The sequence below is a fragment of the Photinus pyralis genome, unplaced genomic scaffold (genome assembly GCF_008802855.1).
Source record: "Photinus pyralis isolate 1611_PpyrPB1 unplaced genomic scaffold, Ppyr1.3 Ppyr1.4_LG7, whole genome shotgun sequence".
In the NCBI taxonomy this organism is placed as follows: Eukaryota; Metazoa; Arthropoda; class Insecta; order Coleoptera; family Lampyridae; genus Photinus; species Photinus pyralis.
In genome coordinates this window covers 31,030,379-31,101,724 of record NW_022170738.1, presented here as the reverse complement: position 1 = coordinate 31,101,724, position 71,346 = coordinate 31,030,379, and the positions used below count along the sequence as shown (strand labels likewise).

The following is a 71,346-nucleotide window of genomic DNA, read 5'->3' as shown; positions in this document are numbered from 1 at the left end:
ACCTGCATGTGATTAATTTTTTCATCGAGCGACCAAGACAACTTGCAAACTTAATTTGATATCAATTTGCGTTCAAGAACGGAATATGCAATGAATCTAAATTTATATTGAAAAAGTTTCCAGCTGCAATTTGTCTTTGGATCAAAGTATACTTGTGATAAATGTTTTGTTCTTAGGGAACTTTGCATCTATTTGCTATTCCATTATCTAATCGCGAGTATTTTACATCTCGCATGACACGTACCTTCCCGCTACGTGAAACTTTTTAATAATGACACGTGATTTTTCAAATTTTTTTGTTCCGACACCACTGTTCCAAGTTTACTTGAATTGTATAATCTTCGAGAGCAACAGAATACAGGTTTTCTAAGTTTACTTATAAATTTTGTTGCTGGCACAATAAAACGATTTCGAAGTCCTAAGTTGAGAAAACTTTTAAAGTGTGTTATCGCCACAAGGATAAGAATCAGATCTGAATTTTCCCATCTAGCAAAATCTGCTAATTCCCTTGCGCTAGTTTTAAGTGAATCTTGTAGCTGATGGCCCTTTATGCTCCAATTTCTGGGACGGCTTAAAGTTTTACGACTCAAGATTGGATTAATATTACAGTTCGATTATCTATAAAACGTTTTATTATTCTACAATAATGAAGTTCGGTGAATCAATTTTATATCCGCGGAATTCTCCGGGGGATCGAAAATCAGATGTTTGGAAGCTGAGTGATTTTCTTTTGTCCGAGTACTTTTCTCGTGCGCCTGGGAAAATCGCTAATCCCGTAACTCTTGTCCAAGATACGGCTAAAAGAAGAATTTATTATTAACGTACGTTCCGAATTACATGGCAGCTTGAAAACGACAATTTTTTGGCAATATATTAATTGACAACAGAAAGCTTTACTGTGCACCTCCATTAACGTTATCGATCCAAATATAAATAAAGATTGGCATCCGATGTAGGAGTAAAAAACAAGCAGGCATCAGATCGTTCCTAATGGTAATTTCATAGGATTGTTAATGCATATAAAGCTAAGGCGCTCAATGAAATATGGGGTAGTTCGTCGTTCAAGATAGAGTATAGGTAATAAAAAAAGTCCCGATCAATTGATGAGATTTTTCCCCAGTAAATGGAAAATTCATTTACTGTGTTTCAGATATCGTATGAAACGGGGAATTTTTATTTAAACGTGGCATAGTTGTAAAATATTGATTTACAAACGAATGGGCAGATATTTTTTTAAAATTTGAAGTAAACTTGTACAACTCGTTCGAACCCCACTTGAACACTTTTTTCTTATTAATTTTGGTGCGTAGAATCCAAAACGATTCGCACTTTTTCGATTAGACTTCGCAATCAGAAGTTATGGACTAAAAACTAATTTCGAAAAACTATTCAAAGGGCTGTAACTTTTGAATCTGCCATATTCTAAAAGAAAATGTTTTTTTCCGGTCGATCTGAGACAATTTTTTTTTGGGGGCCTCAAAAAAAGGCAGTGTATAACCTCCTACCCTTTTTACCAAAAATCGACTACACCAAAATTTCTCGGGAAAACACTTTTTCTTATTAATTTTGGTGCGTAGAATTCAAAACGATCCGTACTTTTTCGATTAGACTTCGCAATCAAAAGTTATGGACTAAAAACCAATTTCGAAAAAAAATTCAAAGAGCTGTAACCCTGCCAAAACCTGAAGAACAGTTTAACCAACCTCATCAAATTTTCCTCGGAAACACATTGTTTCAGTTGTCACATGACATTACAAGCTTTTTAATAAAGCGGAATCAAAAAAAGGGAAATAAAATTCAAGCCATAATGGCACAAAACTTTTCTACAGTTTCCACAACAAGGCAAATGTGCCCGCGAGTGCAACTTGATGCTTTCAAAAAATCTGAATTGAACATTCCGAAACATTTGGATCAAACTGTACCCATAATTCTTTGTCAACATATTTTTCTAAATTTGTGAATAAATTCCACTTTTAATTGGCGATCACAGATAAGAGTATCCGCGCGAAACTGGCCTTTAACAAAGAAATGCGATAAGGAAATAATGCCCCACCTTACCTGTTATTCGTTTACCTAAACAGTCCCATTTGGCAGTAACGCGCATAATATCGAACAGTGTAGTGCTCTTCTTTCAATGGCAACTTTGGTTTTTGGATTTTCCCTTGGTGAAGGTGAAATAATGAGGCTTAGGGGTAAGTTTTTCCTTTGTTTAATTAGGGTGCAACGTAAAATGTAACTAGAAGTACCTAACAGATCTAAATTTGGTTTTTTTAATCCAAGGCATAAAGTAAAAAATTTTCGTTATGTGTTACAAAACTTAGTTTTAGTCACACAAAAATCCAAAAAAGTAATTGTTAATTAAATTAAAAACTATAGGTATCCATCGTAAATATTATACTTTCTTCCAATTGTGATAGTAATACGAAATTAGACACGTGTACAAAAATGACGCGTCACATCATTAACAGATGTGGCTGATCAGGTGATTTATAATATTTGAAAATGCGACTATTGTATATTCCAACTTAAGAATGAATTATCCCAAGTAATTTCTGAGTTGCCCCTTCATACTTTACACGAACGGTTCATAAGCTTCAAAAACGGCGTCGAATAAGCAAGAAAATATTGCAATTTTATTATCTCGTAACTCGGCTATGCGTCCGTCCATTAAAGCGTCCGGGAACGAATTTTCTTTCGGAATCAACTTTTCAGGGCCCAAATTTTTGCGTCGCGGATTTTCCGGGTAGTATTCTGTTACGGTGGAATTTTTGAAAGCAAATTTACTGGAACAGAGAAGGTGATAGAAATCAAAGTAAGTATTTGGTCACATATATTACGGGGGGCGCGAATTTTTCTTAAAAACGAAAATTAGAGAAGCAGGGGTGCTACGGGGATCATTCCGGAAGGTTAATTTTTTCCTGGTGTGCATTTCTGCGAATTCACCTGGAGACCTTGGTGGGGAAATGTCGTAGAGGTTGTCACATAGAAACTTTAAAATCGTATATAATTCTAAGAGCGAGATTTTTTTTATCCAGAACGAATTTAAAGGGAGTGAGTACCTCATGGACGAATACAGGGTGTTATATGTAAGTATGCAAAATAATTGGGTAGTAGAGAGGATCAAAACAAGCACTTTTTCCAAATAAACTGAGGGTCAAACGTGTTCCGTTTGGGAGCCACCCTCAAAAAAGTGGTGAAATTTGCATTTCCTTTTTAATTTTTTTCACATCAACCATTAGAGCTACAAATTTCAGCACTTTTTTTAGGGTGGCTCCCAAACGAAACACGTTGAACCCTCGATTTATTTTGAAAAAGAGATTATTTTGTTCCCCTCTACAATCTAAAATTTTTTTACATACTTATATGTAACACCCTGTATACCCGAGACGAATTAAGAAGGGAATTTAAACTTAGTTTTAGTCACACAAAAATCCAAAAAAGTAATTGTTAATTAAATGAAAAACTATAGGTATCCATCGTAAATATTATACTTTCTTCCAATTGTGATAGGAATACGAACGTGTCTAACGTGTACAAAAATGACGCGTCACATCATTAACAGATGTGGCTGATCAGGTGATTTATAATATTTGAAAATGCGACTATTGCATATTCCAACTTAAGAATGAATTATCCCAAGTAATTTCTGAGTTGCCCCTTCATACTTTACACGAACGGTTCATAAGCTTCAAAAACGGCGTCGAATAAGCAAGAAAATATTGCAATTGTCTCGTAACTCGGCTATGCGTCCGTCCATTAAAGCGTCCGGGAACGAATTTTCTTTCGGAATCAACTTTCCAGGGCCCAAATTTTTGCGTCGCGGGTTTTCCGGGAAGTATTCTGTTGGGGTGGAATTTTGAAAGCGAATTTACTGGACCAAAGAAGGTGATAGAAATCAAAGTAAGTATTTGGTCACATATATATTACGGGGGAGGCGCGAATTTTTCTTAAAAACGAAAATTAAGGAGGCAGGGGTACTACGGGGATCATTCCGGAATGTTAATTTCTTTCCTGGCGCGCATTTCAGACCTAGAGATCTTGGCTGGATATTATCGTAGAGGTTGTCACGTAGAAACTTTAAAATCGTAGGTATATAATTCTAAGAGCGAGATTTTTTTATCGAGAACGAATTTAAAGGGAGCGAGTACTTCATGGACGAATACAGGATGTTATATATCGGGTGATCGAAAAGAACTGCAGACAGTTTAAATTGGGCGCTTTAAGTTTTTAATGTTTTTTACTTAAGGAATTGGCAAACATGTTTAGAAGGTAGTTTATTTATGCATTAGTGATTAAATTGATCCACCACTGCTGTTACATAAATGACATATGGTATATTATCAACCTCATAAATGTTTAGTTTTGCGGGAAATTCAAACTGTCTGCACTACTTTTCGATCACCCGGTATAAGTATGCAAAATAAAATTGGATACTAGAGGGGATAAAAAAACAAGTACTTTTTCCAAATAAACCGAGGGTCTAAAGTGTTTCGTTTGGGAGCCACCCTCAAAGAAGTGGTGAAATTTGCATTTCCTTTTTAATTTTTTTCACATTAACCATAAGAGCTACGTATTTCAGCACTTTTTTGAAGGTGGCTCCCAAACGTAACACGTTGGACCCTCGGTTTATTTGAAAAAAGTGATTATTTCGTTCCCCTCTTCCACCCAATTTTTTTACATACTGATATGTAACACCTATGCGGTAGTTACATTGTTCTAGTTATCGAAATTACTAGCTTTTTAAGCAGAATCAGAAAAAAATTTACGCCATAATGGCACAAAACTTATGTTTTGGTTAAATGAGAATCACAGATTTTCCACGACAACGTAAATGTGCCTGCGAGTGCATCTTTATGCCCTCAAAAAATCAGAATTGGACAGTTCGAAACATTTGGATCAAACTGTACCTACCCAAAATTCTTAGTCAACATATTTTTATAAATTTGTGAATAAATTTCACTTGTAATTGACGATCACAGATAAGAGTATCCGCGCGAACAAAGAAATGCGATAAGGCAGTAATGCTCCACCTCACCTGTTATTCGTTTACCTAAACGGTCCCATTTGGCGGTAACGCGCGTAATATCGAACAGTGTAGTGCTCTTCTTTCAATGGCACCTTTGAATGGTTTTTCCCTTGGTGAAAATGAAATAATGAGGCAATGAAATAATGAGGCTTAGGGGTAAGTTTTTCCTTTGATTAATTACGGTGCAACGTTAAAACGTAACTAAAAGTACCTAACAGATCTTTTTTTAGTAAATTTGGTTTTTTTAATCCAAGGTTTTAGTCCATAACAGTAAAAATAGGCATTTCGTTACGTGACAAATTTAGTTTTAGTCACACATAGGGTGTCGTAAAAATCCAAAAAAAGTAATTGTTAATTAAATGAACTAACTATTAGGTACCCATCGCAAATTTTATACCTTCTTCCTATTGTTATGCGAATATCAAATTAGACACGTGTACAAAGATGACGCGCCACGTCATTAACAGATGTGTCCGATGAAGCCAGTCCAAAGAAGTTATTTGAAAATTACTGTTGTATCTTCCTACCTATAGAATGAATTATCTCATTTAGTAATTTCTGATTTCATACTCTTCGCGCACCATAAGGCTCAAAAACGTCGTCGAATAAGTAAAAAGTATCAATGAAACTTCTGTTTTCAGTTATATTGTAACTCTGCTGTTCGTACGCCCATTAAAGTTTCCAGGAACGAATTTTCGTTTCTAACCAACCTCGTAGCCAACTTTCCTAGCGCAAACTTTCAGGTTTTCATATTTTCTGGCAGGTTCAATTTTACTGGCGTGGAATTAGACGGTCAGCATATATAAGACGAAAATTCGGGAGGCAGGGGTGCTCCGGCGAAAAATCTATATAGGTCTTTCTTTGGTAAAAAATAAAAAAACCTTTTGTGCAAATGTCAACTATAAATGGTTGCGCATCTACAGAAATTATTTTTGAATGTACATTGTGTCCCATTTTTACGGTGTCAATACACAGCGGATTTTTTTAGATGAAACATCGATCGTCGATCATTTTTTAACCTCTGCATGGAAACCTATTCACCTTTTTTTTGCCAATGTTGCCATATTATTAATTTCTTTCCGAATAATTCTCTCACTTTGATAAATCGTAGCGACCTTGATTTTAAGAAATACATTTGCTCAATACACTTGGTAATGGGAAAGTTGAATTTAGTGATACAAGGTGTTCACAACAAAAATTTCCATGTTTCAAAGTGCCATAAATTTATGATTTACTGCAATATCGTACTCCTTATTTCGTAATAAAATTCTTTAAAAAGACGAGTTTATCTTTTTCGCGATTCGCCTTTTTAATTAATTTAATTTTACTACCAAATAGGGAGTACACTTGCAGCAGATAATTTATTAGTGACAGTTGTTTACTTTCTGGCACTTTTTCTTTTTTATTATCACGGTCTACATCAGTTTATAAACATGTAATTGTAATTATAACTATTTTTTGTGAATAATATTGAATAACCTAAAAACTACGGGGTTTAGGTACAGGACACTACATATAAAAATTGAAGAGCACACAAAGTACTATCGAATAGAGAAATAAAATAGTGGTAGGTCCATTTGAAGAAGATAGTTATGACACTTTGAAATTTGGAAACTTTACTATTTTTTTGTGAACACCCTGTCTCACTAAATCCAACTTTCTTATTACCAAAGTGTTTCCTTTTATTTAGATTAACATTATTGATCAAATATATTTCTTAACTTTAAAATGAAGAAAAAATTAATAATTTGGTGACATTAACAAAAAACCAAAGAGTGAGTAGGTTTCCATCCAGGTTAAAAAAATGACATCGAAAGAACTAAAATGGTGTTCCATTAAAAAAAATCAGTTGTCTATTAACACCGTAAAAATGGGACATCCTGTACATTCAAAAATAATTTCTGTAGATGCGCAACCATCTATGGTGGACATTTGCCCAAAAGGTTTTTAATATTTTTCACTAGGTGTGAGCTAAGAGAGACCAACCCCTGTATAAGAGCGAGATATTTTTGAGTCCAGGGCGAATTATCGGGAATTTTCCGAAGAGATTTTCCTTCAAATTTATACGATTCCTCAAATTCCTCCATGTCGTCGAAATCTTTTCGATTCCTCCATACATCATTTCACTAGAGGGTGCTATTAATTCAAAATGTTGTGAAGAGGTCCCTTTTTACGGCATTTCCTTAAAAAGAAAAAATGCGCCATGTGACCATTTTATATTTCCGTCTGTCCGTCCATCTGTCCGTCCGCCCGGTCGCTATTAGATTTTTATCTTAAGAGCTATTGTTCTACTTTTTCGCTACTTGGTTCGTTATGGTGTCGATCCTCGAGATAGCCCGAGGGCTGGTAAACATTTTTGCGTAGGTATTTGAGGCACGCTAACCAATACTTCTCCAATAATACCCAAACACAGAATTGGCAGAGGAGTAGCGGGGCTAAATCAACCCTTATATTCTTAATGCTTCTACCATCATGGCTAAAATTTAAAGAAATATGGGTTTCTGAAGAATCTTTAACAGACTCTGAAGAAAGCGAAAAAAGTCCTTAAAGCCTTATTCGGTAAAGATCTTCTGAAGAATTTTTAAATAATCTATCTACAACTTTTGTAGAATGTGTCTAGATTCTCTGATGGATTTAGCGTCATTATCTACTAGTGTTAATAAAACTTGAAACTTGAATCAAAATTTCATATATTCAAGAATATTTTTTCCAGTTCCGAAAGCACCAGATTTAAAAATTAGTCTAAATCGAATTCTCAACACTGTCCCCCTTTTTAATCTAAAATTTTAAAATTTTCGTGGGGTGGGTGTGCTTACAATTCAGAGGAGTGCTAGATAGTGGCAATTTTTTCTTGCTATAAATTGTCAAATTATTAATAAAAATCGATTTGATTAAGGGTTTTCCCAAATAGTACACAATATTATTCTATACATGTAGATCGCTCGGTATTGTACATGCTAATTACATGATTATCCATCAGTCTGCACTTCTCTGTCTAGTCCATTAGCTATTTGGCCACTCCACCTAAAGGGATGAGATGAAAGACTTAAAAGTGGGGTAAAATTTCGTCCTTTTTTAAAACAAGTTTATGTAAATTTTCCACAAATTGAGTTAGTAAGGAGTGCAAGTAGTTGAAAAAGTTTAATAATTCATGGGAACTTCGTTCTTGTTTTATAGAATTTTACACTTTTCATTCGTCGGGTCTTTGGTTTTTAGGTGGTGATTTTTCCGAGAGGAGTGTGTGAAGAGGGCGAGGGGCAAAAGCGGTAAATTACACTCTCAAATTAAACTAAAGGAATTTGTATTGCTTTATAAAAGTCATAGCTGAAATTTTAGCCTCGCAGCTGCTCAAAAATGTAATCTATTGAATTAAAATTTGTTCGGGAAATGTAAAAACGTATTGTTGCATTATATGTACCGGGTGGTTCAACTTCAAATTTGGGGCTCACCATTGTGATCTCCGTAACCGTGAGAGATGCAGTGTAGGTTAAATGGGGACAAAGTTGTCCCTTTTTGTGACTAAAAAACGTGAAATTTTTGAAAAATCTGAGAATCTGAGATATCACAGAAAATTTTTCCTAGCTTAAAGGTTGGATCTGTTATCAGAATTTTCATAGCATGTTAAATCTATCCAGTTTCCTCACTTGAATATTATTTGGAATTCCTCTAATCTAGCAGTTTCGCTTAAGCATTAATTAATAATTAGCTGATAGTGCCTTGTTTTAGAACTTCTTAACGGTTTGTCTTTTGTTTCAGATTCCAGAAGGGCAGCCTCATAAAGGTAGGATTTTTCCATTTTATGCATGCGTTATTGAATTTTTTTGTGTATTTAGGTGGGGGGGAGTGAATAGTGTTTAGAGTGACTAAAGAAAAATCATACAGGTATGTAATAATTTTAAGTGACCTTCGTGATACTAAATGAGTTGTGTCTATTCTGACAGCCATTATCATCAGTTTACTTTACACCAATCAGTATGACTACGCATTCATAGCCATGCCAGTTTGTTTAAAGTAAAAGGATTCTTCCATGAAGAACTTTCCAGCCCATTTAGTATTACACGAAGATCAGCTTAAAGCAAGGTAAGTAATTGAATCATAAGTTCGCTTATTAACCTTTTAGTTCATGAAAAAATGTCTCTCATAGGACAAAAAATGAGTGTAGATTTGTATGGTTAATAAACGAACAGATCTGATCATTGGTTTTTAAAAGCTTGATTGGCCAAATAGGCCTACTTACTTATCTTTTCGATTGTTCGCAGGACTGGTGATCACCTTACTGCAGGACATGGCACGCGACTTGGGTCCAACTTCAGTGATGGATCAAATCTGGTTCAAGACTATCCTCGATTTCATTAAACTTGGCTCAGGTGAATGCGGTAAATACGGCCACTGTCTTTCATATAATCCGAGTTTTGGTATTTAATTACCAACTGTCGACAACATGACCTTATACTTTTTCATTTGTTTCAGTATCTCCAACTTGCATCTTTCCCAGTAGTTCGCGGGTTGTCCTATCTGTAGTACGGGCCCTTCCTAGGCGAGACGGAATTAATAAGGCTAAAGGGTATGTATTTTCCTAGGTATTTTCAATTTCAAATGTAACCCAAAAGGACTACAGCCAATGAGCAGATCCTTTTGCGTTAGACCTGATTTGATCTGTTATGGTCTTTTCATCTTGTGAATTACTAACCATAAAATGATCTCTTTAACGTATTTATTTTGTTACAGATTCCAGAAGGACAGCCTTATAAAGGTAGGATTTTACTTTATATGCATGTTTTATTCCATTTTCTTTGTGTATTTAGCAGTGGGGGAAAAGTGAACCATAGTGCAAATAGTGACTAAAGTTAAAATCAACGATTAATTTTCGCGGATTGTCGTCATTGTGTAATTGTTGAGTTGTGGCCATCTTCCCAGACTATCACCTTGGCTAAGTAAAATTGGCTACAATGATTCTTTGAATGGTCTTTATCGCGACAAAAATCCGTTTGCTTCATTGAATCAGTATGACCATGGATTCATAGCCATACAACTTTCGTGAAGGAAATCAATTTGCTTTGCGGTACAAACTATAAAGAAATATTGCAGCCAATGACGAATTGCTACTGTGAATGTCTTCGGGGATAGGTGCAACCCACTATTACACGAATATCTGTTTTTTGGTGAGTATGGTGAGTGAGCGAGCTCTTTTTTTTAAGAACATACTAATCTCGTCTGTTGTTCTCAGGTCAGGCCACTAGATACACCGGTGATGACAGATCGGATTACTTCGACCCTTGTGAAGAATCAAGCTTTAAGACAACGAGGTGAGTAATCTTCGATAATTTTCCTTTTAAAAAGCTCTTTCTGCTGATCTATAAATTGGTATTTTTGCTCGGATTCAATTTTTCATTTGATCTACATTAACGATTGTCTAAAAGGTAGTTACTCATTTGGAAATTGATTTTTAGTGTCATATCGGACACAAATTACAATGTCGCCAATCCGACCTTATAAGTCTTGGGTGATTTATAACATTTCACGTTTCAGTTATTGGAAATGGAAATGGGTCGCCGTTGCTGTATTCCTGCAAAGTAACCAAATGGCTAGTGCTAAAGGGTAAGTTTTCACTGTAATGCAAGCATAAGCGTAAAGTCTAATCAAAATAGCACTAGATATAGTCTTCCTCAGTAAATGAAAATGGCAATCCTTTTTAAAACTTAAAATGTCATTATCTGCTCTCTCTCTTGGTAGCTTTTTTGTTGCAGTGCTTCTAGTCCTTATTACATTTAGAAAAAAAGATTTTTAAAATTTTAATTGTAACTCTTCTCTTTGTTCTAGATTCCAGACCGGCAGCCTTATAAAGGTAGGATTCCTTTTTCTTTTAAAGCTATATATTGCATTTTTCCTGATTTGTATTTTATGAGTTGAATCAAATTGAAGACTAAAAGGAAAATAAGCGCCTTAACTATATGTGATATACTATATTATTATAACCACCCTCAAATTGCTTCTTTTGACGTGTATATTCGCTTTATATTATTAAGTAAGGCTGCGAATTCACAGCCTAACCAATTTAAGTAAAGTTTTTTGTTCAAACAGGCTAAGCCCAAAGTAGAACAAATACACAAAATAATTAAACATAATTAAACACGCGTGCGTCAACGATTAAGGAAAAAAATATAACAATTATTGACTTTGACTGAGTGTCAATAGGATTCGTTTCGTGGTTACTCTGTTCTATGCCAGTTTCGATTTGTTTCTAATTTACTATCTGGCTTGTACAGGGTGGTCCAAATTGGACACTTTCTTATGGAAACACACTTTATTGTAAGAGATAAAATATATATAAAATAAACTCAGTGGCGCAAACATAATTCGGCTCTCTAATCGTTTGGTCACTAGGGGGCGTTTCTATAATTTAGTCGTTTACTTTGAAGCCCCATAACTGTCTTATTATTAAAGAATTGATTTTAACAAACTGTTTCTTCAATTTTTTATGTAGAATCCATCGCGATATGTGCAGGGTGTTTATTTTTATACGGCCCTAAACTACATTTTTTTATACGGACCACCCTATATATTTTGGAGTTTTGGAAACAGTTCCTAAATTTTGATCTATCATATGTTACATTCTATATATATACAGCGTGTCCCCGGATTCACTATACGTGTAATTGATCTGAATCTCGCTTTGATGTTTTGGGGTCCCGGCCTGCTTTGTCTGAAAAGAATTTCAAACACATTTTTACTTTTTAAATTTCAAGATGGCCGTGACAATTGACAAAAAACGATATTATGTTGAGGGAAAGTGCCGTTTCGGTCAATCATACGGAAAACTGTAATTAACAAAAGTTGTTTAGAATATGAAATGATGTCCAAATGCAAAATTTGACAAATATCGAATCACTTTGATCTGTGGCAGCCAAAGAAACAAGTATTCTGTGTAAATAAAACAAATGAATTATTAAGATTAAAATGTCTAACAAACTGCTTTCCTGACCAAACAAGTTTTTATTTATGAATTTTTTGTAGCTATAGACGTTATTGAGTTTTAATTTCTTTTCCGACATTAAAACGTCTACTAATTAATTCTGTTTGGAATTTTTTGGAGCGAAGTAACGTGTTGTTTAGGATTCACTTTGTTGATTTCTAACGGAAATTTGTTCCGCGATTTCCGAAAACACGTAACGTTTGATTTTAGGACTCGTTCGACATTTGTATGTTTAAAGAATCAGAAAAATCTTCACAAATAGCTTTCTTCACTTTTTACTAAGACTGTTATGATTGACAACCCGAACGCAAAATAATAACGCTAGAATTCAACTGCCCCGAACTTAATTCATTCATTTTTTAAATCGGACTAATCCCCCCCCCTCCCCCTCTTAGCTTCTTCGTAAAATGTTGAACTCCCATAATTTCTAATTTTTCATTGGTAAGTGTCTCTTTTCCTACCAATCCTAGATGATTTTAAAGGTCGTTAATGAATCCCAGAACAAGTTGACTCAAAAGTGAGTTTATCTTCATTATCATGATGAATTAAGGAAGATAATACTATATCGCTACTAAAAAGGATGTAATTTGACCAAACACGCAATCTTTGAGGCGCTTCAAGTCATTAAAAACCAACTGCATAATATATTTTTGCGAAGTACTCGAAAAACTTAAATTCAAAATGTTCATTTGTTACAATTATGGCACGATATGAAATATGGCACGTATATTATGAATAGTTTTTGTTCTTGTTGCATATTTAGCAATAATTTAGCAACTATTCATTTTCAATGTATGTAGCAACATTGGTTATCTTAAAATGTGACTGAAATTTGCAATCCGTACTTATTTAGAAAAAATCTGTCACTTAACAGTTCTTAAATGTATTAGTTTTATTTATTATTTTACAATCTAAAATAGATGGTGGTAGCTAAGATGGATGTCCTTTCATGACAAAACTGTAGAGTGTGTATTATATCAGCTTCATGAAAAACTTAATTCAACCGGAAATTTCCAAATTTCGTAATTTATTTAGGTATTGACTTCAAATTTCAGTCTAGTTTGAACGTTTGCAGTATCTACATGCAAATTCAGAAATCAATAAGTTAACTCGTTCTATATCAAGGTGGGGCTTCCGCGTACTCAAACATCAACGAAGTACTAAGACATTCAATTGGACGTCGCTCCTCAAGCGTCTTAGCATGCTCGCATTACTATCAAAGAAGACGTGGGAGAAGTTCAGATTGGAATTAACAAAACAATTGAGCACTATGAAGTAAATACTGTATCGACAAAATCCGCGACCTTTCTTCCAGGGGCGTGACCGGGGCCCCCGCAGGATGAAGCTTGCGGGGGGACCGCTGGCCAATGAGGGGCACCGCCTTGGTCACTCTATAGTGAGAAACAGCGGATTAATTATAATTTAAATTATTAGATAGTTAGATTTAGCACCCCAATGCAACATTGGATTTCTTTAAGTTACCACAAAAAAAAGAACAATACGAAATATGGTAGAAAGCGCCTACATCATCTTAAACTAATCTCCGAATGCTCACCGGTGCCCGGTGTCACCAACGGTAAGTGAGAAACGAAATAGGTACGAAGAATCGCATGCGATTTTCAGTAGGGGAATTTTGGCCACTCAGCTCGTATTCGGAAACCAGACTTTTAATACGGCTCATATTCAATAGCACTGATCCTTGAACTCGTAGAAATCGGTGGACAAAGGTTTGACATCGCGAAGTAGACGAGGAGCAGACGGACAGACAGACGTGCAAAACCACACATAAGAGAAATCTATTTCTTTCAAAGAGTTCCCCTAAAAAGGGGCGCCGTTGGGAGATTCAGTGGAACCACTTGAGCCATTTGCGAATGGCCAACGCTCTACTCCACATTTTACCCTCACCAATAAAAAATCGGGAGATTTATTGAAACCGTATACTCTTTCCATCGACTTAAAATTACTTTCTCTTCTTTCAGGACTTTTCCATTCCTATCATCAACCACATTGCTACAAACAGCTCTTGATGATCTATCCCAGGTACCCTCTTTAATCCTTTGCTAAATAATATCGCTCCTTCCTATCTTATAAAGCTTTTCAATAGCATTACATTCATTTTTCCACCACCTTCCTTCCTTCGTCGACTTGTGGCGGCTTTAGATTCATTATTTGTTGGTCCAACAATTTCCCCACTTCATCCTTGTCCATAATTTATAATTTGTCTATGTTCCGTTTTCTTTCTTTCCGTGTTCTTTTCACGATTTTAAGTCTAATTCTGATGTCTGCCATAAGCAGAATACGGTCACTATAAATATCGGCCTTTTTCCTTCTCCTTATTGGTTTTCTTGAATGTCCTCTTCGTATACTGTCCACTCCGGAGATCCGAGTTGGAGACTATTTTAACTCCGCAAAATTTAATATTTCACCTTTCTCTGGCACTTATCGGGAGATATCGTATAAAGGTCTCTAATGTAGTGGTTTCCCCTGACCTTCTCCATCCCGACGCCGTTGATCTCAAGAATTCTTCCGTCTTTGGAGTGGTTTCTCACTTCCTGTGCACCGTACCTAGATCCACTCATACTCTACACTTTTTTTTTACGGAAATACATGTTTTAAAGCACCAGAAATCCGAATCAAACAAAATGTCAATAGTGTCGGTCTGTCGGTCCGCCTGTACTCTAATTTCCGGCTAAACGGATGAACCGATTGAAACCAAATTTAGTACACGTATTTATAAGCATAAAAGGGAAGAATCGCGCATGCGCAGGTGTGAGGGTAGTTTCTGTGCTAGCCACAGCAAATTTTTTACGTTACGTTCACGTTTACTTCTCAATTTCTTTTTCATGTTCATCTCAAGCTCCTCAGATTTCTTCTCAAGCCTCCCTAAAGTTCTTCTGAAATTCCATTCATATTACACTTATGCTGCCCTCAAGTTCCTCATAAGTGACTACATCCTAAGTTCCTTTCTAGCCCGTCGCCTTAAATTCCGACAATATCTTTCCAACTCCCCATCAAATTCCCGTAAATTGTGAACAGTATTCAGATTGTCATTCCAGCCTATGTCTAAGTGTAGTAAACAGTAAGGACCTTTGCACGCCCATTTAACAAAATCCACCATTAATTTAATTATTATTGCTAAACTTATAGAGGCTTCTTGACCTAACGAACGCACGCTGTTTAATTTAAGTTTGCATGACAGTAAGTAAGGAAGTTTGTAAAATACTTTTAGGTTTCTCCTTCGTTTCCCTACAGTTACTATTCTAGGCGGCGCCGTCGTACCAGCTTTTGTCATTAGCCATAGAGTTTCGTGCAGTAAAAAAGGCCGCGCAGTCATCTACTCTAATGTAATGTAGAGGAAGTTATTCCTTTTGCTTTGTTGTAAATTAGTTTTACCTTTGTATACCTTTCGGTGCCTTCTTCATTGACGTTAGTAGTTTCCAATTTAACAGAAGAGACATATTATTGGGATTAGAGGGACAGAATTACCTTAGCTTTCCGCACACTCTACATTTCTCCATTCATTGAAATGACTTCCGTTAGTAAAACCTTCCCAACTCGTTTAACGGCAATAAAAGACAATGGCATCTCTATTTAGTAAAAGTAACCATTAACCTACCTTCTTAAGGGCGGCACTCGTGCTTTCCAAAATCTAATAACTTCACCATAGCCCAGAAAATTGCAGAATCTACGCGACTCTCTTATTTTGTAAACTAAACTTGGACACATTCATCGGTTGACAAGTAAGCTTTTAGTTTTCACATTTGTCACAGCCTTTACAAAGTTCACATCTAATCCAGACCAATGGCAATACTTTTAATTAATGTTATTCGTCAGATTTTTCATCAAACTCATCATCGGTATGTGCCGTAATTGACTGTGTTGATGGAATTGCGTTAATGGGTATTGACACTTCGAAAAATTAGGCCGTCCCCGGTCAATTGTCTCCGTAATCTGCTAGTGTTAACGCCTTAGTTACATTTACACAGGTTGTAGAAAATAAATTTTATTCTGTAACAATTAATTTTTTGTAATTAAATAATTAATACTACGGCTAGCTCAGTATTGAATTAATTTTCAGTTACTTTTACCTTATGGAGGGTTGTTTCTTTATCTCCACTGATTAAATCCGACAATTAAAACCCGATGCTCTGATTTGATGACTCTCAAATAAATACTCATGGATTGTTTGAATATATTGCTGAAATTAATCTCGTTCTAACTCTAGCGTTCTTTACATTTTTTGCGATTTAAAATGTTGATGTACTTCATGTAATTAATACAACATAAAGTGTAAACCCTCTGCTCACGTCCAAATCGTTACCTATATTTTTTAATATCCGTAATTAATCCAACCCATGGTACAACATTCTATTCAGAAACAAAGAAAGAATGGTATGACTGAACTTAAAATTCAACTTGCGCTACTCGTTGAAAGTGAATCTCGAAAGATGGTTGATGAATTTGAATCCAGAACAAACTGTGGTACAGGTTTTCCGCAGTTTATTAGTTGAAATTTGATTTATTTAATGGAATAGCTATCAATGTGCCGCAGTATGGAAATTACTCTTATAAATTCGGATTTTGACAGCCAGCAAAAGCACGAATTAATTATCTTTAACCCTTTTACTGGTTGCCGGTTATTTATAAGATTATTAACAAATCGTATTAAACAAATTTGGTGCACAAGTTTGATTTTTATACTGGTTTTTTAACATAACTAGCCACTCCAAATATAGCGCAATGAAACTTTATGTAATTTAACCCCGGCGCCTTAGTAGTTTTACGCAAAAACGTTACTCCGATAGTGCAACGAAACGGAAATATTTCGTACGCCTTCGAACTATATTTACGGTTAAAAATAAATCCGCTAGCCCATCGCATCTGCCACGCAATGAAGTTCTTACTACATATTATTAGTTTTCTTGTTGTGGCAATTCGTAAGAAAGTTAGAAGCTACCCACGTCAATAAATTCGTCGAAATGGCGGTACAGTTTCTCTTGTGATTCAGTAATTTATTTAAACCTTCGAACTAAAATATAACGATGACGTGAACTCGACTCGACTTTCAATTTAATACAAATGTTACGCGCTTAACCTACGTTAGACAGCTTGGTGAAGAATGTCACTCTTCCACCATATTTCGCCGATATGAAAAACCGAAACGGCCCCGAAAAGAACCCGGCTTTGGCTGCTTTTAGCGAAGAGTACCGTTTTCCATTCCCGTAGCGACGGTTTTTTAAACCGGCAACACTGTAACGTTTCGCTCTTCTTGAACACTTGCTTCTTATCATAGTGTGCTTTATTTTTCTGAATAGTAATTCCGTTCTCTTTCCTTATGAAGCGGTACATGTATGAAATTTTTTGCTGAGCTGAGCAAAAAATTAAAAAAGAATGACAGCTCTGAAGAAAAAATGAGCAGAGAAATTTGTGGAGATGCCTCCCGAACTTCTAACTGACTTTTCTCGTCATCAATTGAGTGTAGACGTCAGGGGTGGTGCGCAGCTTCTAGACACTTTTCGTCTGAGCATTTCCAAAGCGCTTTTAATGGATTCAGGAGTGATACTTTACTGGCAATGGGAGAAGAAAAATTTCTTCAGTATTACAATTTCTTCTCATGGGTCTACGGAGACTATCTAAAATTTTCTCAAAACCCCAGACCCAGACCCAGCCCTATTTACAATGATAATTCATCCCCAATTGTCCTAGTCATGGCGTTAGAACTCAACCTTTGGGTCCTGAAATTTCCCATTTTTACCCCTGGAAAGCAGTTGATGACACCTGAAAAATCAGTGCTTTTGGGGGCTCCACTTACAACTGAATCAACCGAAAAAGTACTTGAGGATAGCATCACACAGTTTATAAACATGTCCTCCAGGTTGTATGACATATCATCCGACTCCGCATTTTTCCTACTCAGAGCCTCAATCTCCATCCCATACCTGAATTTCTTTACGGGAGTGGTTCTTACTTGGAATCACAGATGCTACTTGGCTTCAGTACCGATGACTTTAATCATGGAACAAGTTGATAGAACTAGGCTTTGGAATGAATAAATTTTAGGATAGGCAAAATATTAATAGAAGAGAAAATGTGTGCCAATGATACCTATACAGACTGGACCTTAAGATACAAAAAACGGGTACATCCCTAATGGTTTGCATCCCCATTCTACAAAAAGATTTTACCTCGTTCCCCCGTGGGGAATTAAAAAATCTAACCATTCACGTAAATAGCAGTAGCCAAGTTAACTGCACAATCATGTTGGCAACAAAGTTTTAGAAACTTTACAAATTACTACATCAGGCTATTCAACGGTTCGGATAGAGCGAATTTGATATTTAACGAATTTCAAATTTAATCAGTTATAACCAACAACGCATTTATATGCATTAACTGCATGAATAATGTAATCGCAAATAAACGGTGTCTTTTATTATTGGAGTGAGTAACCATGGAAACGCTGTTTGCTTTCACCTCTAGGGAGGAATGTGTATTTTACAATCGGTATTCATCAACTTTCACTATTTTAATATAAGCGCTTTGTAAGGAACATATAGTTTCGGAAATTTACATGGGGAGGGGCGGCCCAACGTTGGGTATTCGCATGTTTGGTACAATGAAGTACACGTTTTCATGGCAAATTTCCCTGGAAGGTAACGTGCATCAATGTAACATTTCAGAAGTGGGATATTTCAAGCTGCACCAAACCATGTTCTGCTTAGTAATTCAATTAGCTTTACTTTCGTTAACAAAGTGAAGAATGATAGTTCTGGTATCTGTTTATTTTTTGCAGTATTTCTCGAGCCTGCTATTAATTTTACCGGTTTGAAATGCTTTTTAGGCAGTTTTAGGCATATTAAGTATGTGGCTGACACGAATTTATTACAGTAAAAGCCGGCGAGTTTCACCCAACACAATGTGATGACAGTTTTGGCATACTTTTGATGCGTTTCTACACTAATATTTATAAATTGCACGCAGGTACAAACGTATTTTCACGCCGTTTCTTTTAAGGTGTAAAGCGTCATTGCCTTCATGTAAACTTAATTCTGCCATGAAAGGACTGCACGTAAAAAATAATTTATTTTCGGAATTCGAACCGTACCTAAGATCGTTATCGACTCTTTTTTTACCCTCAATTACCTACTACAATCATAAAGTTGCTACTGTGTAATATATATAATAAATGTTATTATATACAATTAGTTGTGTGATAACTTGGAAGATATATTGAAAGAACAACCAAAATTCGACCCCTTTTTCTGGAAAATCAAGTATTTTTCGGAGAATTTCCAAAACAGTTCAAATTTATTTGTGGGGGATGACATATACAAAAAAACATTCCGAATCTCTACCCCTTTGGATGTTACAGCAACCCCCTCAAGAATTTTAAATGGCCTGTGGGGTGCCGCATCGCGATTGTCCCTATAACAACACAGGGACAAGTACAACATAGGGAAAATGTATGCTTTGGATGAGACTTTACGAGGCAGTTGGCGGCACTTGCGATCGGAGGGGGTATTTTAAACGCTTGTAAACAACCCTTAACCCTCTCAAATGGGTCCATAATGGCGGCTGTCACTTACCAACAGATGTAGAAATGTAATGAGCATGCGCCAGGCACCTTCCGTAACTCTGCAGACGAGAAATTTCAAAACGGCCCTAACTTAAAAAACATGCCTCGTATTTTTAAAAATAGGGCGAGTAGATCAAAAGTTATAGATTTTTTAGAAGACTTTGAAGAGATTTTAAAGAAACTTTGAAGCGACTTTGAATAGATTTGGAACAAAAAAGAAACGGCTGTATCTTTTGATCTACTCGTCAGATTAAAAAAAATAAGTCTCATCCACACCCTACATTGTCCCAATGTTGTACCTATCCCTGTGTTGTAGGCACAATCCCAGTAACTAAATATCTTCAATGTATATTGTACATTTTGATTAATGTTAGGGGTTTTAGGATCCATTTTATTAAGATTTCAATCTAATTTGGAGCTTTAAAGAAAGTAAAAAGCTTTTGGTCCAAAAGCCAACCCTAGACTACATGGCAAACTAGACGAATGTCAAACGTATGCGATATGTACAATTTTGATTGCAAAGTGACATTTGTTTGAGTGTTCCCTTTCAACAGTGCGCCGAATTATTTCGTTTGTCGTTAATTTTTATCAATTTGAAAAACTTTCAGCAGCTTTCGTCACTCCTACAATTGCAAAGAATTATTTACCAAATTTTTAATTAACTTCTGGCATAATCCTGGGCACGAATAAAAAATTTGACCTATCTAGGTGGTAATATTACGAAGCTCTGGATAGGACACATAGGAAATTATTTTGTAAATTACAGTTGTAACTGGGAATTATACTAATTTACAGTTGTAACTGGGAATTAGTTTATAATTTACAGTAGTAATTGGGAATTACACTAATTTACAGTTGTAACTGGGAATTATCCTTGACAGTTACAACGGTAAATTAGTTTAATTCCCAATTACAACTGTATATTATAAACTAATTCCTAGTTACAACTGTAAATTAGTATAATTCCCAGTTACAACTGTAAATTAGTATAATTCCCAGTTACAACTGTAAATTAGTATAGTTCCCAGTTACAACTGTAATTTACAAAATAATTTCCTATGTGTCCTATCCAGAGCTTCGTATAATTTGGACTCGATTAAACACAAAGCTAATCATTTACAGATAAAAACAAATTTATTAATCATATCATATCAATAAATTATCAATCAATCAATCTGAAAGAAAAATAGACAGACGAGTGTTCCTTTTCAACAGTGCGCCGAATTATTTCGTTTGTCGTTAATTTTTATCAATTTGAAAAACTTTCAGCAGCTTTCGTCACTCCTACAATTGCAAAGAATTATTTACCAAATTTTTAATTAACTTCTGGCATAATCCTGGGCACGAATAAAAAATTTGACCTATCTAGGTGGTAATTTTACGAAGCTCTGGATAGGACACATAGGAAATTATTTTGTAAATTACAGTTGTAACTGGGAATTATACTAATTTACAGTTGTAACTGGGAATTAGTTTATAATTTACAGTAGTAATTGGGAATTACACTAATTTACAGTTGTAACTGGGAATTATCCTTGACAGTTACAACGGTAAATTAGTTTAATTCCCAATTACAACTATAAATTATAAACTAATTCCTTGTTACAACTGTAAATTAGTATAATTCCCAGTTACAACTGTAAATTAGTATAATTCCCAGTTACAACTGTAAATTAGCATAATTCCCAGTTACAACTGTAATTTACAAAATAATTTCCTATGTGTCCTATCCAGAGCTTCGTATAATTTGGACTCGATTAAACACAAAGCTAATCATTTACAGATAAAAACAAATTTATTAATCATATCATATCAATAAATCATCAATCAAGAAATCTGAAAGAAAAATAGACACTCAGGGTTAACGATCAAAAACCACGCACACGCGAACGATAGAGACACGTTGAATTTGAACGAAAATTCCAATTACTGTAAAGTTAATAATCCTTAACATCTGGTCACATGGCGCACATAAAAGACAAACACCAAGCTGATGGTGCTTCTAGAACTTCACTTCTTTACATTCGCTTTAATCTCGATTTAAACACCACTAGCTTTGATAAATTTAGACGTAAAGGTGTTTTTTATTTGGACGATAATTACTAACCTAAATGTAATGCTATTTGGTATGGTTAGAAAGCATTTTTTCAGAGCTTTCCAACGACTGTCACACATGGGAGGGGGGGTCACTATTTAAGATTTAAAAGTTGGGGTGGCTGGGGCGCAGGGAGGAGGTGCGTCGCCAACTATGTCATTGTGATTCCCCCTCCGAATTACCGAAACGGATTTTGATTTTTTTAAATATCTCGTTTATTTACTAAGACATGGGGGGTGGTAAATTTTCAAATTGCCACCCTGTATAGAAAAGATAATAAATATGTAATTTGAGAAGTGTGAAATATTTGGCCCTATTTCCAAATCGAAAGGCATGGATAGAATTTCTCGATCAATATTTTCATGCTCCAGCCAACAACTAAAGTATAGGGGGATTGAGGGCGTTTTTAGGTGGGTTCAGAAAACAAATGTATGCAATTTACAGCGCGTATAACCTTTTTACGCTTTTGAAAATGGTTCAACCTGGTGTCAATCTAAACGAATATTAAAATAAAGAAGCTCTGGGGCTGATTTGAGGACAGTGCAATAATTTTTATAATAAAGAGACACATGGAACCTAACGAAAATTTTTACCAGGGTTCCAATTGCTCAACACTGTTTAAGGGAAATGTTTGAATTATATCCTTCAGTTTTTACCTTTTACTTTCTGAAAATGACATTTACATTATTAAGGCAGAGTGAGGTGAAACATGGAACACTTTGAATACAAATGTGAGGTTTATTCGAGTATTTTTTGTAACTTTTTCGACAATTATCGGCGGTTTATCACAATTGTAATAATTTGTGTGTATTAAAACGCATTCTCCGGTTAATAACTCGAAAAATTTTACGCAACATGTTTAGATTTCCCGAACTGCCCTTATGATTCAGAACTACCATTCGGAAAACAAAATAACTAATTCAAATTTTCAAATCTAGATTCCTTCTTAATTGAAAATTTGCGATCTCTGCTCGTTGAGAGATTTCATCTATTTTTTCAAAGGTGAAATGATCCCCTCTTTAATTACTGAGCAAATATTTTACTCCCACACAAAATGGCGATGTCTAAATTCTCTATTGGTTAGTGTCTTTCCTACTACCGATCCTGTCGTTAATCAATTCCACTCGACTCCAGAACAAGCTGATTCAGAAGTTTCCACGTTGACTTTATCTCATGATGAGTTAAGAAATTTACTATATAACCATTAAAAAAGACTGAATTTTGATCTGTACTCCCGCAATCTTGACGCCAAAAGCCCATTGAAAATAACTAATGCCTTAGGTACATTATCACGACCAAAATTTCTTTGGGACGACACTTCAAAACGTTGACACTTTTTTCCGCTTTAAAATTTACTTATGCTGCATCTATTCCGGCTTCTCAAAGACCTTTCATGAAATGCCATAAACAATTACGGCCAACACGAGTGATATGGAAGCGTGCTAATTTAAACACTAGCACATAAAGCACAATGCCGTAAGGCACAATGTCCTCATATCGCATCCAGCAATCGTAATATATCCCATTACGATTGATTTGGAAACGCATCCAACCGCAAGGTGGGAATTATAGGATAATATTTACTGAACGCCCTGCTCCATCGTACACCCACTTCTAATTGATGTTGACATTGTAATTATCCAACACTTTTGTAAGCGTTTACCCACGTGCATGTATAAAGTTAATCTTTGTCAGAAATCCTCCACTCCAGATATAAATTCATCCAGTTGGGAATCGTTCCAAAAAGGTTTACGTGTAACAAGTGGTTATTTGAGTTACATGAATGGCGAAAATTTGGAACACATAATTCAGTTACCAATGCTCAGATAATTGCCGGCATAATCTATCTATCTGCGTTATTTAAAAAAAAGGGTAACTAATTTGAAATACGCTCATTATTTTACTCTGTTAGGGTATCATATATCAACGTCAACTCGCATTTTTTGTAATTGTTCGCAAATGGAGTTTTCTGCCATTTTGTCGTAATGTAGGTATTGGAATTGTTTGTTATGTAACAAAGTAAAATACACTTAAAAACGTTCTTTTCCTACATCCTTTCCACTTTCAATGAAATGTTTTCCCAAAACGTTTTGTTTGTTTCCCGATGGAATCACCGGTTGAAGTATTCTATCCATATTTTTGACGACTGAATTGTAACCAAAATAAGCACCCCTTTCCTAAAAATGCTCCGCACTAAAGAGTATCACAAATCTAGCCACTGCCTTAACAATTTTACTAGCATCATGGACTGTGTGATCATTTCAAAGCCCATTCTATTCCAATAATTTCAAAACTAAGCAAGAATCTTATTTTATAGTCATGTATTAATGCTCCATTGGATTTTTTTAAGGGAGTATCAAATGCAATAAGATCTGAAAATAAAGTTAAATTTAGTCCCACTGTAATGCAAATTTGACATGTTGGAGCTTTTTTTTTGTTAATTTTACAAACATTTATACAGTTTGTTTATATAAATTATTCATTCTTTTATATTGTGTTTTGATTACGCTTGTGTACGCAATTTAAACGTTTGCTAACAGTATAAGCGTTTTTTCGCTTAGTCTAAATCCTTGAATTGAATCAACATATCTTGAGAAAAATTTGATACGAATTTGAATGAAACTAAAGGGGAACTCCATGAGGGTGCGTTGTCGGACATTTTCGAATAGACCTAATAGAAGTTTAGGCTTGAGTGAAACATGAAGTGAATATGACAACTTGGGAGGTAATTGAGAAAAACTTAAAGGGAACGTGTGAGGGTAAGTTGACAATTTTATTGAAACTTCAGGGGATATTCGAGGAGCTAGGGGGAAGCTGTAGTGGAATTGGGGTAGAAAATGATTTGAACTTCCGGAAAGAGGTACTTAAAAGAAAATTAAGGGAAACATGTAGAAAGTTTGAGAAATAGGGGATGCGAGTGGAACTTTAGGAAAACGTGAGGATTTTAGAGAGACTTGAGAGGTGGTCGAAAGGAATTTGAAAGAAACTTGAGAATTAGTTGAGAAGGAATATCTCCAGACTAATACTTTATTTATTATTCATAATAATATATCATTTGGTATACCGGGTGGTGCACGGTAAGTAGGAACATAGGGATTTAACATGGGAAATTAGTTATATGCAATATCCTGCCCTCCTGTACATTTTACAGAAAAAACTGTAGTTTAAAGTTGTTCATAATTAAAAGGTGCATGTTTTTACAAGTTTTATTAAGCTTGTGGTATACCTGCAAATTTAAAAATAAATTTCAACATTGCTGTTATTAGTAGCAATAGCCATGACTTTTGTTGTTTTATGAATTGCTAATCGTACTAGACAGTTTTTAATGAAGATTTTGAATATGGCATCCCGTTTTTAATACCTTTTAAGATGACGGAGACACACAGACGTGGTGGTTTAGTATCACATTTTTTCCCAAAAACACAATTCTCATTTTCTGCGAAGGGTGCTTTGCAAAAACGAAACGTTCTTTCGTTTTGAACAAAAGGTTGACTTATTTCAAGTAGTGTCATTTACGTTTGTGCTAGTTTTATTGCGAAATTATTAGTTATTCTTATGTATTTTGTTCTAATTTGAATTATAATTTTCTTGCAAAACGAAGGTTCAATTCTGTACAGATGAAAATCGAATTTTCTCAACACAGCTAATTCCCTGCCAACGCTGCAACCAGACAGATGGATCCAGCTGTCAAACTTTTGTTCACAATAAAATAACGTTTTGTTTTTCCAAAGCACTCTTCCCAAAAAATTAAAAATTGTATTTTTAGGAAAAATGTGATACTGCACCTCCATGTGTGATATATCGTTGTAAAGAGAAAAAAAGACGTAATCTCAAAATGTCAAAATTCAAAATCGCGCCCATAAGAAAAACTAAACGTGTGTATCCGTCATCTTAAAAGTTATTAAATACGGGATGCCATATTCAAAATATTCATTAAAAACCGTCTGAATAATGTGTTAATTAGAAATGTCTAGTACGATTAGTTTACCATGAAAAAATTAAAAACGAAAATCAGAAAGTTTCGCTTTTTTGCGATATTTTCAAAACTATTGATGATCTTTTAAATTTCTTTTCAAATTGTTATTCAGCACGGAAATTCGCAACTTTGCCCCCATTTAACCAACTTTCTATCTCTTAAGCTAAACGAGATCCCCATAGTTGTACTCGAAAAATGGACACCGTGTATATGCGGCTTCATAGCAAACGTGAAGAAAAGTGTGTCTGGCGGTAACCAGTTGTTAGGGCACGCCAATCGAGGTTATTGCGTTCAGAAAAGAGGGCCCGTTTCGGTTTTTCTAACGGGCGAGATTCAAATAGTAAAAGAGGTGGAAGAGCGCGAGGATGGTAAGCTAATTTTCGCGAGCCAGCCTGTACCAATTCGGGGACGCTAAGTATTATTGTTCTTCGCGTACCTGAAATGATACGTGCTTACTTGCGAAAATCAACTTACAATTCTCGCTCTCCTGCCTCTTTATCTATTTAAATCTCGAACCGAAGCTCTCTCGAAGTTAACCGCAAACAAATTACAGTAGATTCCGGGAAAAGAAAAATTCTCTAGCAGCCTGATTAGTAGCAAGTTCTTTCGCTTACGAGTTTGTGATAAACAAAGAAGTTTACCCAAAATCGTCCTGAAACCTTCATTTTCATGCCTACTTCTTGTCAGGAAATTTGAGTTTCTATGACAGAGGCAGAGCAGACTACGTGTCCTGTCGCTTGTCACATTACTGGCCGCACCCACCACTTTATCGGCCGCACCTACCACTTTACCGGCCGCACCGCCACTTTACCGGCCGCATTTGTGACATTTCTAATATCTATAATGATTCCTGTCATCACTGACAGATTGACATTATATATACAAATTGAAATGTTATATTAAAATACGATTTCGGGTAAAATGTTATACAAAACTCGTCAGTAAAATGACATTACTTACTACTTAAGGTTTATTGCATCCCTTAACTTATAGGCAAGTCTGGGCAATCTAAGACAACCCTTTGCAGAATACCAGCGAACAAATGGGTCGCGTTTACATCGTATGATTCTCCATACATGAATTTACAACAAATGTGCTTGTAAGTTGCAAATAGAGTTAGTTGGTAAAACGGACAATAGGTGAGCAAAAGTTTAAAGAGAAGTTCAAAACTGCCTAAAACACCTTTTATAATATCTACCTTAAATCCTCCAACCCTCATCGCCATCAAATAATAGAGAATTTTATCAATTCATGTCTAAACTCCAATTTTCGTGTAACACGCATTGGCGTCCTAATTATCTTCAGAAATATTCAATTGCAATGTTTGGCACAACCCTACTCAAAGGGGTGCAGTGCGTTTGAGAAAAAAAAGTCTTATATCGACTTCAAAGTTGGATCCTGAACGCTTAACTGATCATGTATCACTCACCCTGTTTACGAAAGAAGTTAATAACGATAAAGGCGAAACTGAATTCGGAATATTAGATTAGGGGTTGTTGGATATTTCTTGCAATGCGGCGGTAAAAGAAGGAGAGGTGATTGTTATTACGTTTATGCTACAGTATAGGTACAAATTTGTTAATTTTCCGCTATTTTGGCCCTACACACTGAACAATTCGCAAAGATCTGATAACATAATGGTGCCGTTGCAGCGCATAAAAGAGAAAACGAGTTAATCCAGTGAATGCGCTGCCGTTCTGGGTCACACTTCTGATTTAAAAGTAAGGCTTCGGTCTATATTATTTTAGTAAAAATTCTGGCGCCGAAACACCCCTACGCAAGTCAGTCTTCCGTAGCAGTTTTTTGATTCAAAGGAAAATTACACGAGTCCGAATTATATTTAAGTATTATGATTTCTATGTTTTTTTGTTTTTCTCAATTAAGTTATTAACCGCTTCGACAAAGAGCAACAAGTTTGTTCGGATTTTTAATGCAAAAATTTCGCTTATTCATTGAGACTTGACTTATTTGTAACAGCGCGGATATGCGTGACCATTTCCCATTTTGGGACACGAAACATTTCCGCACACATTTAGAAGTGAACTATGATTTATTGGGCACTATTTTAATGTTTAGTCATAAAAACGGATTCTTGAATGCGATTGGGCCAACATCAATCGCTATTCGAAGACGTCTAAGTGGACCCAAAGTAAATTTCAATCTTTTATGCTGTGAAATAATGTTTGATTTAGGCAATTATGCTTGTTGAACATAACGATGAAGCTGGACGAGTGCGTTCTCAAATCTGCTGTACAGCAATTCAGTTGTCAAGGAATATACAGCAATGTCAAAGTTCAGCGACAACTATGTAAGTTGAAAGGAGACTGACGGCAAATTTTGAATTTCTCTCAAATTGAGGTCGCAACAGTATGACAACAGGCAACTTACCAATAGAGCGTTTGTAGAGTGTTGAAGCAAATAAATTTTCGCGGTTATTGCAAGGATCACTTCACTACCACGAAGGACCAAGCTGGTCTGCCATGATGTCACACTGCACTAGAGTATAACCCTTGTCAAAGCCACCCTCCGTCTGCCGCCTTTTACAATGCAAGCGCGCCGCCGCCGCTAGAATCGATATCATCCACGCTACCCATTGCTTTAACCTAAACCAACAAGGTTGTTAATAATGATCTTTCTTTATCTTCTCATTCATTATAATAAACAACCGGGGGCGAAATATAGTAATAACGCGTAATAGTGGAGGAAGGCTGCAAATCAATGGAGGATAGCGCTGAGGCACAGTGAAATTATATCAATTTCTAATATACTCTCCCGTGCCTTTTTGGACTTAATCGCATTACGCTGAAGTGTTTGGCTGAGAATTAATATCTAGATTGGAATTGGACTCGTCGGTCGTCCAAGCCATTCGGAATTACCGAAGGCGAATAAATTTTAATAACCAATTTACATATATGATAAACCTTAAAATACACAACGACGCGGTGATTTTCTCGTTTCTCGAAATCGCAAACTTTGGCCGCAATCCCACCAAACATTCAATTTTGAATTATTCAATTTTGAATTCATTTACCCTCGCGATCAACTTCTCTGATGTCGTGCGGATGTTCCACGGTATTTTCACGTTAGAATTTCCGTTGCGAGTACGTAATTGTACGGCTATTCTGGTGCTTAATCTAAATTTTAAAAATACAGCCCCTTAAATATTAAAAACTTAGCTTCTTCGAAACACGCCCGTAATGTTCCGGCATAAAATCTTAATGGTAATCAATTGGAAACGTCGTTGTTTCAGATTTTAACAAAATACCTAGTTTTTGCGGAACGTGATGCTGAAGTGTAATATTGACATCGATAATGGCAGCTGCCAACAAGGGAACTAACATAATTATCAACTGTGAACAGTGGGAATAAGTTACTTTTTTAATGCGCACATGAATATTTGCGGGCCATTGCACGATCTGATTAAGGTGCAAACATTTCATTGCGCTAGAGTGACAAGTTACGTTAGAACAAATTTATTAATTAAAGTGCTAGATGCTAATAAAATTTATAACTAAAACGGCAACCGGTAAAAGGGTAAAAGACAATTAATTTGTGCTTTCTTTTGATGCAAACTCTCAGTTATAAGGGTAACTTTGGACATTTCCATACTGCGGAACATTGGTAATTTTTCCCATAAATAAACTAAATAATAACTAAGCAATGGTGAGAAACCTCAAGTATGGTTGTACCGATTTCTTCAACAATTTTTCGAGACTCACTTTCAACGAGTCACTAAATAAAGGCGTTCGACCATCCAATTTTCGAAATTTCTGCTAACCTTAGTTGAATGTTTTGCATTCTATAAAAACAAAGTCGCCCGTTTTTAGGAATTTTATATAAGAAATTTGCACTTAAAGTTATTCTATCATTCCTGAAGAGATCGATTTATGAGAATTTATGAAGTACATCAATCTAAGTGATCAATAATTTATAGATTACTAAGCTAGTTATGGTATAAATTATTTCATTACATAAAATATTTAACAGAGCCGTTGAGAATAAAATAATTTTAATAGTTTGAGTTAAAGACAGATCACTTAAATCCCTTCAGAGGACATACATTTCTTAATTAATTTTTCATGTCACCATTAACTCTGTCTGATGGTTAGTTTCCACGAAATAGTGAAAGCCTATTGATGTCTGCGTCTGCGTAAGAATTTGTGTAGCAGATACTATAGTAAAATTGGATATATAATATAATATAATAAGCGGAACCTTTTGGAATATGTTCGGGCACCTTCCAGGATGACACTCAAAAAAGTCCCACGGCCTCCCTAGTGGAATAGCCGAGATATCCCAGAATGTCAAATATATCGTTATGAATAACGCAATATTTTTTCATTCGGTCTCATTTTTTACATACAAGACATCTGAAATTTCCGATTTATTGTCCAGTGTCAAAAAACCTGCAAAAACTGGGATTTTCATATGGAAAAGCTAGAATGGGTTTAGAGCTATAAAATAAAGTTTTGTATTATGCACGACGATGAAGGGAAACTAACCATCTCGTGAATTAACATCATATCCCTTTATCGTCTTGTATAAATAACTATTTTTGAAAAATACATCAGTAGTTTATTGCAAATTGAGTGCTGCTTGATGAAAGGAACTCTTAAATAGGTCTTAATACCTACTGCCGTTATATTACTACATTCGCTAATTATAAACAAGCAGTTATACCTGATGGAGGCTGTAATTACTTAATATAATGCAACGTTTTGTGTTTTTTACCGTTTTGCGCAGTTATTACAAGTTGAAATTTGAATGTTCTCAGAATAAGCGCCTGTTGTTTGAAACTTTGAACATACCTACATACAAATCGAGTTTTAAAAATGAATTTATAAAAAATGAGTATTAGAAACCCGACATTCCTGCGAAATAGAGCAGTAATCCCTTTGGCTCGCTATGCAAACGACTTATAAGACTTTTTCAGTTCGCAGAGGGTAGAAAAATTGATTAAAACAAGGTGACGGCGCTTTTGCACTTAGACTCCTGGGACTCCAAAGTGCAGCGTGATTGAATTGGAAACTTAATAGAGCGAGAATGAGTTAAAGTGCTTACAAAAAATTTTAAATTGAGAGGATTCCCTTGATTTTGTTGTATATGATGTAATACGATATGCAGCTAATCATATTTTCAGAATCCACCAAATTTACTGTTTAATATTACATGAATATCACGTAATTTCCCTTTTCCAAGCACGCAAAGCTACTTATTCTCACTTTCTGTACCCTAAAATTATATTTGGCTACAATATTTCAAAGAAATTGCGCACGTGCATACAATCTTAGTATCGAACTGCAAGTATATATGCAAAGCAATTTCGCTTGTTCTAACAAGGATTGAACGTGCACGAATTGCTCGTTTAAGCTCATATTCCGGTATTAAAAAAACAGAAAGTAAATTCGTAATGCGATTTGCGCCATCGTCCTAACAAAATTGTAAAAAAAAGGCGCAACGCTTCTCTTTGATTACTGCATTATTCATTATACAATATGCGTAATAATTTTGTAATTACGAGGAGACGCGACTTGATTAAGCTTGTTATAATATCAAATTTTGTTTTGCATGTTCCAAATTCAGAATTTGTAGTAGACATTTCTGAGTTAGGAGATGAGCTTTTCGTTCTATTGAGGGCAATAAGTGTACCTATGTAGGTACGAAATGTCACTTTTTCTCGAATACCATACGAAATTGGGGTTGGAAAGCTGAAGATTTAAAGAGGAGGAAATTTGATTGGTTTTATTAGGTTAAAAGTCTTTCATTTTCCTTTTTGGCTCGCAATAGAAAGAACGAAAATCGTTTACGGCACAAACTTTCCGATACTGATGTTGTGGCGAAGCGTGCAGTTTTCCGTTGAAAGGGCATTTCATTAATTGTGATTGGTTGTGGTTGAGAAAATAATCTCGTAATCGAGGGCTGGAAAATGTTTTGGATTATTTCTCATGTTTCTGTCACAAATTCGGTTAAGAGTCGGGGAAACTTACTTTTTGCCTTTTGGTAACTAGCTATACCTACCTAAAACCTACTAAGTATTAATGTACTTATTAGTCAGTTGAAGAAACTAATCGAAAATCAGATGTAATGTTTGATCACAGAGTCATTTTGGATACCTATCTATTAATATCCTTTTGTTCTGTTAGTCGCCCATGTTGAGGCTTTCACTCAGGGAAATGCTTCAATTTCTCTCAACGTGGAAACATCAGAATATCATTAGCGCAAACTGTAACCAAAGGGCCTATTCAAAGTGCTTGTACAAATCGGGTATATCTCAAATCTAGATATTATGCAGCTATTGCATTTTCAACTAGAAAACTTAGCGACTTAATATTTCACCGTTGCGACGCAAGGTATGACACTATCGATTTTTGCGTGGGTTTTACGAGCGTAGGCGTAAGCGTGACGTGTACAACATGTCGTCATATACACGTAAATTCCAAGAATCGTGTTGATAGTTTTGTGTGGCTCGCGTTTCTTTTTCTTTCCATTTTCTCCAATCCACTTGTTTTTAATGCGCCAGGGTTGAGTAGGTAGCAAATCGATAAACCGAAAAAAAAGATAGGTAGTAAAAAATGAATTAAGGTCAGGTGTATCGGTTTATTTTTATTTTCAGTGAGTACTGAGGTCATGAACACGTTTAATTGTATAACCTTGCATAGAGACTGGGGAGTAATGTCATTTACCTCCCAGCAAACCGTTTTCGTGTAACCTTTCTGAATGAAACACGAACAGAACAAACTCAAAGGTATTTTTTACTGGAACTTGCTCATTATATAGCCTGTTATTTGGACGATGAGTAACTATATAGGCGTTTTTTTTTGGAAGAGGAAATTTAACGAACATCTAACTGAAATCGTATTCCAGTTCTAGATGGGAATCTTAGAAATTGATTCAAACTTTCAAGTTTCAAATCAACATGAAAGCAATAACGACTTTTAGAGAAATTTAGGAAATTAGAACATGGATAGATAAAAGATAATGTGGGAATTTTAGAAGAACCTGAGAAGAAATAGAGAACAACTTAAAATGAAGGCCAGAGGAACCTCGGAAGAATGTGATGAGAACATGAAGGAAGCTTAATAAAAGGAACTTGAGGGTGACTTGAGAACAACTTGAACAGCTTTGAATGCAGCCTATGAGGAAGTTTGAAGGATAGTTGGTGGGTACTCTGAGAGAAATTTGGGGGAAGCTAATGAAAAACTTGAGAACAACTTGGGAGAGGTTCAGAGATACTATAGGGGGAGTATTTGAGAGCTTAAGGGAAAGTTGAAGGGAATATGCGGGGTACATGAACTTACGAATACGAATTTGAGAAATACTGATGCTAATTTTTACATGTTTCTTTATTTTCTCCGAATTTTTGTTTGTTTAAATCTGACTTCCTTAATTAAATTGGATTTTATTTTATATAAGCAATCACAACATTGACACAAATAATGTATGTAGTCCGCTAGTTTATGGTAGGGAAATCGTAATGAGAAACAAGATAAGTAGATAGATCTGACTTCCTTAATTAAATTGGATTTTATTTTATAAGCAATCACAACATTGACACAAATGTATGTAGTCCGCTAGTTTATGGTAGGGAAATCGTAATGAGAAACAAGATAAGTAGATAGTAGATAAATAGTAGCCCAATCTTGGAACTGTTTGAAATTATGGAATCTACAAGCCATATTCTATAAGGAAATGTTTTTTTCCGGTCGATCCGAGACAATTTTTCTCGGGGCCTCAAAAAAAAGGCAGTGTATAACGTTCCTTTTTTCCCAAAAATCGACTACACCAAAATTTCTCGGGAAAACACTTTTTCGTATTCATTTTGGTGCGTAGAATCCAAAACAATTCGTACTTTTTCGATTAGACTTTTCAATCAAAAGTTATAGACTAGAAACCAATTTCGAAAGAAAATTCAAAGGGCTGTAACTTTTGAACTAGTAGCCCAATCTTGGAACTGTTTGAAATTATGGATTCTACAGGCCACATTCTATAAGAAAATTTTTTTTCCGGGCCGATCTGAGACAAGTTTTTTTTGCGAGCCTCAAAAAAAGGCAGTGTATAACCTTCCTTTTTTACCAAAAATCGACTACACCAAAATTTCTCGGGAAAACACTTTTTCTTATTAATTTTGGTGCGTAGAATCCAAAACAATTCGTACTTTTTCGATCAGACTTCTCAATCAAAAGTTATAGACTAATCAATTTCGAAAGAAAATTCAAAGGGCTGTAACTTTTGAACTAGTAGCCCAATCTTGGAACTGTTTGAAATTATGGATTCTACAGGCCTCATTCTATAAGAAAATTTTTTTCCGGGTCGATCTGAGACAATTTTTTTGCTTACTTTTGAAAGTATTCGAATACATTCTAAAGCTTTGATTATAGTAGTCTATATTCAAAGTTCTAAAGTATTTGAATACTTATTTTTTAAAGAATTTGAATACTTTTCAATGTATCTGTATCTAGTATTCGCTTGTGCTGGACGTAAAAGTATTTAGTAATCAAATACCTTTGATTTGTGTAAAGTATTTACTATTTAGTATTCAAATACTTTTTGAAAGTATTCTGCCTAGCTCTGAAAGGTAATTTAAAAACAATGACATTTTACGTAAATAATTTATTGTAAATGTGTAATAAAAATACTATGATGTGAGGAATATGAGATGAAATGAACTTATGTATACATTCATGTCAATACCTAAACTCTAGCAACAGCATGGGAGAAAACAAATTTAACTTTTCGTAACATAAAAGAACAAAGATAAGTGTGACGGTTTTCTTAGAATAAACCTTATAAATATACTAAGCAAAGTTACAGCATTTTTGGATAAATATAAAAAAATTACAGTTTATTTACAGCCACCACAGATTGTTGAAATATAAAAGGCACCTATTACTGTGGCATTTGCAATAGTCACTGAAACAAACGTGACATTAATCGATATTTCTCCTTGAACTATTGTACCACGATTTAAAAACTAACTACAAAATACTAACACGATGGATGATGTTTTTCATTTAAAAGTTATCTGTTGCCAGACGAAAGAAAATAATACCCTTAAAAATAACTAGCAGTTTTTTTTACAAATTTATACAGTAGCTTCCGTATGATCAGTCTTGGCACGTTTCACACTTTCTGTCTCCTCATCGTCGGTCGCTGCCCTTTTACACACACTACTTTTAAACTGAACGATGATAGCCGTCATGTTATCACAGCCAGTTCCATCGCACATTGTGTCCGGTGCCAAGCAATAATCAAACATCTGAAACATTGCAAAATAAAAGTTTTTTTCAAACAAACCATCCCAAGCCTTGATGCTCACCTCCTCACAAATTTTGGAAAGCTTTCCCGGCGAGCTCTCCAACTTTGACTTGACGAAATCGACGACCTGCTGACTAGACATAAAGTTCCAAATTCCGTCGCACGCGAGCACCATAAATTCGTCCTCCCCCGGATTAATAGTTAACGTTTTTACGTCCGGCAGTGCGGTGATCATTTGCTCGCGATCCGACAACTCCTTGTTTTGCTTGTAGGCGTGATCGCCGATGGCGCGCGAGAGATTGAGGCCGCCGTTCACGCGACCGTCGTGCGTTACTCGTCCGCCGGCCTTCAGGATTCTTTGAGTCTCAAGGTCGTCTTCTGGTTTGTGATCCAAACTCATGTCGACCGCTTTACCTAAACGAGAAAAAAGCTTGACAATCACTTGTTCACTTTGCTCTCCCCCCAAGCACCAGGAAGCAAAAAAATAATATGATTCAACCCTACTTTTCAGTATGTTAGAAATGTCAATTAGGAATAAAAGACCCCCCTCCCCCCTTCACATTTTGGGTATGTAACAAAAATGAGTAATAGAGGAGATTTTTCCCAAATAAAAAGATCCAAAATAGATTGATCTCTAATAACTTCGTCAATCGCAAAAAAACCAAACAAAAGCTTACCATTTCTGCATACAATGCACCGCGAATCGCCCGCGTTTGCGACGTACAGCTGATTCTCTCTCAACAACGCAACAACCGCCGTACATCCGCTATCAGATCCAGGCTCTTCTCGCATATTTCTGGCAAACTCTAAATCGGTCTCATCCATAGAATCACAATCACCCTCCTCTTCCTCCTCAATATCTTCCTCCTCCAGCTCGTCTGTCTCCTCTTCGCCCAATTCGGAACTCGAATTATCGCCTTCATCCAGTTTGTTGTCTTCATCGTCGGATCCGCTATTGTCTACAAGCATATTTGTGAGGTTATGTTAGCAAAAGTGGGCGTCATTTACCATTAGGCCCTTGGAAGGTTTTGTCCTCTTCATCCTCAGACTCGCTCTCCGATTCAAACTTCAACAGGGTACTGTAAAGCTGCTGTGCGTTGCGTTTAGGTCGTGTTTTAATGGGAGACGGCATGGGAACACCTTTAGTCTTTGCCAGCGCCTTTCCCTTACCCTTCTTAACAATTTCCCCATTCTCCTGATGACCATCGACATTATTCTCCACCGCCGGGACAACGGTTTCACCATTTTGTACAGGTTTTTCCTCCTTGGCATCACTTGATTTCTCCACTTTAGTTTCGTCTAAAACCCGACTTTAATTTTGCGTGTAAATAAAAAGAAACAAACCTTGCACTTCCTCGGTCTTATGGTTAACCACGCTTTGCGAGCTACCCGAACTGGTACCAATCCCTTCTCCAGAACTCGAAGGCTCATTTACTGATGGACCATCCTTTTTCGCCCGAAGATAAGGTGAAACCGGTTGTTTGTCGTCGTCTTTTTGTAAGTTGAGCATGTGCGGGTGTTTTAAATTCGACGTATACTTTTCTATCACCTGCTCCAAGGGCATTGTGGCCTCCTCATACAAATTACTGACGTTTTCTTCGACGTCACTATTATCGGACTCATTCTGAGTTTCTTTGGCGCCCGCGATTTCTTTCAGCTGGGTAATGACTTTCGGTGTCTCGATTGTAGCGTCGAAACCGAGAAATGACTCTTCGAGTGCCTTTTCCAGATCGTTACTTTTATACGGTTCACAGCTCTTGATGAAGTCTGGTAGTTTCTGAGCGCAGTAGTGGGCCACTTCGTGACCTCCGTGCCCATCGTACACTGCGAACAGGGCTGTGTTTACGTCGAAGTCTAAAAGGCAATTGTGAGCGTCCTAAAAGAAAGGCTTCGTTAAAAATGCAACCGTTGAAGACGAAATTACCTCCTGACTAACGCGCCAACCTTGCATAGAACTTGCACCAATTTTTAACCTGTGATTTTCTTCATCGGTTGAGATTTTTTCCGTAATGGGTTTTGCTAAGTACGAACCCATAATTTTAATGAAATGGTATCGATATAAAATGGAAATTTCGTTCAGATTTACAAATTTGATGAACACACGATGCCGGTAACGATGATGTTAACTTGCGTCCATGCTGAATTGACTAATTATTTATCCGCTGATGGCGCTGCGATCTGGCGGCAAAAGTTTACTTCCTGTTTTTAATATGGCGGGAGCAATTCGAATTTTAAACATTTGAATCGAACATTGATGAAATGTATCGTAATTATATTATTAGTTAGGTACTCGCTTTGCTTGAAGAATTCGCAAATTGAAATTAGAAACGCACAATAATGCGCCATACTTTTGCAACGCACCCAGGTCTTCGTCAGGTAGCGTATGTATAATTCCTTAGGCAGAGGTGCACTGCTTTATTATGGGCTACCGGGAGAGATATCTGCTGGTGGTCCAGGTCCTACTTATAGGTCCGTTAGTTATACTATTTTGTGTGATACGGATTATCCTTACGCGAAGGGAATAAATCATTTCATCCACATTCATCTAGGTACTTTTCCCCATTGGCAATTTTTCAACCATTGTACTACCATCAAATTTGGTTATATAAATTTAATAATACTACGACCATTGTTATTTTGTTTCCAACCATAGGTATGTACTTATAACATGTTGTGTACCTACTCTTGTTGTGCATCTTCGCAGTAGTAAACTACTAACAATAAGCTATATCTAGTGCTGTCGTTAGCACCATATACAGGGAATAAATATTTTACTGGGTGCAACTCATGACAAATCCATGGGCAATTTTTGATTCGTCACACAGCATTCCGTTGTAGTTTTGGTCCATGATGAATCCATAGGTACGACCATATGAACTTAATTCGATTCAGAGATACTACCTAAAACCATTATAAGTATATCATCATAGTGTAAGTTCTATTCTTTACACTAAGGTATCATGTAGGTATGTAAAATATACAATGCTAAAACTAACTCACAAAACATTACCACTACAGATATATAGCAATCCATGCCATGCTATTTTGATTGAAAGCTCTTGTGACGAGGAAACTTTTATGTTATATAACATTTATCTCTAAAACTTAAGGATTTAGCACAATTTTAAAAAAGTGTTTTTTTACGAATTTGAATCACAAGTAAGCTCTTAATTGAGCAATATCCCGGTCTTTTCGACAAAAAAGGCCATCGTTTAGAAATTCAATCGATACAACCCCAAAACTCCTTGTATCTACCCTGCAAGTTCGGAAAATTTCAATCCGCCATATTTTTTTTTGAAAAAATGCGCAATACAGCTATTTGTTTCATCAGGCACGAGATCAAGCATTATGAAAATTGAAATGAAAAGCCTCGTCAATTTTTTTCTCTGAAAAACAGAAAATACACTGCTTTTAAAGTAATTAAACAAACACTCGTATATCAACTTTTACTCTCTCGAGATACCTATTCATATAAGTTAAATCATTTTTATTATACAGGGAATCCACCTTCTGTAAGCGGACGATAGAGCCTCAATGGTTGAGATTAATGGTAACGGTTTGTTGGTACGAGAAGCCTGAGGGGAAGCCTAAAACGTATTTTTAGGTATACAGGGTGGTGACTTGCGTCACGCATCATAGGGATTTCAATGTAAAATTCATAACATGCGATTAATTATGGCTCCCCAAATTATTTTAGAGCAAAAATGTATGAAGGTTTTTTGTAGAAAAAAATTTTTTACGTCAATAAACCGTGTTAGTTTTCAATTTTTTACATAGTAAAGACGGAAAATTGAGAAAATAAAACCCGCATCTTTTTGAATAATCTGCGATGCCATGGAATTTTCTAAAACAAAAAGATGTCAAGTTGTCAATTAGCAGCTGGATTTTATGATCGACTTGGTTACTGTCTTGCAGCTAATGGTGACTTATTCGAAAATTTACTGTCAATTGTTGTATTAGCAAACCGTTTTTAGTAATTTGGTCTTTCTTTATGTTGAATTCGCTGTTCTAAATATAATACTTTTTGATAGAATTTGATTTGTTTTATAGCAGACATTCCATGGCATGACGGATATTGTAGTTTTTGTATTATAAAATTCCATGGCATCACAGATTATTGAAAAAGATGCAGGTTTTATTTTTCCAATTTTCTGTCTTCATTATGTAAAAAATTGGAAACTAACGCGCGGTTGATTGACGTAAAAAATTTTTCTCTATAAAAAACCTTAATACATTTTTGCTCTAAAATAATTTGGGGAGCCAATATAATGGCCTGTTATGAATTTTACATTGAAATCCCTATGATGCGCGACGCAAGTAGGGTGTTCTCGAGGGCAGCCTATACATTTTGATATTTTTTATAGGTATCCCCGGGTATCCCTTAACAAAAGAATTATTTTTGTAGGTGTTATCGGTTTTTTTCGTAATGCTAACCGCGACGCTAATCGTTTTCCGGATATGCTTTTTATACAGGGTGAAAATTTTATCTTAAAAACATTTTTTAAAGAAGCTTTTTATGACATCCATAATTATAAAAAGTTTGCTACTAATCCATCCACGTACCTACATTCAATTTGGGGTCGGGTCAGTAGCATACTGCTTATGCACGGTCAAAGGGGACACACTGTTTTTAAATAGCAACCACGTAGTGAATTATTTGTTGATACAAATTGATACAATAAAACTCGTTTTTCAAATAATTGAATTTTAATATTTCTTTAGCTAATCGACTTCGAATCGTATAGACCGATTCATCATCAGACCTTAAGAGTCAGAATATTGGGCTGAATAATACAAATCCTTACATATTAACATTTGACGTGGACAAGTTATACACATAAAAATCGGGTTGAGCTTACTTGTGATTCAAATTCGTAAAAAAACACTTTTTAAAAATTGTGCTAAATCCTTAAGTTTTAGAGATAGATGTTATATAGCAAAAAAATTTCCTCGTCACGAGAGCTTTCAATAAAAAAAAAGAAAATTAAAATCGGATCGACTATTAGGAGCAGAGATACAAAAAAATATATTGCGGCTAATGGCGCCATTTTGACGGCCACCATTTTGGTTTCCTGCACGGATTTTCGAGTGGCTCCTTAGCTCAAAAGTTGCCTTTTGGTATTAACTATTACCACAGAAAGTGGCATATTCCAATCAAAAAGTGCAGTTTTTTTTGGCGTACCCAACGTACTAGATACCTATAATCTTTCCACTTCTCAATACCTTATTTATTCTCGGAATAAATTCATGGATACCATTGTTAATATATCGTGTCAAAAAGTACTTATCTTCCTAATAGATTTATCGAGAGATGAAAGATTGACCAATAATTTAATAAATAATTCAGATATTGACGTTTATTTTAAAAAAACATTTGAAAAAGATGAAAATTGCTTGTATATCTTAGGGGGTATTTGACTTGCATATTTAAGAATTGAACATAGGAGATTTGTATGTTCAGAGTTAAAATTTACGTACTTAGAGAAGCGGAGAAAACCCGTGTAAACTGATGAAGAATTCAGAGACATCTTCGATTTTTTAACACCCAACTTGTTACCATGGTAACCATTGTAAATAACAATACAAACATTGCACCAAAAGTGTACAAATGGATAATCTATCAAAATTGGGCATTTACTTTGACGAAATAGATAAAGTGAGAATATTAGAACCGGAAGTATCAAACCAAACCAACGATTTAAAAGAGGAATGCAAAATATACGTTGAAAGCGAGTTTAACTACGACACTTTACAAGCCATATTAAAACTCAGCTTATTTCAGAAATCAGTGAATTTCAAAAGATAAGTGACGGGTTCTTATCGATAACAACAAATTTGGCCAACGAAGTCGAAAAGCAAAAAATGAAAGCGATCGGCGCGCGAAATTTATTGCAAAGCATGACGAAGGAGAAGGAAGCGCAGTGTCAGCAACTTCAAGTTGGGTTTTTGAACATTTGGGCTTATAGGGTTTTGTGTACATTGCGATTTTAGGCTTTAATATCGGAAAAATCGATGGAGCTGGAAAGGTTAAAGGTTCAACTTACTTCCCTTCAAAAAATCGAAATGGAGCAGAACGAGATTATTAACAGGCTCACACATTCTCAATAGACACTACTTATGTAAATATCTTTATTGTTACTGTTTGTGTAGGGATGTAAATAATACCAAAGGTTATTATAGCCCAAATGGTGTGGAATAAATATTGTCTCATCACCTACACCTTCCTATATGCCATTGTAAGGGAGGTGGGTAAAGTTGGTGTGATAGGAAATTCTACAGTTTGTTTCACAGGATCTCAAGCAATTTTTAAAATTGATGTTTTTATAGAGTTCTAGAACAATCACGATCACAGTCCAGTCTGCATTTCATCTCACCCAATCCTACCTCTAATATTTATGTAATTGTTAGTAATTAGTTTCTAGCCTTTGGCCATCAAGTACATCAAAAGAGTTTGAATACCAATACCACTTAGCAGTAAAATAGAAACTATTATTTAAATATTAAAAGTTTATTATGAAAATTGGGAATTACAATTATTCCTAGAGCTCTGACAGCCGAATTCATTAATAAAAATTGATAAATGTATCAATACGAATAGTAATCCTATAAGGAATTTAAATACATATAGATATAGAGGGTAAAATACTGGCATATAATAATTTAACAATTAATAGAGAAGTAGACCACACCTCATTTTGCGCACATACGACCGAAATATTTACATAGACCTCATACATCGTCATTCCATTTGTAGTAGCAAGAATGCACCCCGACCAAATTAGGATCCGCCATACGTTCTTCGAACAGGGCCAACAGCTATCCTTGGTTGCTCGACTTATTCGATCTCAGTCTTTCCAGTCCGGTTCTCTCCTCCTCTTCGTCGCTAGTGTACGAGGACATGCCAGATACGGGTCCGCGCGACGTCGCTTGCATCAACTCTTGATCTGGGGCTTGTCGACTTTCGTACAGTAGTATGTTTAAAGTCTCCTCGTAGATGCGTGCCTCGGGACATTCCACTTTGGTGTGCTTTTTATCGGTCGCGTAAACTATAGAGGTGCAACACACCTCGGAAACCTTTTTACCGTGCCCGTAAAAAATCCAACAGCAAATCTCACTGGTACTTATAACGTCCTTTATAAACAGCACCCGGTTGTTATACCATAACGAAAGCTTATCGAATAATTCTATGTTTTTGAGCAAATTATCATCAGAAGTGCTGGTGTAAGAATATTTATTGTTGTGTCGATTTATCAACAATTTAATCACAGGTTTTGTGGTTGAACTAATTAGCAGTTCTTCCTCCTTTTGGGATGTAATTAATGGTACTTTACAAATGGGTTCCGCTTCACGCTCCTTTTTTAAAAGTGCTTGGTTGCAAGCATCTGCAAGTTCGGCTATGCAGTAATATTTTGCCTCCGCTAATAACTCTGCGATTTCTCTACTACTCTCGGGTAAAAACACACTGCCGTCACGTAGAAAATTTAAAACATTACCGAAATGCTTGCCACACCTATCTATTAAGATCCACCCTACAAAGTTAAGTATAGCAAAGCTGGTTTAGTAGACCGACTGTTTACCATCGGAATCTGATAGAACCTCCATACGACCGCTAAACATGGCTCTGAGCATAGTGTCGTGTTTCGTTAACGTACCAATGGTGGTGTAATGTAGGCAACCGCCTACATTTAGTTTCACATACTGCGAGGGGTTTCCTTTGATAACTGTTTTTCCAGACATTTTCGGATCTGCCATAAGTTGCACTTTCCGAGGATAAGGAAGAGGTTACGAAGGTTCTGATAGTTTAAATTTCACAACAACAGTAAAATGTTGTATTGTTCATTGATGATTCATTGATAATGTTATCTTATCACAAGAAATTGATTGTATTTGAAAGTAAATTGATAGGGCGGTGTCAAATGTCACTTAATATCGATTGCTGTGGCTCATAACACGCCTAACGACGATCGTGACAATAGTTTGCTAGGTAAAGCCAGCTCTACACAATACATACAGTATCTCCCCGGATAGTTTGTACGCCAGGAAAAAAATTGTGTTCTAAAAAACGCGAAATCGAGATAATTTACCGTAGTTTAAACGTTGAATTTGCCTTCCAAGGCCATGCAATTTTCTTGCTTTTAACAAAAGGTTTTTATTGCACCAATGAATTTTTTTATACAAAATTTTATTTAAAATAGCTTGCAACCCCTCAATATCTTTAAATGCGAATTGACATCCAACTTCAAAACATTATACCAAAGAGTAACTATTGATTATACTATAATTATCAATCTTCTCTTTGAAGTTACATGGGAAGGGATGGATCACCTTGCTCCACTTACGTGGGTAGTAGCCACGGACCTCTTAAAAAAAAAAGAGGTCCGTGGTTAGCGCAGTTTATTCATCCAACTTAAAACCCCAGTTAGTTTGAACATACGCAGTAGAGGTTGAACATCTCTGGTTTTACTCTGTTCATGTTAACGAGCTTGGATGTACAAGCATTTAAGCACACAGTTTTAAAATTACCCGAAGAGCAATTTTTGTTACTAAATTTCGTCATATTACAATGTAATTAATTTTTGGGAATTTATTTTTTTATTTTATTTTATGTGATATTGTGAAATCTCTCGAATAGATACATGCAATGAAACCTGAATTCTACATAGTACCAGTAAGTACTTATTACATAACCTAACAAAAATCATAAATAAAATAATAGTTCTAAATTATTTTAAGTGAATGGGAAAGTCAATTTAAATAATGTGAAAACGCACATCGTTGTAATTGCATTATTTGTTTAACACCTTCGTAGGTACCTTTCTAAAATCGGCTTCATTCCCCGCAAGTGCACTATATGAATGGGCCTAAATTTTTCTCTTCGAATGGCTCTGATCATTGGCCCTTTAAACTTTTATCCGTTGAAAATCAGCATATTATTTAAAAATTTATAGTCCTGTTTAAGTTTATTGCACGCAAAATTCCAATTCGAGCCATTATAGTTAATGAAATTCGATGATATAGATACGCAGTCTAGTTATAGAAAGTCTCTGGATATTGTGAAATTCAATCACAATAAGTTGTGTCACCCTGTCACTTTCCTACATTTATGTACTATGCCTAACTTCGTGGAGGATTCTGACGATTCATTTAACACATAAATAAAATAATAAAAAAAATTATTTTAATTAACAGTAATTAATTATTCCCAATGAATCTAAGGCTGAATTAAAAATAGGAAAAAAATGGTTTATATTTGTAATAAACAATTTAAATAATGTGAAAAATGAGTTCAATAAATGGTGAATGTTGCACATTGTGTATATTTTTCGTTGTCTTAATTCACCTAACTGTATCATACAAAATGAGTAAGTTGTATCCTAAATTATTGCGCCAAAATTGATTTATTTTCCCATTTCAGTTAATATAGTCGATTATAAGCAATGTCCTCGTTTAGGTGAACGTAACGTTGAATTAGAAACCGATTCGTTCTCGGGTTTAGTACTTACATTAGGCACGCTAAAAGATAGCGCCTGGCATAGGGATGACAATTTCGTGTGCAAATTTGACGTGAAACCTTTTAATCCCAGCATGGGTATGTTTATTGTAATACAAAGTATTGTGTTTCGCAAGAATTCCACGGGAGGATGTATCGACTATATTCAGTATAGAAGGGGCGACGGGTCTACGAGTAGACAGTATTGCGGCAGTTTAACTGCGTCTTTGGGAATGGATCGCATTTTCGCACCTGATGTGTATGTTAGCGAGGTAGCGCCGACTGTAAACTCGTTTATCAGTCACTTTGGTAAGGTTGAAGTTACAATTCACATATCGAAGGAGCCTTTGAAAGCTCACCAAGAAATGAATTTGGAGGTGGTTTTTACACAATTTTCTTGTAAGTAAGCGAGTGTCATTACAGCGTATGATAGATGGGATTTTTACAGCTTGTAACATGAGAGATTATCGTGATTGTGGTAAGCAGTATAAAAATTATTGTATTTACAAGGACTTTTTCAATGATGTCTATGTAAATTGCCCGTTTCCTGATTGTACAGATGAAGGGGGCTGTGACCGACAGATTACTACACCTCCTAATTCGATGGCCAATAATGTTGTGATCGGATCGGTAACGAGTCTCTTTGTAGTGTTTCTGTTTTTTATCTGTAGCTTGTGGTTGTGTCGCAAGTACAAAAAATTCTGTTGGGATGAAAATTTTGCAAATTCCAGCAATACAAATCGCACGGTGAGTAGCCGCATTATCGCATTGTACTTCAAGTTTATAAACTTTAGGTGGAGACTGAGGAAAATGAAGAAACCTCTAATAACATTTCCCTGCCCAGTACCACCAGAGACACAACGTTGCATAATATAAATGCGGATGAGGATAAGGATTTACCTCCGGCCTATGATACTTTATTTCCCAACAGATAACTTTAGATAATTGGCTCGCAGTTATAATTGAGACTTTTGGTAGCAACGTTTCTGAAATTTCATCCGTTTAAACAAAAACTTCATACTTTTGAAGCTTCATTGAATAACACTAGTCATTTACCTATCACCTCGAAGATCAAACGGAATGTATGCTTCAAATGTCACATTTGTTTTTAGAAAAATCAAATCTTCCATTTTTATACCATTCTAATTTGGCACTTTTAGGGGTGGGGGGGGGCGGGGATTGTAAGTTGGTATTTACATTTTTATGTTGTGTTCCCTCACATTCGACTTTGAACATTGTATCGTGAGTTAAAGTTGCATTTATTTAGATATTTCCCTTTTTTGCAGACACTCGGAAGAGGAAGCATAAATTGTGGTCCGGCTTTAATTATATCAAGACATCTTTTCTGAATGTTATGCTTTCTCTGTTTTAGGATACCTGCTTGATCAGTCTTGATGCTACGAATTGTTAAAATAAGGGGTGGAAGTTTTTAAGTTCAAAAATAATACCCGTGAATGTCTACTGAACTTTATTTTTTGAAATTCTCAACACTCTCTACTTTATATTATGGATGCCCCCTATGTACTCAGTGCTCAAATGGGAAAAAGATGTCAAAATAAAAAGGATTTAGCTTGAAATCATTGGGTGCCTGTATAGTCTTCATGAACAAATTTTAACTTTTGGTTTCAAATTTGAAATATCTTTTCGCGCCCTTCAACCTCCAAATTGAAACCTTTGAGTTTCACATTGAAATTTGATAATACGCTTGCCCGTGCATTTTAGATAAAATCATTTTTTGAATATTTCCACTCTTTAAACATTGAAATACTGATATTCAAGAAAGTATTTTGAATGACAACTTTAAAATATAATTTTTATAGCATTTCCCTTAGTTTGTTTAAAGTAATACGGGAGGGGGAAGGGGGTACATAAGAAAATTACTCAATTCAATATTGTTATTATGGAATTGCCGAATTTAGAATGCATTATTTGTTAGGTGAAAAATATTTCCTTGCGTAAAAACTGCTACTGTTCCCCTTACCATCCGAAAATTAACTAAGATTTTTCTTTAAAATTTTCTCCCAGTTCCTATTAATTTTTCCAGCATTTTACATAAATTTTTCCAATTTTCACCTTATTGCACCAAATTTTTTTAATACTCTTAGAATTTCGCGAATTGAAAAATGTTAGTATATGTTCAACCTTTTTTAAAATGGCTGCCATGATGCCTGCCTTTTTTTATTTTCTAATTTAGACGGAAATTTTTAACCTCCAAATTGAACCCTTTGAGTTTCACATTGAAAATTGATAATACACTTGCCCGTGCACTTTAGATAAAATCATTGTTTGAATATGTCCACTCTTTAAACATTGAAATACTGATATTCAAGAAAGTATTTTTAATGACGACTTTAAAATATAATTTTTATAGCATTTCCCTTAGTTTGTTTAAAATAATACGGGAGGGGGAAGGGGGTACATAAGAAAATTACTTAATTCAATATTGTTATTATGGAATTGCAGAATTTAGAATGCATTATTTGTTATGTGAAAAATATTTCCTTGAGTAAAAACTGCTACTGTTCCCCTTACCATCCCAAAATTTACTAAGATTTTTCCTTAAAATTTTCTCCCAGTTTCTATTAATTTTTTCAGCACTTTCCTCAAATTTTTCCAATTTTCACCTTATTTGCACCAGATTTTTTAAAAACTATTTTAGAATTTCGTGAATTGAAGAATGTAAGTATATGTTCAACCTTTTTTAAAATGGCTGCCATGATGTTTGCCTTTTTTATTTTCTAATTTAGACGGAAATTTTTAACCTCCAAATTGAACCCTTTGAGTTTCACATTGAAAATTGATAATACACTTGCCCGTGCACCTTAGATAAAATCATTGTTTGAATATGTCCACTCTTTAAACATTGAAATACTGATATTCAAGAAAGTATTTTTAATGAAAACTTTAAAATATAATTTTTATAGCATTTCCTTTAGTTTGCTTAAAATAATACAGGAGGGGGAAGGGGGTACATAAGAAAATTACTCAATTCAATATTGTTATTATGGAATTGCCGAATTTAGAATGCATTATTTGTTAGGTGAAAAATATTTCCTTGCGTAAAAACTGCTACTGTTCCCCTTACCATCCCAAAATTAACTAAGATTTTTCCTTAACATTTTCTCTCAGTTTCTATTAATTTTTCTAGCATTTTCCTCAAATTTTTCATTTCACCTTATTGCACCAAATTTATCTAATACTCTTAGAATTTATCGAGTCGAAAAATTTTATTTTCAACTTTGTCATAATAATAATTATTATTATTAGTATTATTATTATTAAATTAACTGCAATAAACATTTTGAAAATTTTGGATTCTAAGGATAATCCTTTTTTTTATAATTTTATTCACATATTTTGGAGTTTCAGGATTTGACACATTATAAAATCACGAAAATTTTAATATCTTAATTAATAACTCATAACTATGATTAGAGTCTCATTTCACAAATTGTTATTGAAATTCCCAATTGTATAATTACAAATTCAATGATTCAACAATCAAAATTTAAAAATACTAACATTTTTAAAACCCTCCCTTTCTTCTTGCTTTTTGCCTAAATTCTGCAAGTGTTAGTATTCACTGGTCTTTTGTTAAAAATATAGTTGGATAAAACTTATATGCATTATTTGCATTTTAGATTTGATCCAGGAGTAAACTACAGTTTGTCTACTTTTAATATTCAAACAATGCCATTAGCCAAACACTTCATGTGTTCTTATCTTGGCGAGCGTTTGGGCAGCTAATAATAATACGCTGACCAAAAACCATGCCACAAATTTCTACCAAATTAAGAATGTAGTAGAAAATGAGCTGATGATCTAGAAAGCCGTTAATAGATTCATTGCTTGGGAAAGTGTATACATAACCCAGTTCCTATTTTACAGAATTATGTTTTTATACTGCTTGGCGTTGAAACCTGTGGCCAATACCTTCGAATTGCTATTTATATTTAATACAGTCCCGCCAATGTATTAATTATGAAATATCGTGATAATGTTAAGCTATGTACATTTTTTATGTTTTATATTAATCATTATAGTATAGAGTTTTTGTTGATTTTCTAGTGTTACTAACAGTATTGTAATTATTATACATTTGCTTGATGTTTTAGAGAAGTATTGTATTAGTAGTGATAATTTTGTATCTATTTTATCTACACATTATTTTTTTATATGGCGCCTTTTACATATTTTATATTAATAAAATTTAATTTTTTTTAACATAAGGTTTTAAAGAATACAGGGCACTCTGAACATACATTAGGGCTTAAAATCTAATTTGATTTATTATTACATATATTTAGGGGATCGTGGAAAAAGTTGATCTCATTCACCGAGGAGAACTTGATCATGTCATTTGATTTCGAAGTCGATATTTTGTATTAGAATTATTAGTTGTTAATTTGTTGTTATGTGTTATCAGGTAGGATTTAAACATTTGGAAATTATTTGCGTAGTATTTGTAAAAGTGTATATCATGTTTTCTCCGGTCGTAGATAAGTTTTCTTATCGCTGCGTATGCTTAATTAACTGATGCGGACTTGTTATCGCCATATTAAACACACAGGTGCGGTTTGATCTTTCGAAGACATTATTTTGTCAAGGAGGGAGAGAGGAAGTAAATGGAAAGGGAAAAGGTTTTAAATAAACGAACCGGTCATTAAACGCCGCCTTTTGTTGGTTAAGCGTTTGTTTGGTGGTGGGATGGGAATCTAGTTTTCTTTCGCTAAAACGCAGCTGTATTTGAGCACATTTGTTCTAAAACTGTTATTTTTGCTGTTTATCGAAAACAGTCAGCTTCGCAAATAAGTTGGCCAAAGACCACTACAATTTTGTTTTATTGAAAAATTAAAAAGATAAAAAATGCTAGTGATGGTTTTAAAGTTGCTATATTCCACGAATTCTTTATCGGTTCTATGCGAGCGGAAAAGTTAGATTTAAAAAAAATTGCTGTAGCTAGCTCAGATACCACTCGCACGTTCACCTTGTGCCCTTTTATGTGTAAGGTACAAAATTTGGTTCCAATCAGTAAAGTCATTTAGCCGGAAATGGCAGACAGACAGATCGATCGAGATTTTGTTTGATTCGGATTCCTGGTGCTTTAAAATGTGTATTTCCGTCAGAAACGTGGAGGGTCATCTTTTACCAAAATGCAATAGGTAATACCTCCCTTACATAACGTGCGGGTTGTAAAAAGCTTTACGGCTCTACTTTATTAACGAGCTCCTAGGGAGTTTATAATTTTGCGGTGTCTGTCCGTCTGCCCGTCATTTAGCACGATATCTCGATAACGAATGGACCGATTACGATAAAATTTTGTAGATGGATTCTTTATCAAGTTTGTAGATCGGAGTTCGTGAATTGGCAATGTAGCCCAAAAAATAAGGAAGGCCCTTTTGACATCTCCGTGAGTTATGAACCGAATTGCATGAAATTCAATATGCGTATAGCTTTTCGCATCTCGACCATTTATAAACCGAATTGCAAACTTTTTTATTTATGATGGTTTTTAAATGAAATTTGATACATAGCCACTTGGAATAAAAGCAAATTTAACGCGTTTCAAAATTTGGTTTTGCGCATGCGCAGTGCCAACTTTCTTATTTATGGAAGCATTTAAATAAAATTTCATACATAAAGGTACCTATACACTTTAAATAAAAGCAAAACTAACATCAGGTTTAAAATTTGGTTTTGCACATGCTATATAGCCATACCCAGGAGCTCTTTTTCTGTATTTATTTACACTTTCACGAATCTACACTGAAGTAGTCAAGGAACAGTAAACCTATTGATGAAGAGATGATTGTGATGATTAATTCTCTTTAAGTGTCTTTTTCTCTTTTATTCCTATACAATACAGTATCTTCATACGGTAAATTATAATTATTATATCTTGATTACACGCAAATTATTAAGATTACTTTAGAGCGACTTATGCAAGAAACCCTTCGTTAGTATAACCGCCTTCAAGTTGAATTTGTCCATTCATCGTTGATTGTCTCCCCCGCATTTTACTTTGTCGCCTCAAGATTGCATCGGCCAACGATTTTCTAGCGGCTCCTTGGGGATCTATGAACATTGAATAGTTCAGGCGCGTACCTAGCAAGTAGTGTCTTACTTGTGCTTTTTAAATATCTATTTTTGCGCAATTCGAATGCGTCAAAAAAGTCGGCGACCAATTGCTTTTGTGTCGGTTGTTCGGCAAGTTGCTGAACGGTTTTCCGTCTTCCAGCAACCTCAGTTTCCCGTTCATCCTCTTCATCGTCGTCCGCGCCGTTTATCTTCATAAACCACTTTACCACCTTTACCGGATTTCTTGCCAAAATTTCGTCCGCGGTCAAATTGTTTGTGTCGATTTTTGTACACGCTCTCCAGCTGATGTGTGTGTTGGACAAAATCTGTGCAAACGTGGAAAATCTATGGAACAGCATTGCTATAAATTGTACAACGAGAAGTGACGCGAAAAATGCGAGAAACACAAAACCGATGGGTTCGAGTTGGAGCGGGGTCTTGGATAATTGTATCTGAAAACACGAATAAGCGTATTATTTTGTATCATTTCACACTTACGTCTCTTCTATCTCCATTGTAAGTAAAGTTGTACTTTGCGCCCAAGGGCCAATTGACATGCAAAAAGTCTTTCTTTAAAGTCAACAGGAATACAACAAGCACGAATAAGGCGTTGACCATAAAGAATGCCATAACCGTTTTATCACGCAAATCTGTTAAATCCTTGTCGAGCTGTGCTTTGTTCTCTTTAATTCTATATAGATACTTGGATATCAACTCTTGGAAGAACATTCTCTCCCTTGGTTCCAGTGGAGCACAATCTCCATGCCCTAATCCGTCTTGTTCTAACCACTGATGGTCTTCGGTTTCCTCCACATCTAAATCCGCCACCATTGTGTTATCCTTTTCGGGAGATGGTGAGCTTAATTCCGGTACGGAGGGCTGAATTTCCTGATCCTCATCCATCTTCTGCAGCGTTACTTCGAGTGCGTCCAGTTTGGCTGTCAATGCTTTCAAACTTTCGCTTATCTCAGTCAACTTTGCGTTATCTTCGTCTTTCTTAGAGTGAGTGCAGAATAGACACCTAAATACACCTCCGATGCTCAGCTCGAACGCTCCCGCGTCTTCTTGCTTCTCACCTGAAATGAAAGAGAAGCGCCTCCCTTTCGATTTTGGTTCCGTTTTTGTCTCTGGGACCTACAATGACAAGTTAAATTGAGTAAATATGCGGACCAATACCGTTTCCGGCACTACTGTAAGTTCTCTGGTACCCCATGAAATGTTGTTTAGGTTGAAGATCGAGTAAATCACCAGCAACATGTACATACTGGGAACCGTGACGTAGTACACCAAACCGTATCTTAGGCAAGTCCATTCCTTGGGATGTAAAAAGGCAGTTAGAATTAGTTCTCCAGCGACGCAGAAGAAGAATAGCGATGAAGGTGCTAAAGGGCCATCGGCATTAATTTGTAGTAACACACCAATTAATACGGCCATCATAACTAAACCATAAATTGCGCTAATAATACCCGCGAGTACTATCTAAAACATCAGGTTTTTTTTCAAGTTGGAAAGGCCTCACTCACCTGAACATCTGCTTTGAAGAGCATGCAAACGGCAACAAAGATTAAAATGGGAATTGCGTTCCATAAAAAGCTGGTCCATTGACCAATTTGAAATACTGTTACAAATGCGCCAACTAACATTAAAAATATAGTGCCTGGGCCTAAAACTGTGCCTATAAGTAGTATTATCTGAAAAAATCAAATGAAAAGGCTGGACGCGTAATTGGTTGCGTACTTGGTACGTGATGTATGGTCTTGAAATGCTGTCATTAATTTTTATAGTTCTCTCACAGTTCATTAGTAAGTCGATAACATTAGCGGTAGTGGAGGGCATCCACCTCCTGCGCTGGTTATAAAACTCCTTGAAACCTTCAGGGCAATGCGTGTATGAATCTGAAGCAGCCGAATACTCCACACGATACCCATTCTGTAAGAGCAGAGTGCAAAGCCACCGATCTTCTCCCAAATCGTACTGCACGAAGTGGCGCGCGAGTTTGGCTTGCGACGCGTATCGGCGCATCACGCCGTTTTCCATTAGGGCCTTCGCTCGGAACAAGGAAAAACAGCCGGGGCTACATAAAACGCAACCGATCGTATGTTCCGCCGCCTTCTGCAGCCAATGCCCGATTGCGTACTCGAACATCTGGTACCATACCAGAGGTCCGTATCCTAAGGGATGGATTCGACCGCAGGCCGCACCTAAATCCTTGGCCTTTTTCATTAAATCCACGAGTAAATGCACGGCGTGTGGCTGAAAGTCTATGTCCCCATCTAAAGCCAGAATGTACGTATTTTCTGATATTAAATCCTTCTGTTTGGGCGATAAGTCGTTTCGTTGCATTAATCTATTGGTAGTTGTTAGTAAGCTGGGCCGTTCATTGGAAAACTCACCTATGACCCAAGAGGTAGTACATGTACATAACTTGGGACCAACGTTTCTTCTGACGTATTTTTTTCGAATCCTTCAAATGTGCAATTAGAAGAGTCTTCCCAGGGAGCGTCCAGACTAATCTGCCCCCGTAAGGAGTAACGTACTTTGTAGGATCTCCAAGCTTCATATTAGCGATTTGATGTACTTTGGACGTAGCTTCGTCGACTGCTAACACTAAGTTCTTGACGTACTGGTTTAGTTTTGGATTGTTGTCCTTTTCATGCAGTCTCACAAATGCGTCATCGAAGTAGATATGAGCTGCAAGGGAGGTTTTCGCACGTACACGTTTTAAATGCAATCATACTTTCCAGCTCGTAGTAATCCGGCATTTCAAATCCCAACTCGTCTCTTACTAAACGCCTCGCCCGTTGGTCCTCATCGAGCCTGATCACCGATTTTAAGAATTCCACCATTTCCTCGAACTTTTCGTGCCACATGGTACCGCAGGCGTAAATTCGGGTTACAGAACAGTCGTATGAGGAATTATTTCGCATCGGCGGCGTGTTTACTTCTATAACACTTCAGGAGTGCAATCTTTGGACGCTGAAAGACTTACCGAAAGTTTCACCCTCGTCGCCGTCATTTTCGTCGAGCTTTTCCGGCAGATCATCTCTTCTTCTGTTGAGAGCTAGCGACTGATCAATCAAAAACGCGTCAAACATCGGCCTTACGTATAGTCTTTCGGTTTTTGCTAATTTCTCACATCGCGGTTGCCAAATGTGAATCGTGATCCATATTTGTGACAGTAACCATAGTAACCAAACCCAGACGTGTTGACTCCTAATGAAATTTTCCAAGAAGTAGAATGGGGGACTGCTAAAAAATAAGTACGGGGGAATCGCGGTGCTAAAAGCGCATGGGTTTCCGTTGTGCACCCCGCAGAGTGCTACCAGGATCGCGACTGTTGTTGGAACGGTTAAATTTACGGGAAATGCGAAACTGAAACCTTGGATTAGGATTTTGCAGGCGAATTTTCCAAATATGTAACAGATGTAAGTGGAGGTAGCGTTAATTAGAAATACCCATATTGGCGTTAGGCTGTTGGACATTATTGGGCTATGGTTAGCAGTTTCGAACATTCCTCCTTCACCCCCAATTAATGGTTTTATCTGAAACGGAATTTAATCAAACAACAAGTAAAGAGAAGGTAAAAGTACCTCAGTTGCGTTTATTGCGTGACTGCTAAATGCATCGGCAAAATTTTCGAACATGAAATCAACAGATCCTTCCCGGACTGAAATTATGGCTATGGTCGTGACAAAAAATAATATACATTTCCATATGGAAATAAAACTGTACAGAAAGTATCGGCTATTGTTAAATTTTTTCTTTGATTTGCCTAGTTTTTTGATGAACTTGATGGGGGAACCTTCTGAAACGAAGTTTTCCCACCAACCCGCTGAAATAAGTAGCACTGTTATCGGTATCATCCACATTGTGGGCTCTTTTTCGATCATAGGCCAAATGACTAGTGCAGACCCTTGTGCTATAATACTGATAACATCAAAAGATATCTTTACAACGTTACTCTTTTCATGAGGCGTTCGCGAAAAAAATGCTAAATTATACGTATGTAATGTTCGATTTAGAAACTGTTCATAAGTTTACCAACAACTGCGGGTACAAAGCAGATTGCGTTTGTAAGCATAACTCCTTTGAGTACGTCTAGCTCAGGGAGTATGACGAATACTAGTAAGGCACTTCCGATGGGAGGTAAAGATTCTGTTGCAACTAATGACCAACTTTCCGCCGATGTTGGCATGTCCCATCTTTTAAAAATAGACATACGTAGAGATCTCAGAAACGTCAACAATTCGGGTACAAAGTATGCAAATATTAGCATCCACATCCAAACCGTCCGTTCGATTTGGGGAAGTTGGACCACAAACTGTCTGTTCCTATCTAAAACAAGTGTCCTCCTTTTAAATGCATTGAGTGTGTGTATGCGCGTACCGATTAGTTCATTGCAGTACATCTTGGTTGTATTTTGCCCAATTTGCGATGTCATAAATAATAAAGTTCCTTTTGATATAGTAGCCGCACCCAAAACCACGATAAAGGTCACCAGATATGCAGCTATCTTAGCTACTTTGACAAGCCCATCTGAAATTTTAGTTTCCTCCGCTGAACCTTGCAGTACTTCAACCGGAGGGTCATTGAAAGCATCCCATCTTCTTCTCTTAGGCTCAGCTGGGCTAAAAATGAGAGAAGAAACATGGCCACTCAATCCCTAACTCGACTAATAGTTTACTTACGGCGAATTAGGCAAATATGAGTACTTTTGGCTTTCATTCGTATTATTTCCAAGCATATTTTAATGGTAAATTGCACAAACTAATAAATCAAAATGGCCTAGGTATCTTTATAGGTAAGCTCGATAGCGATAACGATTAATCGCCTTTACTACTATTGCAAAATTTCGATCGATTTTTCAACGAAAATTGTGAAACAGTTTTTAGATTCATTGATCCTGAGAAACCTTGGGCAAGTTTTGACCGATTAAACAGAAATTGACGTTCCTTGGGAGATTTAGAAAGCGGTACTAGAACTGGCAGCAATATCGCACAACTTTTTCTCTAAATTGTAGTGTAGAGGTAATGCATTTTCGTGTTGCTGTTTTTGGGTAGGTAATCCTACAACCACCTAGCTACGTAGGTGTTTCAATTGAGGAAAATGACTACTACAGATTAGCGGCTATGATGCCCATTCAAACGTTATTTTTGGCATTTACGGATCAACACTCAATGATCATGATAATGCGATAATACCCAAGTCTAAACGGTACGCCTCTTATGACCGCACCTTTTAAACAGCTCTTGAAGATTCCGTGTATCATCATGCATGATCAAAGCACAAATTGTGAGCTCTGACGTAACAAAACAAAGGATGATGAAAGTCACACTTAATCTGCCAAGCAAAGCTTTTCGGTGAGGTATTCAGTGAAACCTAGCAAATCAGTGACAGAAGCTTAGGTACTTAGTGTATTCTGGCACTATTTGGCGAAACCCTATTTTAAGCATACGTTTTGGACTTGAAGGTATCTAATTTTACCATCAAAGGACTTTAAATTAATGCGAAACTATATTCTGTTTTTTTTCGAGATCCTTACTGATTATTTAATTGTCTGTACCCTTAACAACATTTTTGTTTACATGTTTACTAAAGTGGTTTTATCTCTTATGACACCACATATTTCTAATAGTAGATATATATAGATAGATACAAGTGATCTTCACAAAATAATGTACAAACGATCCCAAATAGAAATGTTTATTAGCTATTTTTAAGGGTGCCGAACCCTACTTCAACAAACCTATTCGAAAATGTCCCTTCATGTATATTTTCCAAATATAAAAGTTATTATTACCTATTCGCATAGATTTCACTCACTAATTGTACGATCCGGTTCCTGAATTGCAACCTCAAATCTTTACACATACGCGAGGATCCTGGCTGTAACTTTTGATCTAGCAGCCCAATCTTGGAACTGTTTGAAATTATGGAATCTACAGCCCATATTCTACAAGAAAATGTTTTTTTCCGGTCGATCTGAGACAATTTTTTTTGGGGCCTCAAAAAAAGGCAGTGGCAGACAGACCTTCCTTTTTTAACCAAAAATCGACTACACCAAAATTTCTCGGGAAAACACTTTTTCTTATTAATTTTGGTGCGTAGAATCCAAAACGATTCGTACTTTTTCGATTAGACTTCTCAATCACAAGTTATGGACTAAAAACCTATTTCGAAAGAAAATTCAAAGGGCTGTAACTTTTGATCTAGGAACTGTTTGAAATTATGGAATCTACAGGCCTTATTCTATAAGAAAATGATTTTTTTCCGGTCGATCTGAGACAATTTTTTTTTTAGCCTCAAAAAAAGGCAGTGTATAACCTTCCTTTTTAACCAAAAATCGACTACACCAAAATTTCTGGGGAAAACACTTTTTCTTATTAATTTTGGTGCGTAGAATCCAAATCGAATCGTACTTTTTCGATTAGACTTCTCAATCAAAAGTTATGGACTAAAAACCTATTTCGAAAGAAAATTCAAAGGGCTGTAACTTTTGATCTAGTACCCCAATCTTGGAACTGTTTGAAATTATGGAATCTACAGGCCTTATTCTATAAGAAAATGTTTTTTTCCGGTCGATCTGAGACAATTTTTTCTTGGAGCCTCAAAAAAAGGCAGTGTATAACCTTCCTTTTTTTACCAAAAATCGACTACACCAAAATTTCTCGGGAGAACACTTTTTCTTATTAATTTTGGTGCGTAGAATCCAAAACGGTTCGTACTTTTTCGATTAGACTTCTCAATCACAAGTTATGGACTAAAAACCAATTTCGAAAGAAAATTCAAAGGGATGTAACTTTTGATCTAGTACCCCAATCTTGGAACTGTTTGAAATTATGGAATCTACAGGCCTTATTCTATAAGAAAATGTTTTTTTCCGGTCGATCTGTGACAATTTTTTTTGAGCCTCAAAAAAAGGCAGTATATAACCTTCCTTTTTAACCAAAAATCGACTACACCAAAATTTCTCGGGAAAACATTTTTTCTTATTAATTTTGGTGCGTAGAATCCAAAACGGTTCGTACTTTTTCGATTGGACTTCTCAATCACAAGTTATGGACTAAAAACCAATTTCGAAAGAAAATTCAAAGGGATGTAACTTTTGATCTAGTACCCCAATCTTGGAACTGTTTGAAATTATGGAATCTACAGGCCTTATTCTATAAGAAAATGTTTTTTTCCGGTCGATCTGTGACAATTTTTTTTGAGCCTCAAAAAAAGGCAGTGTATAACCTTCCTTTTTAACCAAAAATCGACTACACCAAAATTTCTCGGGAAAACACTTTTTCTTATTAATTTTGGTGCGTAGAATCCAAATCGAATCGTACTTTTTCGATTAGACTTCTCAATCAAAAGTTATGGACTAAAAACCAATTTCGAAAGAAAATTCAAAGGGCTGTAACTTTTGATCTAGTACCCCAATCTTGGAACTGTTTGAAATTATGGAATCTACAGGCCTTATTCTATAAGAAAATGTTTTTTTCCGGTCGATCTGAGACAATTTTTTTTGGGGCCTCAAAAAAAGGCAGTGTATAACCTTCCTTTTTTACCAAAAATCGACTACACCAAAATTTCTCGGGAAAACACTTTTTCTTATTAATTTTGGTGCGTAGAATCCAAAACGATTCGTACTTTTTCGATTAGACTTCTCAATCACAAGTGATGGTCTAAAAACCAATTTCGAAAGAAAATTCAAGGGGCTGTAACCCTGGCGAGGATATTTCTCGCAACCCAACTATAGATATCGACCGCAAATCAATTTTTTTACACACCGGTGTTTGTACGAAAATCTGCTTAAAATCCTCGCTCGCCCACCTCTCCTGATTTTTAAATATCGACCGGAAAGCGGAAAACATTTGTTTATAATGTGCGATTATGATAGTCCCATCATAATCGTTTAGTAATGTTTTAATATACTAATATATCCTCACGGGAACGGTGGTAACACCGGTCAATTGTACTATGCGATCAAAAATGAGTTGCTGTGGAGTTACCTTTGTAATTTTTGTTTACATGGGAAATGGTATTTAACTTGAACTTTCAAAGGCGACTCGACAGCAACTCATTTTTGATCGTCCGTTATATGGTCTTGTTTTTACTATCAGCGGTTGAAATACGACACAACAAATTAAAGCAATTGCCAAATCCTGAAAGTTAAAACATTTTGTTAATTATATTCAGTGCCAATCACTGTTGGAATAATTCACTACAAGGTAAATTCTTTTCAATTAAGATTAATTAATTGCATTAGATATTTGCAAGTAGCTATAATCCTACACGAATCTACTGTGGTCAGATTTGAATAAATGCAACAGATGCGGACATTGGTCAGGGACGGACTTTTGAAGTCAGGAGTTACAGATTTGTGTATGTGCTTTATTAACCTACGCGAAACTATGCGTTCGGCTGTAATTATTTTGTAATTGGAAATGGAGTTAAGTTTGCCTACTATGCAAGCTGCTAGTAGATTATATTAACTTAGCTAAAAGGATCAGTTAATTCTTCCTCTTATAATTGACTCATATTTTAATTTTATCATTTTTAATTGATGTGTTCCAAAGAAAGTTGCACTGGTTTTAGGTGGGTTTTAAATTGGTTACTACGGCTGACAGTTAAGGTCAAATTGTGCCTTAAATATTGGTTCTGTAAGAAGCAGGCCTCAGACCTAGGCGGAACTACGCCTATTATTTAAACACATTGCCTCCAATTTGCATCGGTAAACCAGTGTCCATTTCAACCCCTAATACCAGTCCGCGTTCTCGTAGTTGATGGATCCTGAGTACTGTCATATCGGGAAACATAACATGGCATACAAAGCAAAATGGCGTACAAAGGCAATATATTATTTTTATTATTAAATACTCATAAACGTACAAACTTCTAACTGGAGTGCAGCAAGCTGGATAAAATCTGCGATTAGATTGTGGTTTTGTAATGCAGGGGATGGTTGATTGAACATTGCATTAAGCAACAAAACCGAGATAAAATTAGTGATAAATTCGCGTATGGCGAAATGTTCAACCACTTTTGGTTGGGTCCATACCCTTTCCACCAAACTAATGTTCCCTTCTCTTGTTATCAGGTACCTATCAGTATATCTAATCCGATAACACGCTCGCCGGATGTGAAAACGGCGATAACTAATTGAAATTGCAAATGGAAAAACTTGGGCTAACAATAGATCGATGTGTTTACTAAACTGGTTGTTTACTTTTATTGTTTTAAGTCAAGGTTCCATTGCACTTCATCTAATTATAGAGAGAAGTTCAGTTTCTAAAATTTATCTGGCCATACTTACGCAAACTTGGATGGAAGATAAAATGGGAGACAGAAATAGCGAAAACGGCGTAAAGGTTAAAAAAATTATAAATAGAAATTGAAGTGTTAACGCTTGTAGTATGTTCTGCGTTAATTTAGTACGGCTCCTTTTAATTTAGCGATTACATATCAGCTCTGATAAGGATTTATAAGTTACTTAAAACAGGTGCTTCGCTATTTTTCGAGATTAATCTACTCGCGAACAGTGCTAAATTGCGAGGTCGCGGGTGCGCTTACTATTTTTTCTTGTTGGACGCATATATATTACAAATTTTATTAACTTGTTTTAATAAACGAAATGTGACGTAACCTGGCATCATAGGTGTAATTGTATAGTTAAACCCAATTATATACGGTTTCTTTGTTGATTAAATTAGTTCCAATAAAAAAACAGTCGAAATACGGTGGAAATGTTTGTGGAAATGTGGAAACTCCTTTTATTTTTATCGTTATGGACCAAAGATGTTTTTTGTTTAGAGTTTAATTTTGTTGGTGAGTTACTCGATTTTTATTTTTAATATCGTAACCCACTTTTCGGCCTAATTAAAAGTTGCTCCTCAATCTGGAAAAATACACTAGTCATGATCATCAATTGGTTCTTAAAAACCTAATCAAAGTGGAAATTAGTTTTTTGGTATAGGTAGACGTTCCGTTCGTTGGCCCATCCCCTTGTATTCTGCGTTCTATAACAGAAGTGAGAGATAAGATCATTATTCACGTATTATAAATAAACTGGAATTATGGAACCGCGTAATTAGAGGTATTCCCAAAACGAAATTGTTTGTCTGCGGGGTGATACACTGACCTTACTCCCACATCGCGAAGAGCGATGATCTTATTTTAGCTTATTTGTCATTAGGTTCCATGGACCACTAAACAATTTACCTTACCTTCACCCGTAGTACATAAGAATGCTTGAATCAGGAAATCTAGCGTAATAAATATTTATCTGCTCAAAGTTTACTTCCTGAATTATTAATATTTTAACAGTTGTCATTAATAATACATTATTTTATTACTTGCAATTCTGTACATGATCTTTTCTTTTTTACGTAGGTACATAATTATGCATAGGTATTTTTATTATTGTAGGATACATTTATCTTTTGTTTTTGATTTGCTCGATCTTTTCTTCACACGAATCTTTGAACTATTCATTTCAAGCGGATGTGACCTTCTCGTCTCTTTGTTTTTGGAATCCAAACTTTACTTGCAACTGGTCTAGCTAAAGTTTCCAGTACGATCTTATTGTTCAATATAAGTAATCGAAAGTAGCGATAATCTAATGCGGTTTTTTCAATAAAACCTTTATTTTGTCCTGTTCCATGCTGTATATAACATAATCATCGTGGGTTTTTTAATCAGTGAACGTGATATCGAATAATGTATCAGTGGGATTGTAATCAATCTCATGCGGTTTCCAACTTGTACGAATTGCATTGTAGCAGCGGGAACCATGGGAACATATTTAGAGTGGAAGCCCACATAACCAGCCATTTTTCACTTTTCTATAGTCATTTCGGACCATATTATAATAATCTGGACAATAACATTATTAATTATACACGCAGACGCAGGAAATTCATTTTGCTTCTGAGTCCATGTTGGGCTACGGGAGGTGGTTGGTTTGGGTGGGCCACCAACAAATACAAAATAAAATTTCAATAAATTCCTGGATCACCTTTCAAATCAAATTAATTATCTAGAATTTTTAATATTTGTAATTAATGCAACGCCTTGTACAAAAGACACATGCAGCGTATTGGAAATTTACATTTATTTCATTTTTTCGGTTTCCAGAATTGGCAAATAATAATAAATAACGACATGAACAGACGCAGAATTTTTCAAGGTACAAAAACCTATTTTCAACGTTACTCTAATTTAATTAGGGGAGAAAGTATTTCCATATAAAGAAATTAGCATTTAAATCCCTATGGTTCGTAAATAGTTTCTACACGCTGTATATCACGAAACATTTCTTCAATTATCCTTGTATCTGCAGCTAAAAAATATTAGCTTTCATAAAATGTTACTGCTAATATAACTAGAAACACATACAATTCTTTGTTACTTAAATACTACTGTCGTTCCCTTCAAATTTCCATTAGAATTCTCCTCGAGCACCTTTTAAGTTCCCTTTATGTTCTTCTCACTCGTTACAAGTTCAGAAATTGTCCGTCTTAATTCTGGACAACTTTCCAAAGTTCTTCCTGAGTTCCTCTTAAGTTTCTTTTCAAATTCTCATCACGTCCCATAATCTTCTCTTCAATTTCTTTTTAAGTTCCTTTCAACCTTACACGTTTTATATTTGAGCTGCAAACAATATCCTTTTAATACTGATCTTCCCCTTGCGATTGGAGGGTCATCGAGTTTTTTAGTTACGCCCCTGATTTTTGATAATGTGTACTGTCCTGATTTCGTAAAATGGCGAAAAAAGAATAGCGTCGGTTGTTGAAACGTAGTAGTATATTATGTTGAATATTCCACTCTTTGCCCTGTTCCTTGTTCCAAAAAGAGTGCCCTGCATTTTCTTCTTTCACATTTTTACATGGAGTATTCTCCACCCTAAATTCTGCCCTAGCATATTAGCCACCTGCACATTCGCCCAACAAACTAAGAGTTTTACTTTGCGGGCAAATAAACCTGGGGGTGATTTTTGAAAGACAACATTTGCGTGAGCGAGTCTTTAGATTGGGAAAAAAGGTGGGTGAATATTCCGAGGGTTCGCTTTCAGGGGGCGACTGTTTCAAGACTGAAGCGAATTTGTTTAGTAAAGTTTTCCAGGGCGAATATATGCATAGATACAGCGAGTAAACAGCATTTTCCTTTCGTTATCCTATTGATCGTTTACTAACGAGTGACAAAAATAGAAATGTATTAATATCTTGGTTTAAAATATAACAGAAAGTGCGTTTTTTTTAGAATTCAGTTGTGATACTGTTGATTGTGGGAGGGGTTCACCATTCAGCAAAATAAAATAAAAATTAGCATAAACAACCGCTAAATTTATCATTGTGTGTTACTTTAAATGTGGGAACTCCCTTCTGCCTGAACCATTTCCCTCCCATTGTCAAATTCTGTACGTCAGCTTTGCTATTACAGTTACAAATACATCGAGAACGATTTGGTCTAATGGTTTTTCGAATTTTGAGAAATTTTCTTTCTCAATTTCTTTAACTGAATATTTTTGATATAATTCAAATGTTTCCATACTTGATCGATCAACTTTCTAATTTGTGCCAGTATTTTCCTGGAACTGCTTTTAATAAAAGCTCGAGTAACAACAAATGTAAAAAATTTACGCACTCTCAAAAAGAGCTAATCTACGTATTTTACAGCGGAATTTTTTTTATAGGCATATTTATATTCAAGACTAATCTCAGTTTATATTATCTATTACCTACTTTACAGCACTTAATAATTATTGTCACAATCTCTGGAAAATTTCTAGCAAATCGTCACATTTGTTTACCAAAATTGCCATTATTGCGTTATAAACTATCACCGCAACCACTACACAATTGCAACATTATACTTGCTAAAAATCGCTTAAATTGCTAGACGACCTGTACCACATCGATGCAATTAAACCCAGGTTTCAGTTCGAAGTATATTCCCAAGCGTAAATTAGCTCCAAAGGCCAGATGAATGTTTATCTCTTTTTCCTTAAGAAATTCGTGCCAACTAAAAGCAAAACAGGATAACGAATAATTTTCTTAAAGGCATGTATTTCAGGGACGAGAAGTATTGGGGAGTGTAACGGTTTACTTGGACGACCCTCTTGTAGAAAATAAATTTTATTCTCTACGGCACTGTAACAATTAATGTTTTGTAATGAAATTTAATACCACGGCTAACTCAGTAATGTATAAATTTTCAATAGCTCTTACCTCGGCTCTTTCCTTGCAGAATGTAACCTCTTATAATCTCAAAATCAAAACCGGATTCTCAGGTTTGATCACTCTCACATAAATAGTCATACAAGGGTTGTCCAGAAAGTAGCAGACGTTTTGAAATAAAAAATTGTAAACTTGTAAAGAAAATCTATTATTGTATACATTTGGGGGCTACACTCTTGGGCTATTCATCAACACAAGCGCCATTCAAATTGAGGCACTTGCGTGGCACAAGTGTTTTGATTCCAACTTTTATAAATCCGAGACGAGGAGTGTACATACAGTACAGTACAGGGACATTGTTTTTATAAAGTCCGTCTTTTATACACTACTTAAAGTACGCTGCTTAATTTTTCATACCTAATGTTGTTGATTCTATTAACATGGTAACTCCCTACGCCAAGTTTGAAAAACATTTTTCCCTCATGATATAATTAATAAAAGACAAATTCGGTTAAAGATTCTGCAGTGTTATAAAAAATATTGAAAACACGGTGTTTTATTATTTAAAGGACTCGTTCTTTAAAGTACCTATAATAATAATCTCGATAATAATAATATTTAATTGACTGTAAAATATGCTTACATTACTTACAAATTAGTAGTTATCTTAATAGATATTAGTATAGTAGACAGGCAAAGCTTTTAAGCGATTTAGTAAACGCAACCCCTTATTTTTATCAGCAGCAACAGTTTTTTCTGTATAACAAGAAAGACATTGAGCTTTTACATGTTACTGATGGTCACCTTATTAGTCAGCACGTAAGCACTGAGTGACAATATCTCTGTACATGTCAATCATCGTGAGTTCCCAATGTATCATCACGTATTTCTCCCTGGCTGCGGCATTTGGAAAAGTGTACTTTACCCTCGACTTTACCTATGTAGGTACTTGATAATAGTAAATGTAAAAATGAAGATTTTGCTATGTGAAAATCTTACACAACAACAGGAGATAACGTTCTTTTTTCCAAATCTCAAAAAAAATCACATTACTAGCAAATACGTTGCGAAATAAAAAATTTCACGTGAATGCTACGAGCGGAAAACAATGTTGATGATCCTAGTACCAACGGTGAAATTGTGCAAATCAGTTCCGAAAGTACTCGTACCTGTGGTACCTAATCCATTAAAATCCATGGATTCTGCACGTTACCTTCATCAAAGGATTACAATTCGCATGACGTAAACCCTGACGTCAAACTGCTAAGTACCTAGTATTTGATTTGCTAAATCGATAAGTATAGGTGCATTACCTACTTAGGAAATATGTGCTAAGTTACACTATACAGGTTGAAGGTTCTAATTGCCGAAAATCAAATTACAGAAAACCCTCAAGAGTTCAAATGTTAATTAAAGATAATTAGCGATTGTGGAGTCATTATAGGCTAAAACCTGTTGAAGCCAAACGTTCTACTGACAATCAAGATTACAGGTGTCAGTAACCCTCAATCCATTTAACATTGAAACGTGTAGGTCTCTGAAGCCGAGTTAAATTAGTGTACATTTTGAAAATGAAGATAATAGTTGTTAGCATTATCATTGTTTTTTGCCAGATACCAGTTATCTACAATTGTTTTGCAAACAAACACAGGTGGATACGTGTCATTTCGTCAACACGGTTTCAGAAACTTAAAACTTTATTCACTTGGTAAAGCACATAGATAAACCAAGTAAATAAACAGTAGGTAACTGTGGAAAATGTAGAAAGCTATACGTTACTTTTAATTGAATGCTAATAAACTAATCTTTTTATGACCAGATTCTATAAAAGCTCTCGTTTCAGATCAAAAAGTGCTAAAATCGGATGCCAAGGAAGATATACTAATACCAGAATCAGTGGGACTAGATCCTACTGGAGATCTAGTCGAAGTGAAAGGGATCTACTACAGTAATGGTGTCAAACCAAGGATATTCGTGGAGTACCCTCGACAAGATGAACTTCTCACTACGTCCAATGATATAGGTAGCCCAGAGGATGTCAATTCCAATGAAAATGGTAAGATGGTGCAATCTTTAGTGGTGTCTATAAAAATGTTTGCAGAGGATGGCAATTTTCAACCGTGGTCAATCTTGTGGTACGTAGGATCGTTCGGCGGTTTAATATTCTTCTTCCTAATCGTATCGTGTTCGGAATGGTGCTGCAGAACGCGGTTGAGGAACAGAAATATGCAAAGGGGGGCCGCTTCGCCTACTCACAGCGAGTTACCGCCCCCAGCATACGACTTGTTTGCACCGCCGTCTTACGACAGTTTGTGTAAACCTAGCGGTGCGGAAAAGCGAGAATATGATGTATACGTCGTTCCTGTCGACACCTTAGAGGCGCTAAGAACAAGCCACCTGGAGGAAAGTGGCGGTGACGATTCACCTCCAAGTTACAGCAACCAGATGCGTCAAGAGATGGTACCTCGCCCGCCCACTGAAGAGGATAAATCTGAAACGTCAAATTCGGCACAAACGTGACTAAGTCTGAGGAAAGGGTGGTACCTATTGTTCAGTGGACATCGTGACGATACTGCTGAAAAGATGATTTGGATCTGTGTGTGCTGGTCGAAGAAAGTGAAAAGACGTTATTGTAATAAACAGTATTTATCGAAACAATCTGCTGTGATTTTAGTTTTAAGTTTATTTAATGCCATATGCAGCTAATTTGTTATAATGTATTATTTATTACCATACATTTTACGAATACTGTGATATAATAATATGTTAATTCGTTACTTTTTTCTATATTTCTTTATTTTATTCGAGACAGTTTCAATCGTACTTAATAGTTACATAAAGTAACAAAAAGTTCAAGATTCATTGTATAAATCGCTCACTTTGAGTTTGCCTTTGGAAAACAACCAAACATCGTTAAAAAAAACTAATTTTTCTCCTTTTTAGCTAGTAGGTATGGAACTGCGTTTTTGTAATCATTTTCCTATTTCGAAGCATTTGCACCTGGATCGCTTCAATATACAATCATAAACATTGGTTGCGTTAATGACCATTAACAAAATCGTACTCAATCGTACTGCTTGTAGAATGCTACAATTGGAGTAGTTTGATACACAGGGTGCACCAATTAAAGTTTGCAGCTCCTAATAAAATAGATTTGGGAAGGTTACATCGGGCAATTGATATAAATTGTTGAATATGGTATTATTTCGTTATTTATTTTACGGGATCCTGTGTATAAAAAAATGTCACGTTTCCTTAAGTACCTACTCCTACTGTAAGAAACTGTCTTGAATTTTGTTTATTAAAATAATGACTCCCAAATCCCAAAGCTCCTTGTACCAAACAACACAAAAATTAAACCGATATTGCATTTGCAAAGTAAGAAGTTTTGAAGTACTCTTACTCTGGTGCTGTGATAATATTCACATACAAACCCGAAGAAGTTGTAGAGGCCCACTACAGAGAGACTATAGTGCGTTGGCACCTCCACATGCAGTATGGGGTCGTATGGACTAATTGCCTTTTTTACTAGTTTGCGTCATTCTTCGATAATACTATCCTTGTTTCTGACCGCAAATATGTGATGCTTTGAGTTTTTAAAACTCCTGTCTTTTTCTCGTTTTAGGAGACTCAAAAATTTGAAATTTATGGAAACGCTTTTTATAAACGGTCCATTAGCTATATTTGTTTAAGCATACTTTCATTTGTTTCACGAATCTACAAATTGTCCGATTAATGGAAAAGCGTTTTAAACACCCTTATCTGTATTAACTTAATAATAATGCATTTGTTCCACTAAATTAAAGAAATGGAAACCACAGGAGTAGTCGATTCAGTTGCTGCGAACGCAAGTTCTGATCTTCTACCGACTCCCTGGTACAATTATTAGAACCGACATAATCTAATAATGCTTATAACTGAGCAATATGATGAAAAGTAACAATGTATTAAATTAATTAAATAATAAAAATATTATAGATAATTTCTAAAGCTTTTCTATTTCATTTGTTTAGGAATCAACGTGATGCGCGATTTATGGAAGAGCGATTTATACACCCCTTTTAGGAATATTTTCTTCTGTATAAATTTCTAATGCTTTTCTGTTTTGTTTGTTTCAGGATCCTACGAAATGTGCGATTTATGGAGAAGCGTTTTATACACCCCTTTTAGGCATATTTCCTTCTGAATAAATTTCTAATGCTTTTCTGTTTTGTTTCAGGATCCTACGAAATGTGCGATTTATGAAGAAGCGTTTTATACATCCCTTTTAGGCATATTTCCTTCTGTATAAATTTCTAATGCTTTTCTGTTTTGTTTCAGGATCCTACGAAATGTGCGATTTATGGAGAAGCGTTTTATACACCCCTTTTAGGCATATTTCCTTCTGTATAAATTTCTAATGCTTTTCTGTTTTGTTTCAGGATCCTACGAAATGTGCGATTTATGGAGAAGCGTTTTATACACCCCTTTTAGGCATATTTCCTTCTGTATAAATTTCTAATGCTTTTCTGTTTTGTTTGTTTCAGGATCCTACGAAAGGTGCAATTTATGGAGAAGCGTTTTATACACCCCTTTTAGGCATATTTCCTTCTGTATACATTTCTAATGCTTTTCTGTTTTGTTTCAGGATCCTACGAAATGTGCGATTTATGGAGAAGCGTTTTAAACACCCCTTTTAGGCATATTTCCTTCTGTATAAATTTCTAATGCTTTTCTGTTTCGTTTCAGGATCCTACGAAAGGTGCGATTTATGGAGAAGCGTTTTATACACCCCTTTTAGGCATATTTTCTTCTGTATAAATTTCTAATGCTTTTCTGTTTTGTTTCAGGATCCTACGAAATGTGCGATTTATGATTTATGGAGAAGCGTTTTATACCCCCCTTTTAGGCATATTTCCTTCTGTATACATTTCTAATGCTTTTCTGTTTTGTTTCAGGATCCTACGAAATGTGCGATTTATGAAGAAGCGTTTTATACATCCCTTTTAGGCATATTTCCTTCTGTATAAATTTCTAATGCTTTTCTGTTTTGTTTCAGGATCCTACGAAAGGTGCAATTTATGGAGAAGCGTTTTATACACCCCTTTTAGGCATATTTCCTTCTGTATACATTTCTAATGCTTTTCTGTTTTGTTTCAGGATCCTACGAGATGTGCGATTTATGGAGAAGCGTTTTAAACACCCCTTTTAGGCATATTTCCTACTGTATAAATTTCTAATGCTTTTCTGTTTTGTTTGTTTCAGGATCCTACGAAATGTGCGATTTATGAAGAAGCGTTTTATACATCCCTTTTAGGCATATTTCTTTCGGTATAAATTTCTAATACTTTTCTGTTTTGTTTGTTCCAGGATCCTACGAAAGGTGCAATTTATGGAGAAACGTTTTATACACCCCTTTTAGGCATATTTCCTTCTGTATACATTTCTAATGCTTTTCTGTTTTGTTTCAGGATCCTACGAGATGTGCGATTTATGGAGAAGCGTTTTAAACACCCCTTTTAGGCATATTTCCTACTGTATAAATTTCTAATGCTTTTCTGTTTTGTTTGTTTCAGGATCCTACGAAATGTGCGATTTATGGAGAAGCGTTTTATACCCCCCTTTTAGGCATATTTCCTTCTGTATACATTTCTAATGCTTTTCTGTTTTGTTTCAGGATCCTACGAAATGTGCGATTTATGGAGAAGCGTTTTAAACACCCCTTTTAGGCATATTTCCTTCTGTATAAATTTCTAATGCTCTTCTGTTTTGTTTGTTTCAGGATCCTACGAAATGTGCGATTTATGGAGAAGCGTTTTATACACCCCTTTTAGGCATATTTCCTTCTGTATACATTTCTAATGCTTTTCTGTTTTGTTTGTTTCAGGATCCTACGAAATGTGCGATTTATGGAGAAGCGTTTTAAACACCCCTTTTAGGCATCTTTCCTACTGTATAAATTTCTAATGCTTTTCTGTTTTGTTTGTTTCAGGATCCTACGAAATGTGCGATTTATGGAGAAGCGTTTTATACACCCCTTTTAGGCATATTTCCTTCTGTATAAATTTCTAATGCTTTTCTGTTTCGTTTCAGGATCCTACGAAATGTGCGATTTATGGAGAAGCGTTTTATACACCCCTTTTAGGCATATTTCCTTCTGTATAAATTTCTAATGCTTTTCTGTTTTGTTTCAGGATCCTACGAAAGGTGCGATTTATGATTTATGGAGAAGCGTTTTATACACCCCTTTTAGGCATATTTCCTTCTGTATACATTTCTAATGCTTTTCTGTTTTGTTTCAGGATCCTACGAGATGTGCGATTTATGGAGAAGCGTTTTAAACACCCCTTTTAGGCATATTTCCTACTGTATAAATTTCTAATGCTTTTCTGTTTTGTTTGTTTCAGGATCCTACGAAATGTGCGATTTATGAAGAAGCGTTTTATACATCCCTTTTAGGCATATTTCCTTCTGTATAAATTTCTAATGCTTTTCTGTTTTGTTTCAGGATCCTACGAAATGTGCGATTTATGGAGAAGCGTTTTATACACCCCTTTTAGGCATATTTCCTTCTGTATAAATTTCTAATGCTTTTCTGTTTCGTTTCAGGATCCTACGAAAGGTGCGATTTATGGAGAAGCGTTTTATACACCCCTTTTAGGCATATTTTCTTCTGTATAAATTTCTAATGCTTTTCTGTTTTGTTTGTTTCAGGATCCTACGAAATGTGCGATTTATGGAGAAGCGTTTTATACACCCCTTTTAGGCATGTTTCTTCTGCATTAATTTCTAAAGCTTTACCGTTTTATTTGTTTCAGAAACTTACGAAATGTACGACTTATGGAAAAGTGTTTTATACGGGTTTCTTACTCATGTTTTCTTCTGTATTAATTTCTAACGCTTTTCTGTTTTATTAGTTTCAGGAATCTACGTGATGCGCCACTTATGGAAAAGGGTTTGATACACCTCTTTTAGGTATAGTTTCTTCTGCATTAATTTCTAAAGCTTTACCGTTTTATTTGTTTGAGAAACCTACGAAATGTACGACTTATGGAAAAGTGTTTTATACGGGTTTCATACTCATAATTTTCTTATGTATTAACTTCTAATGCTTTTCTGTTTTATTTGTTTCAGGAATCTACGTGATGCGACACTTATGGAAAAGCCTTTTATACACCCCTTTTAGGAATAGTTTCTTCTGCATTAATTTCTAAAGCTTTTATGTTTTATTTGTTTCAGGAATCTACAAGATGTGCGAGTTATGAAATGGCGTTTCATACACGCTTTTTAGGCATTTTTTCTTCTGTATTAATTCTTACAGCAATACTGAACAACTATCCGATACAGCAGCAACAGCAAGCTAAGTACCTAGGTATGTATCTGGACCGCATCAGATTAACCTGGAAAACGCATATATTAATGAAGCTTAAGCAACTAGGTCTAAAATTTACGATGTACATTATACGTTACGATTATATGTAATAGATATATATAAATATAATATAAAAAATTATAAATAATCCGATTATTGCGGAAGCTTCTCGTGCTGTTCTGTCTGTAAGCTCATTACCAAGTATACCCGCGTGTCTGTCCTGGTGCCCAAATGAAAATAATGGATTTATTTTTCTTGTTTAGGTACCACAGTTCTGATTTGGACACTTTTGTTAAAATATTGTCGTATAGGTAGTCAATTTGCGGTAAGTCTGTTAGGGCATTTATATTATCGCTTGCAATG

At 35.6% G+C, this 71,346-nt stretch overlaps 6 protein-coding genes across 8 annotated transcripts; 3 read left to right on the top strand and 3 right to left on the bottom strand.

Moving 5' to 3' along the window:
* Positions 1-34,260: 34,260 nt before the first annotated feature.
* LOC116177314 (probable protein phosphatase 2C 60) lies at positions 34,261-37,057 on the bottom strand. The gene is made up of 6 exons (XM_031496255.1): positions 36,826-37,057; positions 36,246-36,777; positions 35,910-36,200; positions 35,579-35,860; positions 34,963-35,315; positions 34,261-34,902 (listed from the first exon to the last, which is right to left on the bottom strand). Exons 1-6 carry the CDS (start codon positions 36,934-36,936, stop codon positions 34,729-34,731), a joined length of 1,743 nt encoding a protein of 580 aa, XP_031352115.1. The 5' UTR covers positions 36,937-37,057; the 3' UTR covers positions 34,261-34,728.
* A 3,400-nt stretch (positions 37,058-40,457) lies between these two features.
* LOC116177318 (intraflagellar transport protein 20 homolog) lies at positions 40,458-41,397 on the top strand. The gene is made up of 3 exons (XM_031496260.1): positions 40,458-40,630; positions 40,684-40,838; positions 40,893-41,397. Exons 1-3 carry the CDS (start codon positions 40,510-40,512, stop codon positions 41,007-41,009), a joined length of 393 nt encoding a protein of 130 aa, XP_031352120.1. The 5' UTR covers positions 40,458-40,509; the 3' UTR covers positions 41,010-41,397.
* On the bottom strand, positions 41,394-42,834 carry LOC116177316 (BTB/POZ domain-containing adapter for CUL3-mediated RhoA degradation protein 3). The gene is made up of 2 exons (XM_031496258.1): positions 42,479-42,834; positions 41,394-42,430 (listed from the first exon to the last, which is right to left on the bottom strand). Exons 1-2 carry the CDS (start codon positions 42,651-42,653, stop codon positions 41,718-41,720), a joined length of 888 nt encoding a protein of 295 aa, XP_031352118.1. The 5' UTR covers positions 42,654-42,834; the 3' UTR covers positions 41,394-41,717.
* A 1,223-nt stretch (positions 42,835-44,057) lies between these two features.
* LOC116177315 lies at positions 44,058-49,687 on the top strand. The gene is made up of 4 exons (XM_031496256.1): positions 44,058-44,263; positions 44,317-44,790; positions 44,840-45,138; positions 45,186-49,687. The coding sequence occupies exons 1-4, from the start codon at positions 44,182-44,184 to the stop codon at positions 45,324-45,326; spliced, it is 996 nt and encodes a 331-aa protein (XP_031352116.1). The 5' UTR covers positions 44,058-44,181; the 3' UTR covers positions 45,327-49,687.
* A 544-nt stretch (positions 49,688-50,231) lies between these two features.
* LOC116177313 (chitin synthase chs-2-like) lies at positions 50,232-55,283 on the bottom strand. Of its 3 annotated transcripts, XM_031496254.1 has the most exons (13): positions 55,158-55,283; positions 54,856-55,097; positions 54,511-54,804; positions 54,060-54,460; positions 53,459-54,011; positions 53,207-53,410; positions 52,863-53,160; positions 52,207-52,816; positions 51,993-52,160; positions 51,646-51,948; positions 50,968-51,603; positions 50,516-50,921; positions 50,232-50,466 (listed from the first exon to the last, which is right to left on the bottom strand). In XM_031496254.1, the coding sequence occupies exons 1-13, from the start codon at positions 55,211-55,213 to the stop codon at positions 50,330-50,332; spliced, it is 4,308 nt and encodes a 1,435-aa protein (XP_031352114.1). In that variant the 5' UTR covers positions 55,214-55,283; the 3' UTR covers positions 50,232-50,329. The 3 variants fall into 3 exon arrangements, with proteins under 3 accessions (XP_031352114.1, XP_031352112.1, XP_031352113.1); XM_031496252.1 differs by having other exon boundaries at positions 51,646-51,944; positions 51,993-52,816; positions 53,207-53,413; XM_031496253.1 differs by having other exon boundaries at positions 51,646-51,944; positions 51,993-52,816.
* Positions 55,284-59,892: 4,609 nt separating this feature from the next.
* LOC116177317 lies at positions 59,893-66,409 on the top strand. Its single transcript, XM_031496259.1, has 3 exons — positions 59,893-60,282; positions 65,476-65,688; positions 65,734-66,409. The coding sequence occupies exons 1-3, from the start codon at positions 60,201-60,203 to the stop codon at positions 66,150-66,152; spliced, it is 714 nt and encodes a 237-aa protein (XP_031352119.1). The 5' UTR covers positions 59,893-60,200; the 3' UTR covers positions 66,153-66,409.
* Positions 66,410-71,346: the final 4,937 nt, after the last annotated feature.

Excerpts from the sequence above, each read along its gene's own strand:
- LOC116177313 (XM_031496252.1), bottom strand. The coding sequence starts at position 55,213 with ATGCTTGGAAATAATACGAATGAAAGCCAAAAGTACTCATATTTGCCT. Across the intron at positions 55,098-55,157 it reads TCATATTTGCCTAATTCGCC|CCCAGCTGAGCCTAAGAGAA; the intron begins GTAAGTAAACTA and ends TCTCATTTTTAG. Across the intron at positions 53,161-53,206 it reads GGATTACTACGAGCTGGAAA|CTCATATCTACTTCGATGAC; the intron begins GTATGATTGCAT and ends CCTCCCTTGCAG.
- LOC116177318 (XM_031496260.1), top strand. The coding sequence starts at position 40,510 with ATGGATAATCTATCAAAATTGGGCATTTACTTTGACGAAATAGATAAA. Across the intron at positions 40,631-40,683 it reads ATGCAAAATATACGTTGAAA|AAATCAGTGAATTTCAAAAG; the intron begins GCGAGTTTAACT and ends AGCTTATTTCAG. Across the intron at positions 40,839-40,892 it reads CGCAGTGTCAGCAACTTCAA|GCTTTAATATCGGAAAAATC; the intron begins GTTGGGTTTTTG and ends TTGCGATTTTAG.
- LOC116177316 (XM_031496258.1), bottom strand. The coding sequence starts at position 42,653 with ATGGCAGATCCGAAAATGTCTGGAAAAACAGTTATCAAAGGAAACCCC. Across the intron at positions 42,431-42,478 it reads GGTTCTATCAGATTCCGATG|GGTGGATCTTAATAGATAGG; the intron begins GTAAACAGTCGG and ends TTAACTTTGTAG.
- LOC116177317 (XM_031496259.1), top strand. The coding sequence starts at position 60,201 with ATGTTTGTGGAAATGTGGAAACTCCTTTTATTTTTATCGTTATGGACC. Across the intron at positions 60,283-65,475 it reads TTTAGAGTTTAATTTTGTTG|ATCAAAAAGTGCTAAAATCG; the intron begins GTGAGTTACTCG and ends CTCTCGTTTCAG. Across the intron at positions 65,689-65,733 it reads TGTCAATTCCAATGAAAATG|AGGATGGCAATTTTCAACCG; the intron begins GTAAGATGGTGC and ends AAATGTTTGCAG.
- LOC116177314 (XM_031496255.1), bottom strand. The coding sequence starts at position 36,936 with ATGGGTTCGTACTTAGCAAAACCCATTACGGAAAAAATCTCAACCGAT. Across the intron at positions 36,201-36,245 it reads TAAGACCGAGGAAGTGCAAG|ACGAAACTAAAGTGGAGAAA; the intron begins GTTTGTTTCTTT and ends GTCGGGTTTTAG. Across the intron at positions 34,903-34,962 it reads TTTCCAAAATTTGTGAGGAG|ATGTTTGATTATTGCTTGGC; the intron begins GTGAGCATCAAG and ends GCAATGTTTCAG.
- LOC116177315 (XM_031496256.1), top strand. The coding sequence starts at position 44,182 with ATGAGTTCAATAAATGGTGAATGTTGCACATTGTGTATATTTTTCGTT. Across the intron at positions 44,264-44,316 it reads AACTGTATCATACAAAATGA|TTAATATAGTCGATTATAAG; the intron begins GTAAGTTGTATC and ends TTCCCATTTCAG. Across the intron at positions 45,139-45,185 it reads CCAGCAATACAAATCGCACG|GTGGAGACTGAGGAAAATGA; the intron begins GTGAGTAGCCGC and ends TATAAACTTTAG.